The sequence below is a fragment of the Amblyomma mixtum genome, chromosome 4, assembly GCF_055824585.1.
Source record: "Amblyomma mixtum isolate Tamu chromosome 4, ASM5582458v1, whole genome shotgun sequence".
In the NCBI taxonomy this organism is placed as follows: Eukaryota; Metazoa; Arthropoda; class Arachnida; order Ixodida; family Ixodidae; genus Amblyomma; species Amblyomma mixtum.
Genome location: NC_143015.1, coordinates 43,171,198 through 43,243,286, shown reverse-complemented (window position 1 = coordinate 43,243,286; position 72,089 = coordinate 43,171,198). Strand labels below are relative to the sequence as shown.

The 72,089-nt window shown below is 45.1% G+C and overlaps 2 non-coding genes and 2 pseudogenes across 2 annotated transcripts; all 4 read right to left on the bottom strand.

The window, feature by feature from the left end:
• Positions 1-42,311: 42,311 nt before the first annotated feature.
• Positions 42,312-42,383, bottom strand: TRNAA-CGC (transfer RNA alanine (anticodon CGC)). Its single transcript has one exon. It is a non-coding gene; the product is annotated as a tRNA-Ala (tRNA).
• A 424-nt stretch (positions 42,384-42,807) lies between these two features.
• On the bottom strand, positions 42,808-42,879 carry TRNAA-CGC (transfer RNA alanine (anticodon CGC)). The gene has a single exon. It is a non-coding gene; the product is annotated as a tRNA-Ala (tRNA).
• Positions 42,880-47,225: 4,346 nt separating this feature from the next.
• Positions 47,226-48,628, bottom strand: LOC149346333 (uncharacterized; annotated as a pseudogene).
• A 14,451-nt stretch (positions 48,629-63,079) lies between these two features.
• LOC149346332 (uncharacterized) lies at positions 63,080-64,273 on the bottom strand (annotated as a pseudogene).
• Between the last annotated feature and the right edge of the window lie 7,816 nt (positions 64,274-72,089).

The window sequence follows — 72,089 nt, the reverse complement described above, 5'->3', positions numbered from 1 at the left end:
ATGCGAAAATTGATGTCTCACAATAACATGGGGCTTCCCGCATCTTAGGAGTGCCTGTTATATTCAAAGACTTTAAATTACTCTTTATGTAGTTGTCGCTGTTGACTATTCTGCATTTCTGTCTTGCCCTTTGGAATGTTAAGGTAGTAGTCGAGTATATATTCGATTTTCGCGTAGGAAAATTGGTAGAGCGACTGCTCTGGTGAAGCGGTGATACCGAGTTCTAACCCCAGGATCGAAGTTTCTGAGAAAGCTGTATAGCTTTCCTTTGTAGCCGTATGGCCGCGCTCGGGTGGATGTCAATCAGCAATTACTCTGTTATTACAAATCTACTCTACCTTGAGCCATTCTCCTAAACATTTTGCCGAAAATACAAATCGGTTGCTTTGATGATGAATCCCTAACCGTTACTAGGAAGGCCCCTGTATTTCTCTTCTCAGGATTCTTCAAGGGGAATTTCATGCTTTTTTAAAAGCTAGCTTTAGTTTGTTGTCCTGAGTGGCTTTTATTCGTTTTATGATCTCCAAAGGCTGATGAACTTGTTGCAGAGAGTAGGTTTCAGCTCATAAGCTCTGGAGGTGCAGCCCACCACTGCCCTTCTTCGGCATGTTAGATATGCTTCAAGCCTGAACCGTATGGGTGTTGGCGGGACAACAGATGAGTGTTTAAGATGTTTTGCCCACTTTTCACCTTGTGCTTCTACAATGTTTTTAAGTGCATCGGCTGCCTTATGGCTTTTGAGTATGACCCAGGGTGTCGAACCGGAACCGAACCTGAACCCGAAACCGGAACCGAACCCGAATTTTCGCCCGGAACTGGAACCGAACCGAACCCAAACTTTTTTCGCCATCTTGGAACTGAACCCGAACCGGAACGATTCGAAGGAACCGTTCCGAACCGGTTCGGGACTCGGTTCAGCAGCACATTTTGTGCAACACGGCATGCTTTGTTTCTGTTTTTTTTTTGACCAAATGGCATGTGCCAGAGCGTAGATTTACCCACAGAAAGCTGTCGGCGCTATGGAGTGCGAAAATGGCATCCAGTAGAAATGACATACAGTTCAACAACAAGACTGAAAGTAGTCTCGTGTATAGAAAGAAAGCTAATTGGCGTTTCCGCAATGAGCTTTTGGTAATTATAAAGTATTTCACTACAGATTGATGTGATACGTTGGATTTTATAGTATCCCCCTTTTACGTGCTTACGTATAGCTTTCACGCATTGTTAGCACTGCTTTAACTCGTGAATCACTGAGTGAAAATGGCTTCCCTTTTTCCCTTTTCTTTTTTTTTTTGAGTACCATAAATACGTGAAATATAGGCGCAATGACCCAAACACGTTGTGCAACATTTACGTTCTGAGGCATTCTTTGTTTAATACAGCAGATAATGAATACGACCTCTCACGATGGATCAGTGGCTGTTGTACTCGGCTGCTAATACCAAGGTCGCGGGTTCGATACCGGTGGCGAGGTCGCATTTTGACAGCGGCGAAATGCAAAAATGCGTGTGTGCTGTGCGATGAGAGTGCATTCTGAGGAACCCCCAGATGGTCTACGCTAATCTGGAGTCCTCCACCATAGAGTTCCTGATAGACTCCGCGCCGCTTTGACGCGTTAGAACACACATAATACCATTATTACAAAACAAATAACTATGCATATGCGTTTTCTTTTTAAAGAATCCGAACATCCTTCGTTGCACGCGACGGAAATAAGCAATGAAAGGCGGGCATGTAGCAGCGGTACGATACTTAGAAAAAAAAAATAGTGATTACACATAGAGGCAATGCGGAGATACATGCGCTCGCTGGGTTGTGATAAACGCCTAGAAAGGTGCTACTGAAATGAAATGTAACTGCGATGAAGTGATTTCGTGTTATGTCGATGCATTGAAACTGTTCTGCTTATATATATATATATTTACAAAAAAATGCCAATCGCTAGCGGGCAGCTTCGTCACGCTGTTCTCAGACTGCCGTTTCTTGAATTCTCTGACGGGCGGCTTATATCGGCCTCTCGCTGTCGCACATGAGGGAAACCAACAATAACCGAAACCAAGGAGCATAGGGGAAGTATTTTTTTAAAATAATTTGTGGTGTTCATCAATAGGAGCTTAAAGAGTAATTATTTTTAACGATAATTGATTAAACTGAAAAAAATTCGCTGTGGCTTAGCTTGGTTAAGCCCGGTAATTGCGAAAGCAATATCCGTACCTACGCCATGGTTCAGCTGGTAGTGTAGGTGGTGGTGGTGCTTGTGGTTAGACTTGTGGCGATGCATCTGTTATACAATCCAATCCAATGCAATCCAATGTAATTTAATGTAATCTAATCTATTCTAATCCAATCCAATCCAGTCCAGTACAATCCAGTCCAGTCCAGTCAGGCCGCCGTTCATGTGCACCGCCGTCGCACATGGACGGCGCGAGATCGCGAAGCAATGTTAGGTCGCTGGTGGTTGGCACAGCTACTGCTTTCTAGCGACGTGAGTCGAGCCTAATCTCTTCAGCGTAACGCCACAATCGCGCTCCTAGCGGAGAGCGCAGGAGTTAGGCGCCGGTGGTGGCACCGCCGCGGCTTGCGACGGCGCGAATCGGTCGCCCTTCTCTTCGGCGTGATGTCACACATGACGTTACACAGAGGTCAACTAAAGGTCAATGGTGGCACCGCCGCGCCACGGCAAAGGCTGAAAATGGAAGTAGTAAAGCTTTCGCTTTAAAAACACATGCCCCCAGTAGGGTCTGAACCCTTGACCTCCTAATTTTGCGTCTGGTGCTCTACGAATTGAGCTACAGCGACGATTTTTTTCTTTAATGCGTGTAAATAGTGCCGAAAAGGAAACTCGGAGTAAACCGATGCCACAAAACACCAGTCTGTGTAATACGAGCCCACCATACCCCTGCACGTCCCCACCTCCCTAAACATAGAAAGTCTGAGAGGCACACCCATGCATAGATAGGGGAGCCAGCAAGGCGGCCCTTCCAGGTCAACATATAGTCCCCGCATCAAAGCGCACTGCTCACGAAACAAAGGTTTCGATGACCGCGGTGATTCGGTGTGGCGGTCCATCATGCGGCTCTTCCAGAGACTAAACAGTCCCATCAACATAATTAGATTACACTGCACAACACTGTTTTTCTCCACTGGCAAAAAAACAGGCACCAATCCGTGTGATTTCAATGTCCTTCTCATGTACGTTAGCCGTAATTATATCTCAGAAGAGCGTAGCATCATTACACAGAATAAAAAAAATGGTACATTTTTCACCGTCCATAGCACAAATTCACCGTCCATAGCACAGACATCTCCTCAGCATGAAGTCATGCCTTGACAGGCAGCGTCTATGTGTGCACTTTAGAGAAGAACGTTTTTGCAGCAGAAGAATTACATGTACATTCTCTTAACACATTTTATAACACTGGTGGTAAGGAAATCCAGAAAAGGTTTCCGATACAACAGTACAGGAAACAAATACCCTGTAAGTACCTGACTCGTCTGCCTTCTGGAGAGGCTATACAGGTAGTCTAAAGAAAATAGCACAGTGAGGAAATTTAACGTGTCCGCTACTTCCGCGCTGCGGCGACGCCTGTCTAATCGTTTTGGCTTTCGGGGGGATTTATGTGTAGAGCAACCGAATGTTCACCATCGCCACCCTCGTCAATAGAAGCGAACGTAATGCGTCTCCTTTTACCGAGAGTGCCACATAAAAAACGTGGTCAAACGGTGAGGGCGGAAGTTGTGCGAGAACCCTCGCTTCGGGTTGTTTGTGTCTGATGTTTGTGTTGGTTCACATGCAAGCGAATGGGTGACTGAGCGGCGTGTTCGTCCCAGCGAAAATTTCCAACTTGTGGGAACCTCACCGCTCACCACCGCGACGACTCAAAAACAAGTTCTTGCACTGCGGCGGCAGGATTCGCTAGCGTTTCCGTTCACCAAGAGGCTTCATGTTTGTTGGCGTTCTTTTGTGGAACGCTTTGCGACGACACACGTGCAGCATTCACAGCATTCTACCTCAGGTAGATCGGCTGCAGGTAGATGAGCCATTTTAGACCGCAGCTCTTATGCGCCCGTACCCGCGTTCCGCGTCGCAGTCGGCGTAGTCGGCGTAAACGGTTGTCCATGTAGCAGAGCGAATTAAACGCCACCTGGAAGGTGTCTGCCACGAGAACACCCCAAGAGTGTCGCTATAGCAGCGTAATACGCCACATGCCAGGTGGCGTGTGAGGAGTTGGGCTTAAACCTCGCATTACCAGCAATTGTAACCATCTGTCAATTTTTTTGCCAGTGAGTGCCCGGACGTGCGCGCGCGCACGCACACACACACACACACACACACACACACACACACACACACACACACACACACACACACACACACACACACACACACACACACACACACACACACACACACACACACGCACACGCGCACACACACACACACGCACGCACACACACACGCACACACACACACACGCACACGCACGCACGCACGCACGCACGCGCGCGCGCGCGCGCACACACACACACACGCGCACACACACACACACACACACACACGCACGCACGCACGCGCGCGCGCGCGCGCGCACACACACACACACACACACACACACACACACAGAAATTTTTGAGAAAGGAGACTAAACTGCTCACGCAGTACAGAAAAACAACTACAATACTCTAACCCTGAGTGGGAATCGAGCCAGTGGCGGCGGGCGCAACAAAGAAGCTTTGTTTACTGATGTCTGAGGCTACTCGGCCATCTTCGAAGATTCTTTTTATTGTTGCCTCATGGAACATCAGGAACCTCCTTGACCTCGTCTTGCCTTACTTGTCTGGGTCGAATTCCGCGATCTCGGCATACGGCCTCATGCCACTATCACTCCCTTACCCTGCCCGCACATAAAAATTCCTGAAGGCGCGCACGTCAAGAAAGGGCGATCAGTCACGAGGTTGAACTTTCGCAGCATATATGTTCTGAGCTAAAATGAACTGTTCTCGGAACAGTGACTTCGCTGAAAGTGTCGATTGTGCATGTTTATCAAGCATACAGCTTCTTCAAACGCTAAGCAGTCTTATTAACAGGAAAAGATCACACGGAATTCCGGTGTCCTTCATTACTGGCACAAATCTTATAGTGTAAGGCATGACCTCAATGTCCTTTTTATGAGACTGCTGAAGTGAGCTATGTCTCAAACGAACATACCATCACAAATAATTTCGTCGTTTAATAGTTCCTCGTTACTTGCAGATGTAGCAATTCACTGATCACGGCACAAGCATCCCCCTTGGCTCGATGGCATGTCCTAACACGTATGGTGGACGTTTGAAGTCTAAGAAAGGTTTTTGGGTCCTATTGAACGTACATTCTCTGAACTCGGCCGTCAAGAAACAAGGCCGTCAAGAAAGGTTAGGTAAGGCTGCACGTAGAGGTAGTAATGACTGATCAGAATCTTTGTCAGGTGCTTTCTGGAGAAGCCGTACTAAGGAAAAGCGAAAATTTAGGAAATATAATTTGTAAGCACAAAATTTCCTCACGACTATGTACATAAAAGACAGATGAGCATTTAGCCACCTAATATGCAGAGCTGCCAGGAAGCGTTGGTTTTCGGTTTCGAAAAATTAAAACCATGTAACAGGTTAGTGGACAAAAACAGCACGAAAGACTCATCAGACTGTATCAAGGTAGAATGAAATTCTGCCCACGCATGGGCTCCCTTTGAAAGCGCCCCAGAAAAGTCACAAAAATTCTATTGAACGAATTTACAGTCCTCTCGCAATGCACCAATTGCAACATTGTCGCAAAGCACCGTCGCATCGAAGACGTAGCAAGTTTGTGTCCGTACAGGCACGAAGTGCCCCCAACCAAAGCCAGCCTGCTTTTTTATCATATTCTTTTCATCAGAGCAAGGGATGGCGACGACATCAGCATAGACGAAAATCTTAATTTTACACTTTAGTAGAGAGAAGCCATGAGTAGCTGCGTTTTCGAAGAAACTGAGCTATAGGTGGTCGAGATATATAACACCAGTCACAAAGGCGATGTAGAACAGGTGATGCAATCAAAATATTTTAAATATTTAGATGCATGCTGCAGGTATGCCGCCAGAGTGGGGAGGGGGGGGGGGGGACTGGCAAGATGTTTTTGGGGCGACAGAAAGGTGTATTGGGTGTATTACCTGCAAATACAAGGCAACCTCCGCTCATAGTGGGCGCATGCAGCGGTCCTGACGGCGCCCGCGTAAGCACTTTGCGCCGGAGAAATTCCCGATTGACACGAGCTTCAAGAGAGACCTATTAGTCGCCTGACGGGGACTCTGGAACTGCTGAAGCTGAAAGGTTTTGTAGATGAAAAATCCATCAGCTTTTTTTTGTTTATTTTTGGTTTACAATGCTTAAGTAAACCAAGGACGAGCTGGCAAAAGGCGTTAAACAACACCTGACTAAGGCCTGCCCTCCTATACAAAAACAAACAACAAATTAAAACAAACATTCAAAGCATTTGACAGCAACCGACTTCGAACAGAAAAAACGCAGGTTAAAATTAAATTGGCAGTAATATCAGATCTGATACCAAAAAAGATACAACGGTGTTTAGTTATACAGCACTGTCACGAAAGTAGCATATCATGCACGGCTCTTTTATAGCTTTGGTCACTTCGTTTTTCCATTGCCATAGAAAGTAGCGGGCGTAAGCATTTAGAACTCGCTGTATCATAAATGTCAGCATTTGGTGGCCATAATTTGTACGGGACTTTCAAACATGGAAATTAGCTGTTCGGAAGTTATATAGTCCAGTCATGTGCAGATATGTGTTCTGAAATGTTTCTTTACTGTATTTTATTTGATTCTTTATGTATATAGCCAGTTTTTTGTCATACATTGTTTGTATTTTAAGTAACTTGTGTTTTCTAAAAACCTCCCCTGTGTCTTGGCTGAGTGTAAGGTTGAATACAGCTCGGATAGCCCTTTTTTGCAGCGCAAATAATTTTGCTATATTAGTAAGTGTTGTTGTTCCCCACACAAGTAGGCCGTAATGTATATAGGAGTGAACTAAAGAGTAGTATAACTATAGTTTGCATCTGACAGGTACAAGCATTCGTAGTCTGTTTATTATGCCCACTGACCGCGATACCTTACTGCGTAAATAATCTGAATGGTCATTCCACAGTAAGTGCTGCTCGAAAATTACTCCTAAAAATTTTATTGAATTTTCACGAAGTAGAGTTGAATTTTGAAATTTCAGTTGAAAACTTTCAGTAATGATCTTGTTTTTGGCTCTAAATACGACATATTTAGTCTTTTCAACATTTAGTTTCAATTGGTTAGATTCCAGCCATGAAGAAAGTTCTTGTAGCCATACGTTTGATTCTTTTTCTAAGATAGCCATATTATTTCCTGAAAAGAACACATTAGTATCATCTGCGTAAATAATAATATTCTTAGTCTGAGGTATGTTCACTATGTCGTTAATATACAGAAGGAACAGTATCGGTCCTAAATTAGAACCCTGTGGTACACCAACTACAATTTCCCCTGGTGCTGATGATACTGAGTTTATTTGGGTTATTTGAAAACGATTTTCTAAATAACTGTTGAGAAGCTCAAGAGCAAGACCTCTTACCCCGTACCGTTCCAGCTTTTGGAGAAGGAAATCGTGTTTTACCGAGTCGAAAGCTTTCTTTAAATCAAGAAAAATTCCTATTGGTACTAGTCTTCTTTCTATATTGTCAATTAGCTGTTCCTTAATATTAAGCAAAGCAGATTCTGTTGTTTTATTTTTTTGGAAATCATATTGCTCTTTTTCAATAATTTTGTGTCGTGCCAGATAATTATACAGGCGATTATTTATTACATGTTCAGCAACCTTCGCAAAAGTTGAGAGAACGGAAATCGGTCTGTAGTTGTTGAGGTTGTTGGCATCACCGCTCTTGTGAATTACAGCTACACGAGCCACTTTATGTATCTTTCTATGTTTCTTTTCTTTTCTATGTTTCTTTTTGTGTATCTCATCAGATAGAGTCTTGTATACATAGCCGGTGTACACAAATCTCAATTCATTTGATTTCGTGGTTCCTGCGTAAATTTAAATCTTTTTGCCGCGAACAGTAAAACATCTCGCATTGAGTAAATTTTGCAGTGTTGTTTTATATGCTGATATCACAAAAAAAGTGCACCGCAAAACAAGGTTTAATAAAAACCTACGTTCAGAATTTTTTATAGTCTGAACCCGTTTGAACCCTTTTGAACCGGTTCGACATGACCCGGAGCGGTTCGAACCGGAACGGAATGTCCCTCCGGAGCCGAACCCGGAACTGAACCCGAAAGGCGTGAACCCGAACCTGAACCGAACCCGAAAAAATTTCGGTTCGACACCCTGGTATGACCCCAAAGTTCTGGTCGGTGATTCTCTGCACAGCTTCAAATCTTGTAAGCTATCCAGACTTTCAGTTCTCTTTCTTGCCAGGTATTCATGCAGATTCCGTCCGTTGCACTACTGGGCCCAAACTGGTAGGCAATTAAAGGGCACGTATCGTTTCTCACTCGAAGCAAGAAGGCCAAAGTTGCGATCGTCATTTGTTTTTGTGTCATGTTGGCTGCCAAAACAAGTGTACCCTCAGGGAGAAGTGTTTCACAGCCTGATGTTTAAGGAAGTCGTTATAGTTGGCGATATCTTTTATACATTGCAAAAAAAACAACTGCGCAGCCAATAGCCTATTCAAAAAGTAGTTTAATACTGCACCGTATTTCAGCTTTCTGTTAGAATACAAAAGAATGAAAATTGGTTAAGGCTTGCCTATTTATAACTGTGAATCTTTAGCGTTAGATCGGCAGAGAAATTGGAGTTTTTCTGTAACACACATCGATTTTTTGGATTACCGGTTTCCTCAGTGCGGATATTCAAAACATCCAATTCTTGAACGGAAAATACTTTCGACCTGCAGCTCTGGTGTTCAGGGAGAAAAAAAAATCTGAGTTCACGGAACGACACATGCCTGAAAACGGTAAGCGAAGACCCCAGTGCACTTTCAGTAGAGCATTACTCAAAGATCACAAGGCCTACATGTGTGACTGGTAGGGCCGTGTTACTTTTCATATGTCATGCTGTCCGTCACTGCGTGCCACGAATTGTTTTATTGTAAATAAGCCTTTGTAAATCTGTTTCAGCTGCGCATTCTGACCAATTTTTACTGCATTCCGCAGAAGTAATATATACGGAGGACGAAAAGCACAAAACCCACCGAAACATGGTCATGGAATTAATTCACAGGGCCAGTTCGACACCGAGCAGCTCGCTATTTCTTTTTTGGCATTGGGTTTTCTGTCTTGCAGTGTAAAGGAATGCGCATAATATGCCTATTTTATTAGAATCTCGTCACAAAAAAGGCATAAGCGATACCCGATGACATTTCCTTTATGAAAGCCCGTGGCATTTGCTAATTTTATCAAATCCTGCAATAACTGCACTTTTTGAGAAGCTATCTTGTGGGTTCACAATTATGGCTGCTGAGCAAAGACTCTTTCTAGGCGCCGCACTTCGCTGCTCTTTAACGTGTCTTAAGCAACTCACAGAGTCTCGCATCAGGTTAATATTGAAAGCCCTTATATTGATGCAAGCGTGGGAGGTGGTCCGTCAACGTTGATGTAGCGACAGTTTTAACAGCTGCCGCTTGCCAGCTCTTTGTGAGCGCCGTGTGCATAAAACTTTTTGTGTCTTTTTATTGTCGCAGCAAAATATCGTAAGATGGCCTAGCCTGACCTAAACTAACGCATGCGGTATAAAAGCCTCACAACACTTCGTGCAAGTACTGCTTGCGGTACGTTAATATTAAGGCCGCCAACGAAGAGGCTGCATGTTAGCTGGAGCAAGATATTATGCGGCCGGCAATGCTAGTAATTTTTGTGGTTGCAACAAACATCATCACTTTGATTTCAGACCTTTCTCTTGCAAGGGCTGAAGAATCCGGAGAAGCACCACCGCCGAATATTACAAAGGTAAAACTCCCATAACATAAGAACTTATTTCGCTTTAGTTTACTGAGATATCTCCGGCAGTTACTTATATTGTGGTTTATAGTGTTTGTGGATTTTTGACGCTGGCGTTTGCTCAGCGTGTGATAACTTTCATTTCCCGCTTTCGCAAGCCGTCGGTCCTGTATATTATTAAACCGGATTCATTTAGGTAGTAAAAACAATGGTTATTGGATTTTCTTTGAACACGGAAAAATCCAGCACAAAAGTACGCATTCACAAAAAAAAGCATTGGACAGGGCGACTCTGGAAGCTTCGTCCTGTCCACTCCTTATTAATGCGAAAGTATTTGTTGACTATGTCGGCGGAGTCGTGCCACCAAAATGTGTCCGCAAGACGTGTTCGCAGCAGCTGTGACGTTCTCAGAGGAGGTAGCATCAAACGAGGGGTTGTATTTGAAAGAGGATAATGTGAGGATGCTGTACAAAAAAAAATATGTCGATAGGATGCTTAATTAGTTAGAGCCAAAAATGTCGACAAAGACGTCGAAATACAGGGACGTCGATAAAGTGAGTGGAAAGGAAAGCAGCCATGAACGGCAAAATCGTGGTAAATTAGGCAAAAGAGTGAAAATGAAGATTGAAATAAATATAAATGTATTTTCCTAGCGATAATTATTTTAAACTAAAAAGTTTAATTGGAATAATTAATTAATTAATAATCATCAAAAACAATGGACCCTAGAATAGGCTGGACGGGGGTATAAAAATTGGGCGGGAAATCAACCATGGCCCCAGAGTTGAAAAACCAAATAGTTGACTGAGATAAAAGAATGTATAATCAAAGTAAATAAATTGATCTTTAATTAAACCGTAAGGTAATTACGCGAACTCAGTAGTTAAATTAGTTAACAAACCAAAAGAAATGATAAAGAGAGGCGCCGAGTGCCGAGGAGGCGTCAAGCTTTCGCATTTTCCCAGTGCGTGTCGCCGCAGTGATCTGTAATTTTTGTGAATTCTACCTTTTCTGCTGCATTTTTCTGAGATCATACATGAACTGGCTCCTCAAGCTGCCCTTATTCAGTGCCATTTTGTTTATGTCAGTGACACATACCCACGGGGAGGGAACGGCCAAGGTGCGCGGCAAACTCAAAAAGTAGGAACACGTTGAATAGTAGTAGTTCTTGAGCTTTTCAGTAATCGCAATCTAATTTAGAACATTAACACTCAGGCACATCTTCCTTGAAACATAATATATTTGTGGACAGAATCGAACATTAGCTCCTGCACATATCCCCTGGCACTTGGATTAAAGGAGAGGAGAAATGGAATAGAAATAGCAAACTAAAATCTAGTGGGAGGATCTAAAATAGGCAATTCGCAGAGAAGCGAACGGCCGGCAGGAACTGAGGAAGTGATCCACTGGTTCATTTTCATCACATGGCTCAACAATATTTCGACAGAGAGAACCACGACCGGCATAAACAAAGGTTCAGGTCGTGGTATTCTGTAGTGGAAGAGGGTCACGTCGCACTGCTGTTGGCTGCGCAAGCATATACTCCAAGGGAATGCCAATTGCTGAAAAACCGCGGTAGCAAGTATATGTTTTGGCTCAATGATTAGGTATCCTGGAAAGGCTGAAAGCCTGCTATTGTCAAGTAGGCAGTGCTTGGAACAAACGGAAGAACAAGTTCGCAAGCAGCGGACTTTGCTGAAATATCAGCCATGGCGTTAGGCGCAGTTACAGGATGCCCAGGAACCAATTGAAAATGCACAGCTTCAATATATTGCTGAATAAAAACGGAAGGCAATACCTCAGAAGAGCGCCCCTCGAACATTCGAGCGTCAACAAAGATAGGCTGTTGTAATTCATGGTGGAAAAAACATCGCAAACTTAGACAGAAAACACAGAAAAGAGGGGAGACACTACAAGCGCTGACTCGCAACTAAGCGAGCGAGTTAGTTGCGAGTCAGCGCTTGTAGTGTCTCCCCTCTTTTCTGTGTTTTCTGTCTAAGTTTGCGCTGTTTTTTCCACCATGAATTCACACCAACTAGCCCAAATGTCTGCGTTGCTATAGGCTGTAAGCAAGTATAATTACTTGAGAGACATTGCATAGAAGCTTTATTAACTCAATCTCAAGATATTTAATCGAATATGGCGGTATAATCAAGTGTCCGTAATAATAATTCCGGTCAATTCTTGGAATAAAAGACAACAGCAGCCTTTCCTTTCTCGTAAGCACACGAATACTGTTTCAACGTTTTCGCTGTTTCAGCACATCTCCAAACCTGCCCCAAATCATCCAGTTTCACTCTAAAACGTTTCAGGTACCTATTATTATTATGCGTTAATTTGTGCGATCTAAATTTCGCCCAATTAACAGAATGCGCAATCGCGGTGCTTAACCTCTTCGTAATGAAAGCTTTGCTTTGGAAAAACTTCAGAGACAAAAAAATTCCAGCACTTTCTACTCTATTGATCAGCCAACGATGTGTCAAAATATAAAGGTATTTTAAAAGTCGACCAGCCGCCATTTGGATGATATTATGTTTAATCAACTTATAGTTTTTTATTAACGAGGCCTGTTTCTACTATGTAGGATTGCTTATTTTTAAGCTGTTTTTGCGGGCATTCTATTCACAAACAAAAAATCTGGAACTAGGAGGAAAAACATCGAGATCACTGCATTATTTACAATACCCCTAAGGGCCCTCGTGCGAGGGTATTACATAGGGGGGGGGGGGGCGATACAATCATAAAAATATGGCACAGGAATTTGAACAAAATACACGTAATAATGAATTAAAACTAGTAATGTACACAAATAATAACAACAAACAACGCAGAATAAAATACTCAGTAAATGCACATAATACAACAAAAATACCAAATCTGTTAGTCCATGGTTTGCTTTAACGAATGCTGAAACTGTGATAACGCAGCAAGTCGGCCGACACGCCCACATGTGTATCTGGCGCGACCATCGCTGAGCGTGAACCGTGTGACGTCACCTATCAGTATATATGTACGCCTGCTTGGAATAAAGCGATGCCATTTCCCTGGCATGCCTTAGTCTTGACGTTATAACAATTGGCGACGAGGATGGGAAGCTCCGCCCCAGAAGCTCCGTCATAGCAGAGCGATGCAAGTTTAACAGACGCATGCAACAAGAGGGGGAAAGCGTCGAAGGGTTCATTGTAGAACTTAAACACTTGGCCAGGAAGTGCGATTACGGCGAATTCTTGGAAGATGCCCTTCGAGACACGCTGGTTGCCGGCATACGGGATGAAGAGACTCAGCGTACTCTGTTCGCGGAACGAGACTTGACGTTTAAGAGCGCATGCAAAATCGCCCTGGACAGGGAACTAGCAGTGCGAGACAGTGCGCAAATGCGCTCAAGAGAGCAAACGGCATCGGTGCACGTCATGAAAGGCCGACCGCGTCAAGACTGGAGGCAAGCCAAACCCCAGAAGGGTCAAGGCAGCAAGAGCGAGAAATGTGAAAGATGCGGGAGGGGACACTCGTCGGAAGTTTGTTGGTACAAAAACTCTGTTTGTCGCGAGTGTTCCAAAGTGGGTCACTTGAGAAATATGTGTCCGGCTGCTAGGGCGAAATCGAAACGGACGCATGCCCTCGAATGTTCCGAGGAAGACTCTGAGAATGAACTGTATCAATTGGTTAACTCAAACCAATCGTGTTATGAAGTGGGCGTTAACATTGAGGGGCGCACGCTGAATATGCAAATTGACACGGGAGCAGCCGTCACAATTGTTCCAGAACAAGTGTACCAGTCTCACTTTTCGCACGTAAAATGTGAGCCGTGCAAAATATCTCTTCGCACGTATACTGGGGAGCAGTTACAACTTAAAGGACAGTGTGACGTGGCTGTTCGATACAAAGATCAGAGCATGACGCTACCTGTCATTGTTGTAAGGGACAACGGAAGGCGGTTACCAGCACTGCTTGGACGGAATTGGCTAGAACGTCTGAAACTTGACTGGTTGGAAATTGGGCAGGTGACACTCGAGGACAGAGTGGCGGTTCTAAAGCAGAAGTACCCGTCCGTATTCTCAGGCAGATTAGGAACAATACAGAAATTCCAAGCAAAGGTTGTTATGCAACCGGGCACTGTTCCTGTTTTTTGCCGCGCCAGGCCTGTACCGTTTGCACTGCAAGAAAAGGTCGAGCAGAAACTGTTGGAGCAAATCGAAACAGGCATGCTGCAGCCAGTGATGCGCAGCGACTGGGCAACGCCACTAGTCACGGTTTTAAAAGAAGACGGCAGTATCAGGTTATGTGGGGATTACAAGACAACCGTAAATCCCTCACTGAAAACAGATCATTACCCGCTACCCAGACCGGAGGATTTGTACACTGCTTTAGCAGGAGGGAAGGTGTTTTGTGGGCTAGACCTTTCGTCGGCATACCAGCAATTGCCACTTACTCCCGAGTCCCGACCTTTTTTGACTGTAAACACTAGTCTCGGGTTGTTTGAATTCCAACGCCTACCTTACGGTGTGGCCAGTGCGCCGGCAATATTCCAGTCAATGATGGACGAGGTGCTTCATGGCATCCCGCACGTGGGATGTTACATCGATGACGTGATCGTGACTGGACATGACACGGCAGACTGCCAGAAGACACTGGAGCGTGTCTTGCAGCGCTTGAGCGAATATAACATCACTCTCAATGTGAACAAATGCCGCTTCTTTCAGAAATCGATCACGTACTTGGGTCACACGGTAACTGAAGAAGGTATTTACCCTACGGACGCCAAGAAAAGGGCAATCTTGGAAGCACCGAAGCCGACCACCGTGACAGAGCTTAAAGCATATTTGGGCATGTGGAATTTTTATTCCAAATTTCTTAAGAACGCCTCGACTGTAGCGGAGCCGCTTTATCGGCTGTTAAAGAAAGATCACAAATGGTCTTGGACGAAGCAGTGTAGCGATGCATTTAATGATACGAAAGTCCTACTGACCAGCAGCAGGGTGCTGGCATTCTATGACGTCAGGAAACCGCTCGCAATGCTTTGCGATGCATCGTCATATGGCTTAGGAGCAGTTATCTTTCACGAGACGGCTGAGGGCGATGAGAAACCAATCGCATTTGCGTCGCGTACGCTTACAGAAGCAGAAAAAAAGTATGCACAGTGTGAGCGCGAGGCTTTGGCCTTAATTTTTGGACTCAAGAAATTTCATAGGTACCTGTACGGCCGAGAATTCACCATATACACAGATCACCAGCCATTACTTGGTATCCTCGGGCACGACAAACGTGTTCCAACTATGGCGGCCGCACGTATGCAGCGCTGGGCTATAATGCTTGCAGCTTACAGATACCGACTGAAGTTTAGGAAGGGAAAAAATGCAGAAGTGGCCGACGCCTTGTCAAGATTGCCCCAGCCGGTACCCGCGAAATACGAGGCATCCGAATGTCTGTCAGTGTTTCAATGCCTTCCGCTGACAGCTGTCGAGATAGCAAAAGCCTCAGAGAGAAGCTTAACGCTGAGCCGGGTGGCACACTTCACGTTGAACGGGTGGCCTAGAGATTGTGCAGACGATTTAAAAGCTTACTATGTTCGCCGTGACGAGCTATCGCTGGAGCAGGGGTGCGTAACCTGGGGTGTAAGAGTTGTAGTTCCGGAGCAACTGAGGGAACGTGTGCTAACCATGCTACATGAGGAGCACCCGGGGACCAGCCGCATGAAAATGCTCGCGCGAAGTTTTGTCTGGTGGCCCGGGATCGATTTAGCGATTGAACAGTACGTGCAGCGATGCAAAATCTGCCAAGCAGTTCAACCTGCGTCCCGGCCGGTCCCTCTCCACCCTTGGCCATACCCCGCGCACAGCTGGTCACGCGTGCTTGTGGATTTTGCACAGAAAGAAAGAAACGTGTTCCTCGTACTGGTAGACTCGTTCTCAAAATGGATTGAAGTATGGCCAATGCCCTCAACGTCTGCATTAAAAACCATTGAGAAGATTAGGGGTGTTTTTGCCGCTTACGGCTTGCCTGATGTATTGGTGAGCGACAACGGGCCACAGTTTACGTCAGCGGAGTTCACTGACTTCCTGAGCACCAACGGTGTAAAACACGTGCGTACCCCGCCTTATCATGCCGCATCCAATGGGGCTGCAGAAAGAACTGTACAAACCGTGAAAAAGGCTTTGCTGAAGCAGGTACTTGAAAGCGAGGCATCGCATACGAAGCTGACGATTCAAGAAAGAATTGATAGCTTCCTCATGGCTTATCGTAACACACCAAGTAGTGTGACGGGCAAATCACCCGCTGAACTTTTTTTGAAGCGTCAGCCACGCGTCAAACTTTCTTTACTCAAGCCTAATTTTGCAAAGACCATGCAACACAAACAGGAGCAGTTAAAGGCACAACGCGATTTGGTTCGTGGGCAAGAGCGCGCGTTTGTTGTGGGCGACCGTGTGTTTGTGAAAACTGTGCGCGGTGAAAGTGTTGCCTGGGAAGAAGGTGTGGTGTCCCAGGTTGTCAGTGCTGTGACATACGTGGTGCAAGTGCGCGATGGATTGCGCTTCACGCATGCCGATCACCTGCGTCCTCTGCACGCCGACCCCAGCTCTACTCCTCCGCCCAAGAATGTGGGTGCTAAGACAACCCGACCGGTGGAAGTGTCCTCATCCCTGCCTGACACGGACTTGTCACTGTCGCCATCGGAGCCCGCCAGTGGCGCAGCTGACACGCCGGACGGATCCACCCAGCTGGCCACGGTGGCGCCTGCTCCGCAGGAGCAGTCCGAGGCTCCCTTGGCCAACGCGCCAACACTATCTGCGCCAACACTATCTGCACCACCAGGGGAGGAGCCAGCGCTGCGTAGAAGTGCTCGCGTGCGAAGACAACCAGACTGGTATCGAGCCCAGAACTTTTGAGTGATGGCTTGTAACTAAATTAAGCGGGAAAGAGTGTGATAACGCAGCAAGTCGGCCGACACGCCCACATGTGTATCTGGCGCGACCATCGCTGAGCGTGAACCGTGTGACGTCACCTATCAGTATATATACGCCTGCTTGGAATAAAGCGATGCCATTTCCCTGGCATGCCTTAGTCTTGACGTTATAACAGAAACGATTGTGGGTTAACCTCAATAGCTATGTGTGATGGCAAGTTATTCCAATCTATTATAGTGCGAGGAATGAATGATTTCGCGTAGAGCAATGAATGGCATGTGATGCGTTTTATTTTGTTAACGTGGTCACGGCGAGGAAAGACTGCAGGGTGTGGCAAAAAGAAGTCGTCGTGGAGGGTGGGATGGTGATACAGTTTGTGAAGCAAGGTTAGGCGAGCGAAATGACGTCGACATGATAGCGGTTCCAACTCGGCACGTTGTTTTATTGCTGTGACACTGGTGAAGCGTGAATAATCTGAAAAGATGAAGCGAACAGCACGGTTTTGCAGGGATTCAAGGTTGTTTATGATGTAAGCTTGATGAGGGTCCCATATGGCAGAAGCATACTCAACTTTCGGGCGGATTAGCGTGATGTAAGCAAGTTTTTTTAAATGTGAAGGCGCGTGTTTGAGATTATTCCTAAGAAGGCCGAGTGCGCGATTTGCTGACGCTAAGATTGTGTTAATATGGTAATGCCAAGTTAGGTCAGACTGAAAGTGAACTCCTAGGTACTTGTAAGTTGTTGTAAGTTCAACTGTATCGTTATTGAGGAAGTAGGTTGTAGCAATTCGAGTGGAACGGTTAATAAACGACATTAACTTTGTTTTAGATGCATTTAGAGACATTAGCCAGGAAGAACACCAAGCCGTTACAGCGTCAAGATCAGTTTGAAGTGAATGGCGGTCGGTTTCATTAGTAATATTACGATATATTACACAATCATTCGCGAATAACCTAATTTGAGACGATACACACTTGGGTAGATCTTTAATAAAAATTAAAAAAAGCAGAGGGCCAAGTACACTTCCCTGGGGGACTCCAGATGTTACGGGGACAGAAGACGAGTTAAAGCCGTTGACAGAGGTGAATTGTTTTCTGTTATCGAGGAATTGTTTTATCCATGAAATAACGTTGGGATGGAGATTTAAGTTTGTCAATTTGGTTAGGAGCCTGTGATGGGGAACGCGATCAAAAGCTTTAGAATAGTCTAAAAATACTGCGTCAACCTGTAAGCCAGCGTCTACTGCGGAAAATATGTCGTTAGTAAATCCAGCGAGTTGTGTGTCGCATGAATAACCCCTGCGAAAACCGTGCTGGTATTTGAAAATGATATCGTGCTCCTCTAGATAATTAATCACTTGAGTATGAATTATGTGTTCCAGGAGTTTACAGATGTTGCTGGTTAATGAGATAGGGCGATAGTTAAGTGGAATGGTGCGGTCTCCGGATTTGAAAATGGGTATTACTTTCGCTGTACGCCAGTCGTCAGGAATTGTACCAGATGATAATGATTGTGAAAAAAGTGATGTCAATACTTGATAGAGGTTTAGAGAGGCATTCTTTAGTATTTTGTTATTAAATCCAAGGTGATCAGAGCTAGTAGTAACTTTGAGGTTATTCAAAAGGGCAAGAATGCCTGATTCATTAATGATAATTTCTGGCATGGAAGTGACGGAAGATGACCGTAACATGGGCGAGGAAGTGGTGTCTTCATGGGTGAACACTGAGACGAATGAGTCGTTAAGAAGCTGTGCACACTCAGTTTCAGTTACTGGATCACCATCAGGATTAGTTAGTGCGATTTCGGGGTGGGAACTCGGATTGATGACGCGCCAGAATCTATGAGAGTTATTGGTTAACATGGTGGACAGGTCGTGACTGAAGAAATGATGACGAGTTGTTTTAAGCAGTGACTGATATTCGTGATCGCAATGTCTGTACTTTGTCCATGATGATGGAAGACCTGTTTTGACTGCTTGGCGGTACAAGCGTTTTTTCTTATTATTAAGACGACAAAGGCGATTTGTGAACCATGGTGCATTTTTATGATATCTGATGGTGATGACTGGCACAAACTTGTCGACAAGATTAGTCAATGTGTCTTTAAGTGATTTCCAATTTGTTTCGACTGAGCGAGATGAAGAGTGAGCTAGGAAGTCCTCCGAAAGAAACTTGAAAAAAGCTTGGACGGATTTCAGGTGATATAGGCGAATTCTTGTCATTTAGCATTGAGTTCGTGAAATATTTGCTCACGTAAGCAGGGGCCACATTCAGGCTTCCTTGCAGTGCACAGTGCCACATAGGGCGTCCATGATGGTGGGATCTAGAATATTAGCAGGCCATTTGTTAAGGATAAAGGCTATTTCGAAAGGAGAAAGCAAGCGCCACAAGTGAGCAGAGCATTGTTTGGGGGCATTCGACTAGTCACGTGAGTTCGCGGGGATGGGAAAACCAACGGACGACTGAGTTCTGTTTGAGAATTACTTCATCGCCATGCTCTTCCGCATAATACCACGCTTTCAGAAGAAGGCTGGACACTTTCGCGGCTCAAATGGCCAATTATATATTTTTGCCGTTAATAGCGTTACAAAACTAACATAGTTAATCCAATCGCTTCATGACTTCTAATTCGTAAAGCGGGTCATATTCTGAAAAAATTATCTCGTGAATCCTTTAGGCGGTTCTTCAGGTACGATTGCCGAGTTGTAAATCTAAAGCAAACCACGCTTGGTCTTTAGCTATATAACCCGCATCACGCTCTGTTCCTATGGGACCGGCGGAGTAGCCGTCTCCACGGATCGAAGGGCCACGGTTCTAGCAGCAGTCACATACTTCCATTTCTGCCTTATCTAACATGCGCAACAACTATGGCGGAACTTTAGAAGCGGCCGCTAAATAGGAGAGAAGCACAATGCTCCCTACATGCATGTTATTATATAATTTGCTACACTACGAATGGACAGTAGGCCTTTCATTCCTAATTACAGAGTGAGGAAACAATAGGTGCTACTTTCCGGACTGGCAGTGGACCTAAGGTGAAACAAGAACTAAACGTTTCTTCCAAAACAAAGAAACTTTCGGTAACGAACACTGACGTAACTAACACTAGTTCACGCAAAAAAAAGTCAAGGGGACAGTAGAAATTCAATTACGCATCCTTGTGGTCCGACATCAGCAGTCTTATACTAGGCCACAGATCAACGAATTCGTATGAGCGAACTGGTTGCCTCATAACCCTACTGCACTGAAACATTTGACCGTGTTCTGAAAATGTGAAATTTCGACACGGTTCTTCTTGTTCAGAGAAGCAAAACCTTAAAGAACAGAGAACTAATTCCCTGTTCTAATTCGTCTTTCGTCTTCCAATTGTGTTTTCGCCTTCCGAAACTGCCTCTAAATTCAGTGTTTTTCGAAGACTTCCTTTGTTAAAATTTCGATGGAGGGAAAAGAAAAACTCGATCGTACACTGAGCATCACTGCTTTCACTTTCTGCGGAAAATCACCAAAAAACATAAATGGCCACAGAAAATACAGGCTGTTGTCTCTACGGCTGCTTATTAGAAAATAACCTTCGCCGCCAATTTAGAGACACCGGCTGAGCGTTGCCCCAATCTGCTGGTAATGTAAGGGTGAGGAGGCATGCAGAGGGGCGAGGACACGCCTCCAGGGCACCCAGCAAGCAGTGTATGTCTGCCCACTATGACAAACACGCCTCTGCCTGGTGACCTTAGCCTTTGCAGTTGGCGGTGTAACGGTAAATTTGAACACGCAAAAGGCAGAACTCTGCAGGTGGTCTCATCTATATTGTTTGATGTGGCACCGTCGGCGATTTCTGAACACCTTAACTTGGCATACTTCATGCCACCAGCTCGTGTAGTTACCGGCCGCTGGCACCTCCTGAAGGGCGTTGGTGGGTAACGGCTTCCATTTCTATCTCACTGCTTTCTTTGATGGGCCAAAGTTATCACCGTCCGGAACAAAAGTGGACTGGAGACGATGTACCCATGGCAAACACGTCTTCGAGCCGGCTGAACAACGTACTCATCAGCAAAGTATCTTTCCGCGTGCTATTGGGACACTTCGATGCTGTTATTTTCTTCGCTTCATAAAGAGCACGGAGGAACCTTACATAAAATAATTGTCTTTTGCGCCTGGCGTCAGCTGTAGGGGCTTGCGTGTAATTTCTATAGTATCCCTTTTTTTCTCTATACGCACCGAATATGTTGGTTAAGTGAATAACGGGCGGCCTTTCTTTCCCCTGGACGATCAGCCGCCTGGCTCAGTGGATTTCACTAAGGCCACTGATCGAAAGGTGGTGGAACTGGAACACGGGAGTGACGCCATGAATCATATTAGAGGCGTGGCATAACGCCCGAATGCTAGGGATATCAGATCACGTTCAATATGCACAGGTGATATTGGTCAAAACGGAGCCTTCCTTATTGTCAGGTAGTGGTGACCGCAGTCAGGCGAGCAGCAAAACAGCAAGAATGGCTTCTAAACGAAACTTTTTATTTGGGGTGAGTTGCGCCCTCAAAGAACTGAATAACTCGGCGGCGGCGTAGCAACAGGCGAGCTCGGCGGTAGTCGAACAGAATGCCGGCTGCTCTCGGCCAGGCTCTTTTTAAAGCTGATATAGTGAGCTTTGGAGATAGAGCTTGGAAAGTAACTAGAACATTCTGGAACAGCGCAGAAACGGCTTCGCCCGGATGCGATCAATCCAGATAAATCGAGGTGCGTCTTGCATCACAAATAAAACGATAAAGCGGCTACACCGCGCGCGCCTTCACGGGCGCTCGAGCGGTGTAGCTGATACTGAGCGCGATATTACAACGGGGAGAGACAGTACTCAGCACTATTAGAAAGGGTCCTATGACGACTTTCAGAACTGTGTGAAACACGAATTTCGATTCAATGAGTTGCACACGGCATGCTCAGCAGTATTTAATGACCATTTCATAGCTTTTATTCACTTCTATTTTATTACTTACCGGCCAAGTAATTATGATGGAGAGATAGCTGCGTTATAATTTTTATAACTCACTTTAAGAACGACTTGATTGTTCTCTGCTGGAATTGATTTCCAAGAGCCAATTTCGTTTAGCCTTAAGTTTATTGTGCTCGTTATGAGCGAGTGTTCGGTTCGGCATTCTGAAAGGTGAGAGGGTGCTCGCTTGCCGTGGCTCTTTACTACAACTGTTATTGATTCAGAATAATCAAGAAGTGCTCAGGAGCTCATTAAAGCCGAACGTGGCTAAAAGCGATGCTAATGCGCATTTGAGCCAAACTATTGTAGCACATGGTTAAAAGAATGAAACGCAAAAAGGCAAAATAGCCCAGGTGCGTAAGTCTGAACTTTAGCCATACTGTCGCAAACATTTCAACTTTGCTTTTTGTTTGTAAGCAGAATTACTGTCATTGAGTATTTGTTATGTGTAGGGCTTCAAGCAAAACATGTTTGCCTAGTAAAGACATTTGACCTTGAAAGAAGTGTCTTCTTCGTCGATATCACTGATGTTAGATTCTCTCTGAAGCTCATCTTCGGTCTACTGCCCCTCTTTTACGCCGACCGTTTTCAATCCGTGGACAGCTATTTATTCCTGCTCTCTTCTGTGTTGCTTTTCGTCCTCGAGAAACGAGAAATTTTTGCACAACAGGGCTCCCGTCATCCACGGGAAACCGAGAATTTATTGCGAAATTTTAAAGAAACTGACGTTCTAGGCATACTAAGCCCAGAAGAAGTCCTCCGTAACGTAGCCTTGTTGGATGAAATAAGGCGGCTACGAAATCTGGAACCCGCGCTGTAGTCATACGCACTTGATCAGTCAACGTAAACGGCGGCTGTCAACGCGCTTTGGTGCGCGCAGCGCGAAGATGGCTCTTGCTTCATCCAGTGCCGATGGCTCAGAGCACAGCGACCCCCAGTACGTCACGAGGAGGAAAACGACTGCTGCCTGTGGGAGCGCGGCGAGTGCTGAAACTGCGAGTGGTGTGTCAGGACAATAGCGCTCACCGGCTTCTGGAAGTAATTAGGCACGAAACATCTATGACGCGCTGACTCGATATACGGGTGTCAACCAACTTCGCGCACTTTTAAGCATGAAGTTCCCAGACACCCTTAGAGCGTGTGGTATAGCGGTCTCGGACTCAAAGGAGATGCCCTCGACTTAGCGTGGCAAGCTCAGCGGAGACCAGCTACCAAGTGAAAGGAGGTTTTTGGTCGTTTGGTGCCCAGCTTTCGCTGGTCGCAAGCCAGAGGATAGGTCGGAGCCAAAGGTTCAGAAAAAAAACAAAGTTTATACAGCAATGAGACGATACAGAGGATTTCACAATCGCTAGTACAAACACATACATAGTGATTAACCAAACAATGCAACTCGTGCAAAGTTAAACTCGAGAGAGAGAGTACAATACAAATATTACACCTAAAGTGCACTAACACAAGAGAGAGACAAACAAACAAAACACAATTTGTTCACCGGACACTGTGACAGTCCGACGACCCGAGGTCCCCGACGATGCTGTCCCGCAGACTGGCGAACGTTGCCTCGTTGGTCCGATGCGGGCCGAGTGGTGCTCTCCCGGGAGTCGAACGGGAGCGCTTCGATGGAGCTTAAACGGCGGTCCGGACTAATCTGACAGCGGTCAACGTCCTTCTTTTCTAGGCTTGGTCCGCGTCTGTTTGTTCTACGCGCCAAAGTAGGGGCGCACATACACGCAGTGTCGGCAGTGCAGTCCCCCTTCCTTCCTCTAGCCGACGGCGTGTCCTCATTGGTCAGAGGTCGGGGCTGCCTTCTCGAAGGTTCCGGCTAGTTCTGGCGTGGCGCCGTCGCCGACGTCCGAGTGCAGAGGAGGGGGACATGTCTTAGCGCACGCAAGGTTACCCCCTTTTCCCCCGATTAGCAGCAGAAGTGACTCGTACGTTCGAGAGAAATCGGCCGCATGGATGACTCATTCCCTCTGTGCCCGCCGTGTCGGTGAGCGGTGGTGGAGGGGGCAACCACGCACACAGGCTAGACGCTCCCCAGGAGGTTCCCTCTCCCCCGTTTTATCACCGCGCTGGCGAGATGCCGTGCGCCGAATTTTGTGACAACGGGACCAGGAGCAAAAGGCTGACGCTTCGGAAGATATAAGGCAGCGTAATGATGAAAACATGATTGTGGTAAGCACATGATTAAGCATGATTGTGCTTTTTAAAGCTTCTTCTGTGTTCACCCTCCTTCGACTTTTGGTGCGCAGTGCCAGTTCCTCTCCTGCTTTGGTCTACGTCACGCGCGTTTTTTTTTCTCATTCGTTTCTGTTTTCAGCTGAAGAATGCCTGATACTTTTGAAGAGGGTCTGGCAAGGAAATGACGGCAATGGCACTTCGCAAGAAATCCTTTTGATGAGCGATGCAGACGGTGCACCGCAATAAATATAGAGGGGACAACAGTTCAGTTTCCGCAGAGGAAGTTAAGTGTGGCAATCTACTAACTAGGAACTTCATATGCTTTACAGTTCATGCATAAGATCCGTTTAAAGACCAAACTTCTAGGCCTCTTAAATATTCTGCGCCCATTAAGGCCTGTAAATAGATGTACAGGCTCACGTTGCGTTGCGCACTTCAGCGCTTTCTGCGGCCTTGCTATAAGTGAGAACCACTGTGCATCAGGTCGTAACAGATTAACAAAAGTCACGTTTGGAACTAGATGCGAGTAACAAGACTGTTAGAAGCGTTAGCCTGTGTCACAATTTCTTTAGGAGGCACTTCGTGTCTTACGGTACCATGTCATGATCAATCAATCAATCAATCAATCAATCAATCAATCAATCAATCAATCAATCAATCAATCAATCAATCAATCAATCAATCAATCAATCAATCAATCAATCAATCAATTAATCAATCAATCAATCAATCAATCAATCAATCAATCAATCAATCAATCAATCAGTCTTTATTTTCGCATACATTGTACAGCGAAAAAAGGTGACTGGAGAAAAAGCCGCTTACTTGCGGCTTGACTGAGCTCCAGTCACCCAACACCCATTAGCAGCGACGAACAATGCACTTGCATGCGGAAACAAAAATCTGGTTTGGCACATAGTGGTGAGAAAAATAAACATGCTAAATACAGGAGAAACAAACAAAAATGCACACATCAGAAATACCATAACTGGAAAACAAACTTGGATAAGACATTAATACATTATGTAACGATGGTAGTAAACGACTTTTGTATGAATAATTCGGTGATACGTTTATGAGGTAGTTGTGCAATATCAATTTGTAGTGTATCACAGTGATTAAGTATTGTTGGTAACGTGTGTTGAGTCATCATTATGCCGTAATTAGTTCGTGATGCTGGAACCAACCAAGGTGACTGATTACGAAGACAGTAATTACTCAAAGGAGGTTTTAGTTGTGCTAAGTCTAAAAACAAATCTAAGGTGCCTAAGGGCCCTTTTGTAAGTGGAAAGTAATTTATACATATATATGTCTTGTGTTTTGATGATCTTATGTGCAATAAAAAGTGGTGCTGTGTGTTCGAAGAATGGCACATTTGCAACAGCGCGTAGGGCTCGTTTCTGAAGAACAAAAATTTTCTGCATGTTCGTTGTAGTGGTGTTGCCCCATATTAAAACACAATAACACAAGTGGGAATGGAAAAGAGCATAATAAATAACACGTTTCACTGCAGTTGGAAGGAAAAGGCGGCATCGGTTTATCATTCCCACAGCCTTGCTTAATTTTGACGAAAGGTAGTTGATGTGATCATTCCAGGACATGTGTTCTGAAAAAATCACCCCAAGTGATTTGACACATTTCTCTACAGATACTATGTATGGACCTAAATTAACAGTTTTTGGGACATCAATTAATGAGCTGCAGGCACGAAATAGCACGCATTTTGTTTTAGATTCATTTAGAATCAACGAATTGCTTTTACACCAATCTTGCAGTTTGTAACAAAAACCCCTTGCCTTTGTTTCTAGTTCCGCCATGTCCTTCCCAGAAAAAAACACAGTACAGTCGTCAGCGTAGATAAAAAACCGGCAGTTATTTTCTAATTTTACAATATCATTGATGTAGTAAAGAAACAAAATAGGCCAAAGGATACTTCCTTGCGGAACTCCTGATTCTATACATCTGAGGCGCGATCTATGATTATTTATGTCCGTGAATTGGAATCGGTCTTTCAGATAAGACTGCATCAGTTGTTGAGCAGTTCCTCTGAAGCCATATCTTTCAAGTTTTTCTAGCAAAATTGAATGATTCACGCAATCAAACGCCTTACTAAAGTCTAGATATAGCCCCAGAACCAATAGTTTGTTCTCAAAATTTTTTAATATCATGTCTTTCTGCGCTAGAAGCGCAATTTCTGTTGTACGGTTCTTTCTAAAGCCGAACTGGCACCTATTAATGAGTTCATGTTTCTGAGAGAAGTTATCGATGCGTATTTTAATCACCTTCTCTAGGCCCTTAGAGAAAATTGGAAGTATGGAAATTGGCCGGTAATTGGCAAAAGTATTTTTGTCACCATGTTTGTGGATTGCGATTACCCTTGCGATTTTCATATTACTAGGAAAAACACCTGTGGAAAGTGCGCAGTTGTAGATGTGGGTTAATATAGGAGCAATTACGTCCAAGACGTACTTAACCGGTCTGATTTCTATATCTATTGCATCGCGACTGTGGCTGTTTTTAAGGAGACGAAAAAGTGAAGTAACTTCAGAGACGCATGTGGGCTGGAAAAAAATAGAATGTGGTAAAGGCAAAATGCACAATGCCGCTTCTGGAGAAGGTTTAGAGCTGCCTATCTCAATGAAGAAGTCCTTGAATTTGTTTGAAAGGTTTGTGCCAGTGACTTCTGTACCATTGATCACAATGCAGGTATTGCCGCTCTGTGCCTTCTGTCTATTGAGAGCCTTATTTAGGGTCTTCCACATTATGTCGCTTCTATGATGGCAGCAGGTCTCAAACACTTGTCTGAAGTAGTTTTCTCTAGAATTTTTTACGACTTATTTAATTTGTTCCTAAATGCTTTAAATTCCCGTAATTTCTGTTCATCACGAGAGCGTATGAAAGTTTGATACATCTTATTTTTCACGCGAATGAGTTTTAGGAGGTCTCTCGTAATCCACGGCTTGCGCGATTTTTTATGCGATCGATGTGTCTTTATTGGGAAAGATGTATCATAGTGTTTTTTAAAAATGTTCAAGAAAGCATCATATGATTTATCAGCATCGCTATGGGAAAATATGGCCTGCCAATCCTGATATAAGATGTTCTGTCTAAAAGTTTCCATCGTGTGATCAGATATTTCGCGGTACGTGATTTCAGGCTTCGTGCATCTCCGAAATGACAAATGTTGTTTCGAAACTAAAATGATAGGAAGGTGGTCACTGATGTCAGAACTTAGGACGTTAGTTACGATGGCTTCGTCTGATACATTTGTAATAAACATGTCAATCAAGGAGCATGACCCGGGCGTAACACGAGTGGGAGTTGTTATACAGTTGCGATAATTATTGCACTCTAAAATCATTAGGAGTTCTCTAGCAGTGCTTGAAGTGTTCAAGATGTCAATATTTAGGTCTCCGCCGATAGTAAGTACGTATTCATTTGCATTTGCAAAACACAGTAAATCCTCCAAGAAATTAAAAAATACTGCCACACTTTCATGAGGGGGTCTGTACAGAACAGTGAGCATATTCTTGCCCTTTTGGAGAGATAACGCTTCGTAATCCGCCTTCATTGTAGTATATTCAGATACAACAATGAAACCGGGAAGTAATGTGTGTATGGCAACCCCGCCCCCTCGGCTGTCTTTTCTGTTCAAGTAGAAATTATTGTAGTCGGGTAGAACTAAATGTTCTGAATCATCACTGTCCCAGGTTTCCGTGAACATCAGTACGTCAAACCTGGCGCCGCATGACTCCAACAAAAGCAGTATGTCATCCCATTTTGGCCGGACAGACCTAGCGTTTAGATGAAAGACTTTGAACCATTTGTCTGCGTGATTTTTTTGGATTGTTTTCTGGACATCTTCCGGAAGAATCGCCATGATTGCCAATGCAGGCTTATAGAAAAGCTTATGACAAGGGTTCAGAGACGTCTGCGATAGCGCATATCTTGTCGAGGTCGCTGTCATGTTTGATTGAAACGACAGATGACGTATCGCTGTGACGGGCAAAAATTAAGCCGTTTCTGACCCACACAAATCGCCACCTGTGCTCGCGCTTGCGCGCGATGGCTGTTCCCAGAAGTTTCTTGAGGTAGGGGCATAGGTGTTCATTTATATATATGGGTTGCTCTGTTTGGGAGTCAGAATATTCCTCCTCTGAAGTCTTGTTGCGCAAGCCCAGGGTAGCATTTGTGACCCTTTCCTTTTTTGCTTTTTCCAGGACTTTGTCACGCTTGTCGCGCCTTTGGAACTGCACGACAATGTTTGTGCTGTTTTTGTCCTTCGTTGGTACCCTGTGGCATGCATCAATGTCAGTGCGGGTAATTGGCTCCCCAATCGCAACACCAATTTTTTCTAACATTTCAGGAATGCTTTCGTTTGGTTCCTGCAGCACACCTTTAATTTCTAGATTCCTGTTTCGTGTGTATTGCTCAGATTTCACTAAGCTTGCTCGGGAATCATTTAATTCCTTTTCTGCGGCCTGCAATTTCTGCCTCAGCATTTCATTATCCTTCTTCAATGTGCTGTTGTCGGTTAAAGCTGTTGCCAGAAGTTTATTTGCTTCATCAAGTCCCTTACCACAGAATTCCAGGCTTGCCTTGATTTCCTCAAGTTCAGTGCGCAAGGTGCGCTCGTCTAAGCGGAAGTTCCTCTCCATTGTTTCTCTTTGGGATTGCAACTCTGCTTTCAGTTCATCTCTCAATTCGTTAAAAAGCTTGACAATTTCTTTCGTCATTTTATACTGGGTGAACAAAAGCCACTCAGCGAAAAAAAATCACTCAAGCTTTGGCAGCAGTGACGGGGATAACAACAGCAATGCGCAATAAATAAATGTTCTAACCTGCGATATATTGAAGATTTGGTTAGCTGCCGTTCACACCGCCGTCACCACTGCCAAGCGTTGCCTCCGGGACGCGCTGCGGCTTTATAGCCACCGTGGTAGACACGTGACGTGGCCGCTCCCTCTGGTGTAGGCTTGTCCTTGGCGAACAGCAGAGCCCTCTCGTGTGTCGATGAAGTAGTCGTCTGCAGTGGTCGTTGGTCTGGCGCAGCCGGACGATGTAGCAGGTGCGCAAGGAGCAAGCAGCCGGCCAACTTGCAATCGCTAGCACTTCCTCGTAGATTAAACGGTATTCCACCTTGCACGATAACCTGCGATATATTGAAGATTTGGTTAGCTGCCGTTCACACCGCCGTCACCACTGCCAAGCCTGATCCGCTTTATATGGCTGGCTATTATATAAAAAGCGTTTAAATTGCCCTTGATATAATTGTAACGTTAGACTATTCCACTTTTATATCTCGTCCTTAAGAAAACTACAGTGGTTGGCAGACATATTTTCAATTTTCGCGCAGAAAAATTCCAGTAGATTTCTCAGGTGCTAAAGCATGAATGGGTTTCAGAAAGGGCCCCGAATCTCTCTTCTTGGCACTCTTCTGGGGTACGTGTCATGCATCCAAGCGATAGCTTATGCTTATCCTTTTTTTGGGGGCCTCTGTGCTTTATATCATCGAAAAAAGACTGACGTTCAACTCTCCGCTGGGAATAGGTTTCTGCTGATATGCCGTGCAGGAGTGGCCTGCACGTTGGGCGGGAAGTCGGACATGCTGCTAGCCTCATCTGAATAGGTGTTGCCAGGGCGACACATCAGCGTTTTGGGCTGTTTTCTAGATTTTCTTCTGTCCTTTACACGGTGCTTTCAACTCCCTTAGCTGCCCTCTGACTTTTGCGTATCGCCCCAAAAGTCTTAGCTAGAGCTTGCGTGCACTCGCCAAACATGGGAACTTATCCAAATTATCAATTCTCTTGCTAGCTGCGTATTGATCCAGACCAATATAAATGTCGTTGGTCTGCTAGAGCAATACTCGTACTCAAACAGAAAAAGGCATGAATCATTTACCATTCGAAGACAGCAGATACATTCATGACAATTGCTGTGCCGTTGCTTTCCGTGTGTTGTTGGTCAAGGCAAATGTATTGTGGTGTCCAAGCGCAAGTGTGTCGTCGCCTGTGCTTTTTGCCACTTTTTGGTCAGGTTCAAAATTTAGTTCAGAATTTATTTTCTTGATCATTCAGGTACGAGGGGCGGCTGGAACTAAACGCATTTGAGTGCCTGACGGAGGTCCCAGCCCGCTCATGTACAGAATCAACAGCAAACACTTAGAAAAATACAGAATGATTACAATAAAAGTTAAACAAACAATTGTGTAAAAATGAAGTGAGGTAGCACTCTCACATAATAAGAAATCTTATACACAATGAGCGTGTACAAATAAAATTCAAAATGTGTGCTCTTAGTATACGCAAATACATTAGCATACCTGTGCTAAAAGAAAACAAAGAAAATAACTGTCAGTCTGTAAAGCGGAATGAAACAAAGGAGATGAAGCACTAAGAACAAACTTCACAAGATGGAAGGTATAGTCCTACGAGAACGATTGCACCAACTAAATTATATGATTACACCGAGAATAAAAATATATAAAATATTAGAAAAATGTGATTCTAATAATGGAAGTATATATTTCCATTCATCAATATTTCTTTAACCTGTTTTTTTTAACACCTGCGCAGAACAGGCATAGTTAACAATTTCTGCTAATTTATTAAGTATATCTACTGATTTGATAGCATAGCAGAGAGCTGTTTTCCATAATTCGTTCCTATTTCAGGCGTGAGTCGTTTGGCGTGTCTGAAATTACATCCACAATCATTTAATGGAGTCTACTAAGCAGTCTTCTAGAACTTTATGAATTTTCAAGTAAAACTGCTCAGCCAAACGTGGCCTAGCTCAAGAGGTAGTTGCCTAGTGCCTTCTTTTACAACTAAGGATGCTTCTAAAAAAACATTCAACGAAAAAAACATTACTACTTCGGAGTTATCTATTGCAGAACTGCGAATCTTCATTGTCAGAGCGGCAGAGAAGCGGAGTTTTTTTTTAGAGCACACCAGATTGCCGGAATATCAGGTACGAGGGGAGGCTGGAACTAAACGCATTTGAGTGCCTGACGGAGGTCGCAGCCCGCTCATGTACAGAATCAACAGCAAACACTTAGAAAAATACAGAATGATTACAATAAAAGTTAAACAATTGTGCAAAAAGGAAGAGGTAGCACTCTCACACAATAAGAAATCTTATACACAATGTGCGTGTACAAATAAAATTCAAAATGTGTGCTCTTAGTATCCGCAAATAAATTAGCACACCTGTGCTAAAAGACAACAAAGAAAATAACTGTCAGTCCGAAAAGCGCCGCATTTTCAACTCACAGAGCTCTTGAAAGGAAAAGGCTTGCCATCTTCACCTCCGGTCTTCCGGTAAAAGACGCTTTGTTAGTGAAAAAACTCAAGTTGGATAGTCGCAAAGTAAGACCACAATGCACTGTGTACGCAGCATTAAGCAGAGATTACGAGAGATAGTTGTGTGACCGGACGAAGCGATGCGGCGCTGCTTTGCATATCTTATGCTTTCCGCCCCAGCGTGCAACGGTTTGTTTTTATTGCAAGCGTTTTTTCGCAGTGCCTTCTGTGAATTTCTTGCACATTCTCCTCGCAAATAATATTGTTACATATTCAGCACGCACTGAGCCTGTACTAGGGCGTCGATTTGGAAGTGGTGGTGGTGAAAACTTTATTTGCAACAGGGGAGTTTGGGACACAAAGGTCCGCGGGTTCCCACACGGCCCCACTGCACTCAAACGTTCATGTCCCGGAGGCTCATTACGCTGGCAGCCCGGCCTACGGCGATGGCTTGCTTGGCCGGGTCCTGGGAGCGCAGTATGGTCTCCCAAGCCTCCCAAGTGGTAAGGTGCTCCAGGCACCGCGAGGATCCGCCGGGAGAGGAAACAGATATGGTCGAGTGTGGCTTTGGGGTGGTGGCACAGGATACAGGAGGGGTTTGTTCCGTTAAGGGAATGGGGAGCCCAGCACGGCCAGACCGACCAGCTTATACCTCTATGCCCATCGACACAAAGCGCTTCCGCATTCCCGTAAGAATCCTTCACAGCGAGCTAAGTAGGGTTGAATATTTTGAGCCGGACGACATGCACTTCATGAGCCTCTCGTGAGCTTCGGCCACTGCTACCAAAGTGAGAGATGACATAGTTAAAATCCCTTATGCGCTCACGCGCACCAAAGGGCCACTGTAGTGGGACAAGAGCTTATGACACAAACCACTCTTGTGGAGCAGCGTCCATAGCCAGACTAAATCGCCTGGGTCATTGGAGATGGGCTGGCGGAGTATGTCCTAGCGCTGATAAGAGCGCTTCTATGAGTCCGTAGTGTGGAGGGAGATAAGTCGACGAGCCTTTCAGCTCGGCAGTGAGTGGTTGCGATGGAACGCTCGTCGTGGAGTTAAAAAAAGGATTGTGTCAAGACAGATGCGGCGTGCACGAGCGTACAAGAGGAAACAGATGCTGCGTTTAGTTGCCTCATGTTCCCCAGGGAGTTACGCATACGTGCATGGCAGGGAGGACGTCATCCAAGTTTTTATAGCCTGAATTGACGTAAAGTCATCTACAGACCTGTCTAGAGCGCTCGAACTCTCTGCCGTCTGCTCTCCACAGAGCGCAGAGCGACGTCTAGCGGCAGCGCCTGGTTCGAGACGGAGCAATTGTGAGTATGGTATGAAAATCAGAAATACGCCATCTCGAACCAGGTGCTACCGCAGACAGCCCGGAGTTCGAGCGCTCTAGACAGGTCTGTGGACGACTGTAAGTTGCCAGAGTTGTTGTGAGCATGCGGTTTGTGCGTTCCACAAGGCAATTCGTTTGGGGGGATAGGGTGTCGAGTAAAGAAAATTGCATTCGCAGGGACAAAGTTCTTCGACAATATCTACAGTAAACTAACGCCCACGCTAATTAATGAGAACTTGAGGAGGAACGTGTGGAAGAACGAGATGGCGAGAGAGAAAAAGAAACACATTGCAAGCAGTGGAGAATGGTATGGCAGCTGTTAGGTATGATGGTATGACAGAATCGTGTTAGGCGGTCGACACGCTCGATAACCCAACCGTTTTCATTCGCACAGCGTGAAAAAGGGCCTAACAGGTAAAATTTCATACGCTTAAATAATGTGGTTGGAGGTTCGACAATGCGCAGCTGGCCTGGAGAACACGACATAGGAAGCTTAAAAGACTGGCACTGTACACAGCTGCCCATGTGTCATGCAGTCGTTCGACTTAATTTAGGCCAGTAAAATCATTCTTGTGTACAGTGAAGTGGCCAGGCACGGCGTCGTCAAGAATCAGTTGAAGAATAGGGGCGCGAAGTGTTTTCAGCACGACTAGAAGAAACTGTTCACCGCGAGGCTGGAAATTCCTGTCTAGCAAACCGGCATAAATACAGAAACGTGTGGAGTCGAAGAGTGACGTTAATGACGTGTCCTTGCTTTATTCAGTCTTGCTGAGGTGAAGATCAGTAAACGTGGGTGATACGGAAGCGTGGTAGTCGATCAAGTTGTCGCCTTCGCAACCGGTCGTCAGGAGCGGCAAGCGCGAGAGACAGTAAGCGTCGGCATGTTGACAACCGCTTTTGTACGAGCCAGTGAAGTTGAAATCATACAGGCGCAAAACTGAGCTGGCAAGTCAGCCGCATGGGTCGCGGAGGTTCAGGAGCCAACAGAGCGAATGATGGTGGAGAACGAAGGCATAAGCATTGCCACAGAGATAGAAACGAAATGAGTTGCGCCGCAGACAGTACTGCGGGGCACTCGTGTTCGGTAACTTTGCAGCTGCGTTCCGACTTTTTCAACGACTAGTTGACATAAGCTACCACATGCTGAGCTCCGTCGTGGCGCTGGATGAGCACAGCGCAACTCTGACACCGATGGCATCCGTGTGAACTTGGATGGGAGCTGAAGGGCAGAAATGGAGGCGCAGGATAGTGACTGACGGGAAAGAAATTTCAGATGGTGAAATGCGGAGTCAGTCAGAGATCCACTTGAATAGCACATCTTTGTGTAGCAGGCACGTGAGCGGGGAGGCGAAGTTGGCAAACCTCGGTACAAAACGGCAGTAATAAGAACATAGTGCTAAAAAGCTGCGAAGTTCTTTCACTGATTACAACGCTTGGAAGCTGGTGACAGCCTTAACCTTTTAAGGGCCCGGCTGGATACCTTCCTGATTAATCAAGTGACCGAGAACCTTTTTTGATGTTTGCTGAATAGACACTTCTTTGAGTCAGCCACTAGGCCGGCTTTTTCGATGCACTCAAGGACGACGGGAGGCGGCTGGTATGCTAGCTAAATCTCTTCCCAAAGGTAACAACAGAAATCTGCCATTTCAGACCAAGCAAAATAGTGCCCATAAATATTACACACATAGCAGGCGCATTGCATTGCCCAAACAGCATAACGTTAATCTTATAAAGTCCGTCAGATATTACAAAGGCCGTCATTTTTGTGTCAGTCGAGTCGAATCAACACTCTAGTTAACTTTCTTCAATCATTAATTTAAACAGCTACCGGTCAGACCGATGTACTTTTTCCACAAGACACAGGAATCAAACAAATGACTTAGAGCACTGAACAAAGGGTAGCTGGCCGCGAGTGGAGAAAATAACAGTATATTTTTAGGCTTTTGGACACTATTGCTGAGACTAGACAAGCATTCGTGCGCACTGAAAATAACCTTAACACCTACGTGTCTTCGAAGTTTTTTCGAGATGTGGGAAATTTGATGTTTTTATGGCAGAACAATTTCTTTCTGCGCATTTGCCTTCCTTCAGTCAGGCAATTCTTAACATAAGAATATTAAATATATCGCCTCAGGCTGCTTACCAGACTTCGAAACAACCGCAGAGATAGGAAGATACGTTGATAATATAACATGTGAAGTTATGGAAGCTACCAATATTCAAAGAATGAATGATCAATATTTGAACATGCTTTCAATTTCATTGTCAGTAAAAGAAATAATATTTCCCTCATGAAATTCTAGATTTTACCAAGGCTGTTTACATCGCTTTTTTTACTTGCATTTTATTTTTTTTGTACTCTTTAGTTGATCGTTGCTGTTTTGCTTGTTTTTTTTTCCGTGTTCTTTGTTGTGTTTTTTTTCTTTTACCTTCATGCCTAAGCACTCATGTTTGTAGCGACATTTTAGCAGATCATTGCTGTTTTCATTGCCATGCTTCTTGTTGGGCTGTTGTTGTTTTTAGCTTTAAAATGGTTGCTCACCCTTTCATTGCGGTTTTTAGCATTTTTTTATGGTTTGCCCACCTTATTTATTGGGTTTTTCTTTCTGGGCATAAAAAAAAATTTGATTTGTTCATTGATCAACTTTCCAATGTGACTACTTTGCTTCGCTTTGTTGTATGGTCTCCTTGGCGCTGATGCCTTTTTTATTGTTCTGTGAAGAAAAAGTGTTCCAAGTGTTCCAAGTTCGTTGCTAAGTGTGGGACGGCTGGTAAGCATGGAGATATCACCGGAGATCTAGCTTTGTTGCTTTTCTGAGCCTCACTCTGTTAAGACTTTAGTTCGCTTGGGGCTGTGATTTTCATTTCGCTTCAGCCACGTGGGTTCATTTTCGAATAGTGTTTCTATCTCCATTTGTTTTCGTTCCCTCTTTTAACTCTGCCTTGGCCATATGGCCTGATATGCACCTCATACACAAGGGTTCGCCTTTTTTAGAAATAAAATTTATTAGTTAACCGCTGGGTCCTTTCTTCTTCCTTGTCTTCCTGCTGAGTTCTTTTACGCGCTGGGTCCTTTAAACATAAAAATGAACCAATTCGCCTAACACCAAGTGTTATAGTGGGTTCCACAACACGGTTGAAGGAATCACACAAAATATTTAGATGAAATTGCCGGAACGAATCCGGCAGGCATCGCCGGCACCACCCACACGGCCCCTCTGCTACCTCCGCCGGCCTTCAGAGCACACGGGAATGCCCTGGGTGTTGGGGAGGGGAATGGTGGAGCGTCCTGACCAGCCGGAGTGGCCGCATCCCTGGTGGCTATGTTACGTCTGAAAGAGCTGGCGCGGCGAACTAATTATAATCTCCGCCTGTTGACGGCACTTGCACGACATGATGTCGTATGCCAGGTTTTGCGCGAAAGCTTGCCGCCGCTGATCGCCTTCAAGTGCAAAGTGGGAATTTTAAATATGTATTGTGAATTTCCTGCTTGCTTTTGAGGTCTCGTACGCGTCATGAACGGTCGGTGGCCTATACCTTCATAATGCAAGCCTTTTATAGCCGAGCTCGAACACTCTTCTCAGAGACTATTTAACGCATGTTAGTTCAATGGGATGGGAAGTTGGGCTAGTGTGGACACGCTGAAACATCAAGATGTGAGAACGGCGCGAGTCTTGTGCTATTTGTTTTTGTGCCTCCTTTAATTTGCATCTTAGCCACTTGACAAGTCTCTCATTTACCATCATCTCGAATGGAAGCAATTTCCTAGTGCAGGGAAGCCACTCCAGTCCTAAGAAAACCTTTTGCGTAGTCCCTCCAGTGTAAATTGCGAGTAGCGTCATGGTAACACAGTAGGCTCTATTTTTACAGGCGTGGGGCGAGACATGACAACGCTGTGATAATGGCAGTTCTCACAGCTGTCGATTTGCAGCTCTATGTCGGCATTGTGCCGATGCCATTTTTTTTTATTTTCAATGTTGTAGCAAAAGATCGCCAAAGCACCCAGCGTGACGTGAACTATTGCATGAGGTATAAAGCCGCACTACACTTCATGGGTTGTCGACGAGAAAGCTGTACAACCGCAGCAAGAAAAGATGAGACCTGCAATGCTGCTAATTTTTGCAATGAGAATTGATGTCATAACTGTGCTCTCAGGGCCTTCTTATGCATGTCATCACGTGTCTGGACTACTAGGAAACGATACGCGAGACATCAGAAAGGTAAAGCGTCGGTAATTTTCGAACTTATTTTTCTGTAACTTGGATATGAGAGAAGCCAACAGCCACAGAAACCAAAGGACACAGGGGATTTTTTTACATTATTTATTTATTTTGTGGTGTTGATCAATTCAGAATATTATTGAATATGTTATCGCTTAAAGCTAATTGATTAAAAAAGCAGAAAACAACCACATGCCGCCGGTGGGATCCGAACCCACGACCTCTGAATTACACGTCCGGTGCTCTACCTCTGAGCTACGGCGACGGCTGTCAAATCTTCTGCTTTCGGGGGTATTTATGTTTCCAAATAACCTAACCTTGAGAGTGTTCATCAGCGCCACCCACGTTCATAAGCGGCGGACGTAGAACGTCCTGAGTTACCGCTGGTGTGACGTAGAACGTCATCGAACGGCGAGGGTGGCAGCTGTGTGAGAACCCTCTTATGCTTGCTATGGCGTAAAGGCTGCCAGAACCGAGGCCCTCGCTAAGCAATTAAGCAAACAAGGGAATGGGATTAGGGTCTCGTTATAAATATGAGAGAAGCCAACAGGTGTTGGGGATTTTTTTTCTACATTATTTATTTATTTTGTGGTGTTGATCAATTCAGAATATTACTGAATATGTTATCGCTTAAAGCTAATTGATTAGAAAAGCAGAAGAAGAAACAACCACATGCCGCAGGTGGGATCCGAACCCACGACCTCCGAATTACGCGTCCGGTGCTCTACCTCTGAGCTACGGCGACGGCTGTCAAATCTTCTGCTTTCGGGGGTATTTATGTTTCCAAATAACCTAACCTTGAGAGTGCTCATCAGCGCCACCCACGTTCATACGCGGCGGACATAGAACATCCTGAGTTACCGCTGGTGTGACGTAGAACGTCATCGAACGGCGAGGGTGGCAGCTGTGTGAGAACCCTCTTATGCTTCCTATGGCGTCAAGGCTGCCAGAACTGAGGCCCTCGCTAAGCAATTAAGCAAACAAGGGAAGGGGATTGGGTGCTCGTTATAAATATGAGAGAAGCCAACAGCCACAGAAACCAAAGGACACAGGGGATTTTTTTTACTTTATTTATTTTGTGGTGTTGATCAATTCAGAATATTACTGAATATGTTATCGCTTAAAGCTAATTGATTAGAAAAGCAGAAGAAAAAAAATTACCGACGATTACGTTACTTTCTAATGCGAAATTTGAGCGCAGCAAATAAGCTGTTTCACCTTTTCGATAGATTGAGGCAAAGAAATCGAGCAACACATGTATGCGCTATCACAGAATTTTTTTTTTTATTTTTCACACGTATTCCTTTAACAAAGACTCCACTAACAGTTCTTGACAGTCATGAAGGAAGCTTTGTGGTCGGAGAAATAGACTGATATATGTTCGACTTGGTACACCAATGCTTGATTCTCAAAGACGAGATCTATACAAGTGCCTCGCGAGGTTGTCACAGCCGTGGGACGTGTTACGAGCGAGAGGAACGGGATGTTCTCCCGCATAAGTGTTAGGAAATTGCTGTTTGTCTTTATGTCAACATTAAAGTCCCCCACTACTAACATCGGTGTGGATCGATGGACGGTTAATGCGAGTTGCAGGAAGTGCACGACGTCTTTCGTGAGTGCGGTAGGGGCGAAGTAGGCAGCTACTACCAGCAAGCCGTTGGGCAACTTTGCGGCGCACAGTTCGCCAACTTCATGTGACGTGCCAGACATTTCGACTGGTATTGCAGAGAGACCTGTGCGCAAGTAGATAGCGACTCCCGCCGCTCTGTTGTGGTCTCTGCGAGCACCACAGCAGTATAGGAAATCTATGATTTCGAGAGGCTCTTCGGGATCCATCCAGGTTTCAGCAAAGCAAAGTACAGAGGAATGGCGCAGAATGTGATCGTGGTGTACGTCCTTGGCATGTGCGGCAAGGGAGCGTACGTTAAGAATGTGGTTGTGAATGATGAATCAAGTGCTGCCAGCGAATGACGCGTCCATCGGCTGTCTGCGTGTGTTACTGATGTGTGGTTAACATATTAAGCTTCGCCTGTAAGAGTGGAACGCGACAGCGTCTTGCAACGCTGCCAGGGAGTCCACAGAACGCCATCGCCAATTCTGCTGTACGCCTTGCTTGACGGTAAATTGATTTTTTGAGGAAAGGAAATGTATCTCTCTCGCATATCTGGGTGGACACCTGCACCTCGCCGTAAGGGAAAGGGGGAAGATTGGAGTGAACGAAGACGCCGTATTAGCTAGACGCGCCTTCGTTCATTCCAAACCATTCAGCTGGCATTACGGAGTGGCTAGCGTGCACGTATCGCACTCCGGAGACCCTGGTTCGATTCCCCAACTCGACCAATTTCGTTCTCGGTTTTATTGATTTATGCGGTCTAACTAGAAAGGTTAATTAGGCTATTTCATATTTATATTATTGTATTTCTATCCATCGTGTTCTGTCATTAACCTGTCAATTGTTGGAACTGTCTAGGATGTTCGACACAACGTATATGAAACGAGCAACGTCTTACTGAGTGGGGAAGTGCGTGGTGGTGGAGGGAACGCGGCTTCGTACTTATCTGTTTTTTTCAGCAGCGTCTCCTTCCGCGGACGCTGTTGTCGCTGCGGCGCGCGTCTTTCTTTTCTTTTCTTCTGACCTCTTCATTCTCCTCTATATTAATTAGGCTAATTGATTAATTAAGCAATTAACTAAACTCAGTCCAACTTAGTTGCAGCATCACTATACGATCCCTTTGATTGGTTGCATGGTTACTAGCCAAAGTACAATTGGCCCCTTTTGAAATTCGCGCACTGTGACGTCACGAGCATTTCGACCAATTGAAAAGCGTGACATTGGGGGCGGAGCTGGTTACGAGGCCGACGCCGACGCCGACGCCGACGCGAAACCCAGGAACGGACGCCAAAGAGCTGCGCTCTGAAACAACCACATGCCGCCGGTGGGATCCGAACCCACGACCTCCGAATTACGCGTCCGGTGCTCTACCTCTGAGCTACGGCGACGGCTGTCAATATTTCTGCTTTCGGGGGTATTTATGTTTCCAAATAACCTAACCTTGAGAGTGTTCATCAGCGGCACCCACGTTCATAAGTGGCGGACGTAGAACGTCCTGAGTTACCGCTGGTGTGACGTAGAACGTCATCGAACGGCGAGGGTGGAAGCTGTGTAGAACCCTCTTATGCTTCCTATGGCGTCAAGGCTGCCAGAACCGAGGCCCTCGCTAAGCAATTAAGCAAACAAGGGAAGGGGATTAGGGGCTCGTTATAAATATGAGAGAAGCCAACAGCCACAGGAACCAAAGGACACAGGGGATTTTTTTTCTACATTATTTATTTATTGTGTGGTGTTGATCAATTCAGAATATTACTGAATATGTTATCGCTTAAAGCTAATTGATTAGAAAAGCAGAAGAAAAAACAAGCACATGCCGCCGGTGGGATCCGAACCTACGACCTCCGAATTACGCGTCCGGTGCTCTACCTCTGAGCTACGGCGACGGCTGTCAAATCTTCTGCTTTCGGGGGTATTTATGTTTCCAAATAACCTAACCTTGAGAGTGCTCATCAGCGCCACCCACGTTCATACGCGGCGGACATAGAACGTCCTGAGTTACCGCTGGTGTGACGTAGAACGTCATCGAACGGCGAGGGTGGCAGCTGTGTGAGAACCCTCTTAGGCTTCCTATGGCGTCAAGGCTGCCAGAACCGAGGCCCTCGCTAAGCAATTAAGCAAACAAGGAAAGGGGATGAGGGGCTCGTTATAAATATGAGAGAAGCCAACAGCCACAGAAACCAAAGGACACAGGGGATTTTTTTTCATTTTCTATTTATTTTGTGGTGTTGATCAATTCACAATATTACTTAAGATGTTATCGCTTAAAGCTAATTGATTAGAAAAGCAGAAGAAAAAACAACCACATGCCGCCGGTGGGACCCGAACCCACGACCTCCGAATTGCGCGTCCGGTGCTCTACCTCTCAGCTACGGCGACGGCTGTCAAATCTTCTGCTTTCGGGCGTATTTATGTTTCCAAATAACCTAACCTTGAGAGTGTTCATCAGCGCCACCCACGTTTATAAGCGGCGGACGTAGAACGTCCTGAGTTACCGCTGGTGTGACGTAGAACGTCATCGAACGGCGAGGGTGGAAGCTGTGTAGAACCCTCTTATGCTTCCTATGGCGTCAAGGCTGCCAGAACCGAGGCCCTCGCTAAGCAATTAAGGAAACAAGGGAAGGGGATTAGGGGCTCGTTATGAATATGAGAGAAGCCAACAGCCACAGAAACCAAAGGACACAGGGGATTTTTTTTCTACATTATTTATTTATTTTGTGGTGTTGATCAATTCAGAATATTACTGAATATGTTATCGCTTAAAGCTAATTGATTAGAAAAGCAGAAGAAAAAACAACCACATGCCGCCGGTGGGATCCGAACCCACGACCTCCGAATTACGCGTCCGGTGCTCTACCTCTGAGCTACGGCGACGGCTGTCAGATCTTCTGCTTTCGGGGGTATTTATGTTTACAAATAACCTAACCTTGAGAGTGCTCATCAGCGCCACCCACGTTCATACGCGGCGGACATAGAACGTCCTGAGTTACTGCTGGTGTAACGTAGAACGTCATCGAACGGCGAGGGTGGCAGCTGTGTGAGAACCCTCTTAGGCTTCCTATGGCGTCAAGGCTGCCAGAACCGAGGCCCTCGCTAAGCAATTAAGCAAACAAGGGAAGGGGATGAGGGGCTCGTTATAAATATGAGAGAGCCAACAGCCACAGGAACCAAAGGACACAGGGGATTTTTTTTCTACATTATTTATTTATTGTGTGGTGTTGATCAATTCAGAATATTACTGAATATGTTATCGCTTAAAGCTAATTGATTAGAAAAGCAGAAGAAAAAACAAGCACATGCCGCCGGTGGGATCCGAACCTACGACCTCCGAATTACGCGTCCGGTGCTCTACCTCTGAGCTACGGCGACGGCTGTCAAATCTTCTGCTTTCGGGGGTATTTATGTTTCCAAATAACCTAACCTTGAGAGTGCTCATCAGCGCCACCCACGTTCATACGCGGCGGACATAGAACGTCCTGAGTTACCGCTGGTGTGACGTAGAACGTCATCGAACGGCGAGGGTGGCAGCTGTGTGAGAACCCTCTTAGGCTTCCTATGGCGTCAAGGCTGCCAGAACCGAGGCCCTCGCTAAGCAATTAAGCAAACAAGGGAAGGGGATGAGGGGCTCGTTATAAATATGAGAGAGCCAACAGCCACAGAAACCAAAGGACACAGGGGATTTTTTTTACATTATTTATTTATTTTGTGGTGTTGATCAATTCAGAATATTACTTATTATGTTATCGCTTAAAGCTAATTGATTAGAAAAACAAGAAAAATCAACCACTTGCCGCCGGTGGGAACCGAACCCACGACCTCCGAATTGCGCGTCCGGTGCTCTACCTCTGAGCTACGGCGACGGCTGTCAAATCTTCTGCTTTCGGGCGTATTTATGTTTCCAAATAACCTAACCTTGAAAGTGTTCATCAGCGCCACCCACGTTTATAAGCGGCGGACGTAGAACGTCCTGAGTTACCGCTGGTGTGACGTAGAACGTCATCGAACGGCGAGGGTGGAAGCTGTGTGAGAACCCTCTTAGGCTTCCTATGGCGTCAAAGCTGCCAGAACCGAGGCCCTCGCTAAGCAATTAAGCAAACAAGGGAAGGGGATGAGGGGCTCGTTATAAATATGAGAGAAGCCAACAGCCACAGAAACCAAAGGACACAGGGGATTTTTTTTCTACATTATTTATTTATTTTGTGGTGTTGATCAATTAAGAATATTACTTAAGATGTTATCGCTTAAAGCTAATTGATTAGAAAAGCAGAAGAAAAAACAACCACATGCCGCCGGTGGGACCCGAACCCACGACTTCCGAATTGCGCGTCCGGTGCTCTACCTCTGAGCTACGGCGACGGCTGTGAAATCTTCTGCTTTCGGGCGTATTTATGTTTCCAAATAACCTAACCTTGAGAGTGTTCATCAGCACCACCCACGTTTATAAGCGGCGGACGTAGAACGTCCTGAGTTACCGCTGGTGTGACGTAGAACGTCATCGAACGGCGAGGGTGGAAGCTGTGTGCTCGGGCCTTTCGGCCTCGGGCCTCGAAAGGCCCGAGCGAGGGCGAGGCCCAAGCGAGGCGAGGCCCGAGCGAGGGCCTCGGTTCTGGCAGCCTTGACGCCATAGGAAGCATAAGAGGGTTCTCACACAGCTTCGACCCTCGCCGTTCGATGACCTTCTACGTCACACTAGCGGTAACTCAGGACGTTCTACGTCCGCCGCTTATGAACTTGGGTGGCGCTGATGAACACTCTCAAAGGTTAGGTTATTTGGAAACATAAATACCCCCGAAAGCAGAAGATATGACAGCCGTCGCCGTAGCTCAGAGGTAGAGCACCGGAAGCGCAATGCGGAGGTCGTGGGTTCGGATCCCGCCGGCGGCATGTGGTTGTTTTTTCTTCTTCTTTTCTAATCAATTAGATTTAAGCGATAACATATTATGTAATATTCTGAATTGATCAGCACCACAAAATAAATAAATAATGTAAAAAAAAATCCCCTGTGTCCTTTGGTTTCTGTGGCTGTTGGCTTCTCTCATATTTATAACGAGCCCCACGTCCCCTTCCCTTGTTTTTTGTAACTTGGATAGTTCACGAAATAAGGTTTATTTTAATTTGTGATTATGAATTTGGGATCGTTTCTGAGCACTTCAAAATGTTTCAACTTCTGTATTCATATGCCAGCTTTCGCGAATATAATTAAATCTGGTTGGCACGGCAGACGAAATACTGGTTCTGTAATTCGGGCAGTGGGCATTTTCGTGGTGGAATACCCGAGCTCGTGTTAGCGAGTAGGCGAGAGCAAGGATATCTTAAAGTACCTGAAATTTTGCAGATCAACAGTCGCTGCCGCTTTTCACCACCGCGGAGCACAAGAAGTATGTTGGCTGCTCCGATATTCCGATATTTTCTTTTACATAAGCAAACTCGGGTCCATAGCGGCAAACAGGTTATCCTCAGGATTTTAGACTCAGGAAATTCATTGTATAGAGTCGCAAGTCGCCTTGTCAGCTCCTAAGAACAGCCATGCCATTTGTGGGCACAGATTTATGCTTAAGAGTTGTGCGGCACGACGCGGAGAACATGAAAAAATGGCGGGGTGATTTAGCGTGGTTAGGGCGATTGTGAATTAGATGCTTTAGCATTTCGTTTTTTATTCGAGGCTTGGTTTCCAAGTTCAAACAGGCTTCAGATATATATCGGCGAAATCATACTTAAGCTCCGAAGCGCAGTTGTGCAGCGGTTAACCTATGCACCATTGCCCTGCGATTTATTTATTTATTTATTTATTTATTTATTTATTTATTTACATATACTGCAGCCCCGATGGGGCTATTGCAGGAGTGGGGGGAAGAAAAAAAAGGCAGAGAGGGACAACATATTCAGAAGTGAACACCATTAAAATACAGAACAGAAATGCAACAGACTAATCACAGATTTGGAACAACATTGAAAAATAGGTTTGGTTCCAGGGAGCGTATATCACCGGGTAAAGAGTTCCATCGTTCGATAACACGAGGAAAAAAACTAAATTTGAACATATCAGTGCGCGCGTGAATGGGTGTTACATTCAATGGGTGGTAGCTCCTTGTAGATGAAGATGCTGAAAAATGCAAATACTCAGACAGTGAAGCAAAGCGGGATGAATTAACAATACCATGAACATATTTTAAACATTCATTGTCGCGGCGGGTACAAAGGAGGGAAAGGCCTATGGCAGGAAGAGTGGATGAAGGTGAAAAATGTCTGTCATACCGTCGGCAAATAAACCGTACTGCTTTCCTTTGGACGGATTCCAGCTTACTGATATCGGACTGTTTATGAGGATTCCAGATTATTGACCCATACTCCAAAAGTGGACGAATTAAAGCTTTGTATGTTACCAGTTTAGTTTCTTGTGGGGCAACACTTAGTGTACGTTTTAGATAACCGAGCCTCCGCATTGCATTATTGGATATTGTGTTAATATGCTTTGACCAGGACAAGTTAGAAGAAAAAAGAAGACCTAAATATTTGTACTCGGACACTTGATTCAGAGAGTTATCTTTGAATGAGTAGGTGTAAGAAGATGGTATTGTGCGATTACAGAATGACATGTATACAGATTTACGAAAGTTTATTTGCATTTGCCATGTTTCACACCATGAGCAGAATGACACGAATGACTGATTTAGTTGCGCGTGATCCTCAGGGGTGTTAATTGAACTGTATATGATACAATCGTCTGCATACAACCGAATTTTAGAAATAATATTTTCTGGCAAATCATTAATGTATAATAAGAACAACAGTGGCCCGAGCACGGATCCTTGTGGTACACCGGATGATACATTAACAGTTTCAGATGAACAGGAGTTGAAAGAAACATACTGTGTACGATTAGAAAGAAAGCTTGATATCCAGTCTACCAGTAACGGGTTTTTGAGTATTGCATTAAGTTTACAAAGAAGTTTGCTGTGGAGAACGGTGTCAAAAGCTTTAGAAAGGTCGATAAATAAAGCGTCGATTTGTGAGCCCGTGTCGAGGGAACTAGCAATGTCGTGCGTGAATTCTACAAGTTGTGAAATGGTACTGAGCCCGCGCCGAAACCCATGCTGAAATTTGCACAAGATATTGTTAGCTTCAAGAAATTCTGTAATGTGCTTATGAATGATATGTTCTAGTAATTTGCATGAGTGTGAAGTTAACGAAATGGGCCGATAGTTGGACAAGATTTGGGTGCTGCCAGCTTTAAACAGGGGAATAACTTTTGCAAGCTTCCAGGCTACGGGGACGGTTGCGGATGATAGCGATTTCTGGAAAATGGTAGTCAAATAGCGGCTGGTCCAAAGAGAGTAACGATGCAGAAATACATTAGGGATATCATCAGGACCACTACTTTTTTTCACATTTATGTTCAGAATGAGGTTCAGAACACCTTCGACGCTTATTGAAATATCTTCGACAGAACATTGAGAGTTGCTAGGAAAAGTAATCATTTCAAGGTTATCTCTTGTAAATACCGACTGAAAATATGTGTTGAAATTTGTAGCTATAGCTAATGAGTCACAGACCGGCTTATCATCAATAATGAAGGTATTGGGACTTGTGCTCTGTGGCAATATGGATGCCGAAAATTTGCGGGGATTGTGTTTCATTAATTGCGGCAAGGAATTTCTGTAGTAAAAATCTTTTCCCGAGTGAACTTTGGCACGGAGTTCTTCTTTAGCGTCTCTGAACTGTTGCAAGAGTTCAGGATTACCATTGCGCTTGGAAACGCGTAGTCTGGCAACACGGCGAGAAAGATGCAGTATGTCCCTTGTTATCCAGGGCATACTGTGGTTTTGCTTTTTAGTTTTTAATGGAACAAAACGCTGAATACACACCTTCACAATGTTTTCGAAAAATGTTACTAAAGAATTCACGTCACCTGATATGCTAAGGTGCTGAAACTGTTCAAATGCGTCACTTAATAAATCCAGGATAGCCACGTCGTCTGCTCTACTGAAATCCGGAAATGTTGAATAAGTTAGTTTTGAGGAAGGAATAGAACATGGGATCGAAACAAGAACAGCGTTGTGATCGGATATCCCCTCGACGACTTCGCATGTAAAATTCGTCGCGAAAAGAGAAGAGCTTAAAAACACCAGATCCAGTATTGCCGAAGACCTCGTGGACTTATCAACTATCTGTTTTAATCCAAATGACAAAGAAAAATTGACAAGTTCATTACTGATTGCAATGTCGTGACCAGTAATGGATTATGTATTCCAATGAATTCCGGGAAGATTGAAGTCTCCTAGGATAATTATATTTGGATTGCTGATATGATGAGAATGCAAGAAGTTACTTAAAGAATGCACGTGGTCTATGGAAGTGCCTGGTGGTCGATACACCGCACCGATAACAAATGATTTGTTACCTACGTAGAGTTTGCACCAAGTTGACTCTATTTCGACAGGGACCGAAATTTCAACAAATGTCAGACTAAACTTAATGAAGAGAGCGACACCGCCTCCTTTCCCATGCTGCCTGTCCGCCCTAATTACAATGAAACCTGGAGGAGTTATTTCAGAGTCAATTATACCATCATGTAGCCACGTTTCGGTGACCGCAATGACATCAGGCGAATGAGTTAGGATTAAAGAGATAAAATTTGGAACCTTGTTTACTAAATTTCTGGCATTAATGTTCAGAACACGAAGGCTGGCGGCGGTGTCCCGTCAGTCAGAATCTGCGGGTGACTTGGCAGCAGTGGCATTAGCAGCAGCAGTGTCCGGGGGCGTTGATTTCGAATCTTTGACCAAACTTTTCTCAACATCATCCCAGTTGTACCGCACGCTATCAATAAACACGTGGTCATAACGCAAATGAACCTTCGAGCTACTGTCACGATAAGATTGCGTTGCATCCCAGATTTTTTTCCGGATCAATCGAACGTGAGCAGAGAAATCCTCGGATAAGCTAATGCCTGAATTTTTGAGCCTATGAGCATTTTTTAACGCTTGAGTTTTTTCCCGAAAGTCGAGTAGCTTAACGATGACAGGACGAGGGCGCCCTTCCTGCTTTCTACCTAGCCGATGATACCTTTCTATTTTAGGACAATCCAACTGAAGGTTATCGATGAATACCTTAGTCACCGCAATGAACAGAGCTTTGTTAGTTTCTTCATCTTCTTCAGCAAGACCGTGAAATATAAGATTGTTTCTGCGAGGACGGTTTTCCAGCTCATCATTTCTTGAAACAAGCTTGCTAACAACCTCAGACAACGAATTCAACTGGTGTTGCATGGTCCCGTCGCTTGCGTCGCTGTTCGAGGTTGGCGGGTAAATAAAAGAGCAGAGACTCGTGATTCAAGTGCCTCAAAACGAGAGTTCACTCTCTGCTGGAAACGCTTTATATCTGCAATATCTTCGGCCATTTTTCTCTGGCCCGCAAGCAATTCGGCAAGCATTTCATTAATAACTGGCTGATTGGAAGTGGAGCAAGCGTCATCAGTGCTTGCTACTTGAACATTAACGGAAGATGTAGAACGTGTGCCTGGTTTTGAACCGGGATTGCTGTGAGAGGGTCCAGGATTAGTTTCCACATCGCCGCTTAAGAGAACACTAGCAATGCAGTAAACAAGCTGTGAATACAACGATACAGACACATAACGAAAACCGCGATTGTGTGGGCGAGGAAACAGCATCAAAAATCTGTCATCAGAGCGGACGCAACGTGCGTTTTCAAGAAAACGTACCTGCGTGAAGAATAAGAAGCGGATCAGCATGCTGCCGCTTTCGCTGTCTCCTAGCCCACTGGCAGACCGCTGTGTAGGCATTGCTTTTATACGATCCGTGGGTGACGTCACAGAACTTGGCTTTAAGATGACCGGTAGATCGAAGATGACATCGTCGAGGGGAGATGCTCGGCCAGGTTGCGCAGTGGAGGGAACACCCGTGCTGTCTTTTACAGGAAAGGTAGGGCAGTCCACGCTCGCACAGAGGTCATCCACGTGTAGGATTGGTGATGGCGATGGAACTGAAGTCCGTAGCGCAAGGAAGCAAGGCGCCGCTGTAGTCCCGACGAAGGCACCAGCGAGGCAGGCGCAGAACTGCGTGAAGAATAAGAAGCGGATCAGCATGCTGCCGCTTTCGCTGTCTCCTAGCCCACTCTCCTAGATTGGAGGTGCTGCCTGCGTTGGTGGTTGAAAAACCCGTGTTGCTCTTCCCGAGCAACTTCTCGAGACCAATCACTAAATGAACTCCCACCTACCATGGTGCGCTGTTTTTTGCCCATAGTCCGGTGGACAGATTATGATGGCGCCGCATGTGACCTAGGTGGCCCACACGCCTCCTAGGGAGGCCACCTAGGCCAGGTTCCGCATATTCTGGAGGGCACAGAGTGGGACCGCACCAACAATGCCTAAGTGGCTGAGTAGAAGCTCTAGTGCTAACGCACTACAAAAATCATAGCCATTCGGACTACTTTACGCACTCTTGCTTGTGAAGCATATGTTCGGACAGAGTTTTATTATGAGAAATGTAATTACAATGCTTTCGCGCACTGTTTTTCGATTACCCGCGTGAGTAGCTAGCTCCTTACATTGCATGCTGACCCCGCCCTAAATTACCAATTGTTGGAAGGAGGGTGGTGAAAAGTAATGACGCCTGATGTCGTATAACCGATAGCTAAAACGTTCGTTTGGGCGCCGACAAAGTGCTGTTGACCTTCAAAGTATATGACAATTCATTGAAAATGTGCAAAACAGAATATTTTTGAACGGAACCCATTGATTAGTACCAATCTGAGTTGGAATTATTACCCAAGAAAGAACGTTTCCACTTAAACACGCACCTATCGCAAAATGCACTCACTCTAAGGAGAGTCTGTACCACTCACAATAAGGCGGCATATTTTCAATATCCTGTATTTCAATTAATCGTTTATGGCTGATGCTTTATGTCCTGGATGTGGCCGTGCAAAGGCGGATTCCAGGGCACTGCGCAGGTGATGGCGGAACGCGATGCGCATGCAGCGTAGAAGGCCCCTCACAGAGCTATCCCACTAAAAAAAGTGTTAAGATCTCGATGAGGCTTTACAAGCACGGCGAGCATTACCGGTTCTTCAATAACGAATTTCTCGTGCAAAACCATCGCTATCGTGCTACTCCAACTCCAGTCCCGCATTTATAACATCTATTAAGTAGTTAATCGTCCAGTGCATTCGCAGAACCTGCTCATTCCACAAACTTCATCAATCCGCCAACTCCTTACCGTACCCACTACATCTTTCCCAGTTTTCAGTGTTTCTTGACCTTTTAAACACCGCCCTTTGAAGCATCGTTTCAAACACGGAAATTGGTATCGTAAATTCATATATGCTTTCTAAACCAACTGTGAAAAAAAAGTAGCGTCGGTTCTCATGAATACCAAATTTTTTTCCAATGTCTCATGTTTAGGAGATAGGTGTTTCCCATGTACAGAAAGCTAAGGGCGTCTAAAAAAAGCTTTGATAATGTGTGCAGTGCGAATTTCTTGATCTTGCTTTCTAAAGGCAACCTTACAGCTGCCTGCCTGACTTCACAATATATAAAGATAATTTTTTTTGGTTATTCGGACAGCATACAGGTATCGCCCACGAGGCGAGACAACCACTATATTTGAATGATGTTTTCCTTCACTGTGCGAGCTGTACCGCATTCAGCACTCCATAAGCCGTAATAGGCAGGAAAGCATTTCTAGAGCAGTAGCTCTTACACCACAGCTTTAATGCGCACGTCGCAGGATGACCCACGCGACACTTCTTTTCTTGATAACGAGACCACCCTTTGCATGTAGAGTCACAGAAAAAAGTTTGCCGGATGTGTTTTCGATTAGAAAAAAAGTTATTTGCACGCAGTTGGAGAAAACCGGTGAGCGAAGAACGTTGATTCAGGAAGGGATATGCGTGCTACATTCGCTATAATTATATCAGCAAAGCAATGAGGAAATGATACTTTCCCGCAAATTCTCATTTAGTAAACTTGTATCTATCACAGCCCCTCGAGCTACCTGCGTCGTGATCAGGTGGGATGAAAGCAAGCGAATATTGTTGAGGGAGAGGGGAGGCGTCACGACATCCATCATCTGTGTTTTTTCAAATAAACTTTCAGTTGGTAGTAGCGCTTGTCCTTGTCTTCCTTCTCTGTTCTTGTTCCTAGTCGCAGCGCTGGTGAAATTTTAAAGATGTACCAACTAGCTCAAACCACCATTTTGCTCCAGACATCCATCAAGCACCCCGCCTCTCTCTTTGTGAATCTTTGCCGCCATAAGGATGAACACGTGATCGCACGAGGCCCCAACGTGCCCAAACGCCACTCGGATCCCGCACGCAGCTGACATGTGGTAGCCCGAAGGAATGCGGCCGTTCCAACAAATGCAGAATACGCTTAGAACGCTGGCAACGAATACGCCTCTCGGTAACGTCCGCCTGTGCGCCCACATATTTGATATATAGAATGGGTATCGTTTACATTCGCCGGCGTAATGAGGAAGACTCTAAAGATAGAAGTATCTGTCCTAGAATTATTCTACTGCGGAACGCTACTGTTCTAAAACGAAAATTTTCATAAACTCAATATCGGTGCAGGGCACAAATGACTAAGTTCTTTAGATTTTGTTCATTAATTCACTAAATAACAATCAATATTTTTTTTGTTGCAACATTTTTTTTCCGCGACAACGATCCGCAAACACCAGTCTGTGACAAGGCTCAGAGGATTTATTTATTTAAACATACTGCAGGCCCTTTTTGGGCCCAAGCAGGAGTGTTTACAATGCATCACTGTGACCAACAGAGTAAAAAACAAAAACCCAAAAAATACAGAGATGTTCTCTGAACCAAACACAAAAAGAGTCGAAGAGAATTAAACAGAAGAGTCAGTTTTTTCGATATAATTAAGAAATAGTTCCACGGACGTACACTTCACCGCATCTTCAGGCAATTTATTCCAATATGATATAGCATCTGGAAACAGGGAGTACTTGTGGATATTTACAGGGCTGACTGGTTGACGCACTATTTTACTATAGTTAGTTCTAGACGAGTGTTTGAAAGGCGGGTGTAGTGTACCGCAAAAATTTTGAAGAAAACGTCTTTTGCAGGCGAATAAAAATTCAGCTTCTTACGTTCCACTTTTGGAACATTGCTAAGTTGGTGGTTACATGGCAAGTAAGAGGTCAGCAATGTTTTGCCATCGCCCTCACCACTCCAAGAACCTGACGCCGGTTGAACTAAAGCCTCCACCACAAGCCGATATCCATAATTCTTACATACAGCAGTCCGGATCGTCGAGGACTTCGCCTCTCAAAGTGCCCTCCACTGCGCCCCAGATAAATCGGAGGTCATACGAGTACATGGCCCGAGATAGGTCTCTCCATGTACCATCAACCTTACGATCGAGGGTCAAGCCATCAGGGAAGTTAACCTGATCCGCATTCTCGGTCTTTGGGCACTTTGGATACTTTGGATACTCCGTGTCACCCACACAATCCAGGCTCTCAAGACCACCGCAAACCAAATAGCTCGCATGATCAGCTGCAATACCAAGCATCGCCAAGGAATGCGAGAAGAAGACACTATTCGGCTGGTGCATGCACTGGTACTTAGCCGAATCACATACGGACTACCCTTAAGGGAGAGGAGCAGCAAGTTGACACTATCATAAGGGGAGTATACAAGGCGGCATTTAACCTTCCTGAAAACACCTCGACGGAGCGTCTGACTGTCCTCGGAATCTTCAACACATTTACGCGACTAACAGAAGCCATCCGTGCATCTCAAACACTAAGACTTCAGACCACCGAAGCTGGATGAGCTATCCTACGCCGAGTAGGGATAGTTGCGGACATCCGCGCACTAGATTCGGAATCCTATCTAGAAAAACAATCCAGGAAATACATCAGCATGGCCCCTATACCGAAAGATAAGCTTAAAGACGCTCATACAGGCAGACAATGAGCGCGAGTATCCTACCTACGCCGGCGCCTAGCCAATTCCCCGAACACGGTTCATGTGGACAACGCAGCATACCCGGACCATGACAAGTATGCAGCGGTGGCAGTGGACCACCGCTTCTGTAAGAGCCGGAACACCTGTGGCCGCGCAGAGCACCTCCGTGGCCATTGCCATTGGGCATTACGAGGCCTAGGGCCAAAGCTGTGATGTATAAGACTCACAACACGCGTGTCGAAATTCCTTGAGAGGCTGAGTTACCAAGCACGTCAGCTGGGTCATGGGCACTACACCCCTCACCAAGCACCACCAACTCACCTGGATCCCAGACCTCGAAAGATTGGAGAAAAAAGAGAGAGCACATGCGCATCATAAACCGAGCGGGGCATCAAACCATGCCCGCTTTTACCCCTCTACCTTCAAGGTATAACGAATGCCTTGAGTTTCAGCTTCTGCAAAGGAGACACCCCCCCCCCTCATAGGAAATTAGACATCCCAAATGCCGTCTCTTGGTGGCAGATACAGACGAACACATTTTCAAGCCTCCATAAACTACGTCTCATACAGGCAACATTATACTCCAACATGTGTTCCTGGTGCCAGGCGCGCACTTCACTCTTCCACATTTCATGGCGATGTGGGCCAAACCAAACGCTCTGCAGACGGAAAACACGTCTTTTGATTGATGGGAGTGGTGGAAGACCAGCGATAACCTTTTGGACCAACGGGCCCTCATAGAACACATCCGTAAGGCAGCTCAAGCCAGTGTAGCCCTGAAATGAGGGCCCCACCCATTGGCTCGCACAACTCCTCTTCACATTAATAAAGGTTTTCCTGCTTCTCCTCATTAATGCTCCACTTACTAGCCACCTCCCAAGTGAAGTCTCTTAGCAGAGGGCTGCCCTGCCAAACACCGCTACCTAAGATTCACCTACCGACGCCACACCACCGCGGACCGCAACATTTCGACAAAAGCATTTGTTGGGCGAGTTGGTGTTTTTGATGATCCATAACTACAGCGCAAACGACAGGACAGAGATGAAGAAGGGACACCACACAGCGCTGACTCACAACTAAAGTTTATTGGATGCCAGAAGGTATAAATACCTCCCTGGCGGCCAGAAAGAATGCAGTCGACACTTACATGCGTGACTGACATAATAGTGTACCAGTCATATGCCGCCAAGCAAATCACATGCGCGAGAATACAATATAAGCAGTGACAGAATACAATATAATCAGTGAGCAAGCACTTGTCAAAATTCGCAAGCAAGGTATCTTCTTTCTTTTTCTGACAACGCGACAGATGAAGCACTGATGCATTCTTCCGAGAGCCTACCTATTAAGTGAGCTTCAATGATCTCCCTTGCTAACGAGTCACGGTTCTTTTCTAACACTGCACTTTCCTGATAGTTTGGCGCACAGACGTAGGTGACATCGTCATCTTCATTGACTTTGCAGTGCCTGCAATGTTTCGCCACGTGGCCAGAGATAGCGACACGGGAGACATTATACTCATGCTCTCTGAGTCTTTCGTTTAAACATCGGCCGGTTTGGCCGATCAAAAGGAAATAGTAAATGTACGAATGAGACGAAGAAAAGGAAGATTGTTGTGGTGCCATATCTTCACAAAGTGTCGCACAATCTGAAAAGAATCGGAAAACATGCAGGCGTTGATGTCGTCTTTTCGGCGCCCAAACGACTGTCCAGCCTGATTAAGAATGTTAATTCAGAGATTAAAGAATCGCGCAAGTGCCCGATAAAGCACGCAAAACAGTTCGTGCCTTGCCAGGAAGGGGTGATATATTCGCTGCCACTGTCTTGTGGTAAGCGATACATCGGCCAAACCGGCCGATGTTTAAACGAAAGACTCAGAGAGCATGAGTATAATGTCTCCCGTGTCGCTATCTCTGGCCACGTGGCGAAACATTGCAGGCACTGCAAAGGCAATGAAGATGACGATGACACCTACGTCTGTGCGCCAAACTATCAGGAAAGTGCAGTGTTAGAAAAGAACCGTGACTCGTTAGCAAGGGAGATCATTGAAGCTCACTTAATAGGTAGGCTCTCGGAAGAATGCATCAGTGCTTCATCTGTCGCGTTGTCAGAAAAAGAAAGAAGATACCTTGATTGCGAATTTTGACAAGTGCTTGCTCACTGATTATATTGTATTCTGTCACTGCTTATATTGTATTCTCGCGCATGTGATTTGCTTGGCGGCATATGACTGGTACACTATTATGTCAGTCACGCATGTAAGTGTCGACTGCATTCTTTCTGGCCGCCAGGGATGTATTTATACCTTCTGGCATCCAATAAACTTTAGTTGTGAGTCAGCGCTGTGTGGTGTCCCTTCTTCATCTCTGTCCTGTCGTTTGCGCTGTAGTTATGGATCATCGCAACATTTCAGAAGCGCCAGCGACCAGCCATAAACCCAGCCCTACCATGCAGAAGCACAACCCGCCATCAGACAATCTATATCCACCCTCCTCAAGGCCTCCCTCTACTAGAACCCCAAGAAGCACCGGAATGAAAAGGATGATGGGAAACCGAATTCGATGACGCAGTGGAAATGTCAGCTGATTCCTAGAAGCGGCACCTTCAGCCACATCTCCACCCCAACCTGGGGGCTCCTCATAATCCATCATCACCCTTATCGTATCATCGAGCAAATGCACCTCCCATAGAAATTCTATCGACTTTGTGAACCCCGCGCGTGGAGTGACTGCATTAAGAGATTATAACAACAAAGTAGTCGTGGAAAGTAAATCTAACTACTATCGCTGAACTGTCGCATCAGATGTGTGATCATCAAGTAATGGTTTTAATGACTCGTGTTGACTTCATTCCTTCCAGTTGTTCTGGGTTGATCGCGCTATTGAAGGCCTATATTGTAGTCTTTATGGGATCACCCAATATAGAATCGAAGCAGGCTTTCAGCTATTCCGTGGACGAAACCTTGGTAGCCATTGAGCTATCGCATTTGCTCCCATGGCAGCGTAGGCGCCAAACCTGTGTTCGGGTGCGGATTTGATGAAGTTTGCCTTTTACTTCCCTGCTGGCGATGTGGCTCCTTTGGCTCTATTTTGGCCTTAAACGATATCGTTTACTCCGGGCCCCGCTGTCATTTCTACCATGGTGAAAAAATAACGGTAACGGAGTGGATTCCAAGAGAAGGAAAACGTAGCAGGGGATGGCAGAAAGTTAGGTGGGCGCATGAGATTAAGAAGTTTGCGGGGATACAGTGGCCGCAACTGGCAGAGGACAGGGCTAATTGGAGAGACATGGGAGAGGCCTTTTCCCTGCAGTGGGCGTAGTCAAGCTGATGATGACGAAAATAAATAAATTCAATTGAAGTAAACCTAACACTATTCAGCGGTATATATTAATGGGCGTGTTGCTTCATACAGATGTAACCTGCTGTCCTTGTTCTCTCTTGAGCACGTCTGAGTTCCGCAACACATCTACCATCGTCATCATCATCAGCATGACTACGGTCACTGAAGGGCAAATGCCTCTCCCATGTCTCTTCAATTAACCCTGCTCTTTGCCAGCTGCGCCCACCGTATCCGCGCAAAATTCTTAATCTCATCCGCCCACCTAACTTTCATTTGGCTTGGTCATAGGAGGTTGTGGCCAAGTACAACCCCAGGGTGGCCAAATACTGTTCTTGTGAGAGAGAGCTTTGTCGGTTCTGGTCACCGAGATCAGGCCGCACTCCAGGCCTGTTTATGCAATTCCATCGACACGCCGAGTTTTTTTAACTCAGTGGAGAAGTGCGTGGCACCGGGACATCCAAGCCATCGCTGGGAATTAGAAGTTTTCGGTCTTCCAAAACAGTGTGCCCTCGGCCATACACGAAGTAGGCCAGGGCCAGACCACATGTCTACGTCTATATATGTCTGCTACATGACATGACCATAGCTTGGACGGGCACGTTTGTTGGATCTCTTTATTTTGAAGATTGAACTGGTTTGAAACCATTTCTTCACTTCGTATGCCTTACTCAGGGTCAAACTGATAGCGATATAGATTATGCAAAGCAAGCGTTTATTGAATTGAATGATGCATATGTAAATTTGTATTTGGTGTCGCATGTCGTACGCACAAATTTAGCTTCCGGCTGCCAACATACTATGAATGTGATTAAAATGCTGAGGTGACACAGTGATTTAAGCGCCGGCCTGAGATACGTCAGTTGTTAAGATCAATTGCCATTGCCGTCAGGTAACACCGGTTTCCCAATGTTTTCTTCCCTTTGTGGTGTGGTCGCTTTTTCTGGGTGAAATACGTAGGGATATTTTTAACTGATAGACTCTCTTCCAGTGCAGTCCAAAATATGTTATCCTTGGTGCATACATGTAGCTGCATCTGCGTCATTAAAAAAGAGATCACTATCATCAATAATATTTTCTACGTAAACAGAAAAGTGGTCTCCGTGTCCACCTGAAGGAATATGTCGCAGGTCAGCTAGGGCGATCGGCATAATAGATAATGCAAGGTGGGCATGTACTGAGCTTGCTCACCTGTGCTTTGGAGTGGGCGCTCTTTCGAAGAAATATGTCCGGTATGAGAACGTTCGGCTCAGCTGAAGTTGTCCGTCATACGCCGGCATAAGTGCGAATAGTCTGGCTGCCGGCCGCAGGAAGCTTTACTAAGGACTTTGAGTGGAACGAGGGTGGTGCTGGCGAAGTTTTCTGTGTCCCGCTCATATTTTACAACGCTCCATATAGTGACCATGTGCTCTTTACGGATATTTTGCACTGACGTGACTGTGGACTTTCAATGCGACGACAATACTTGTGCAGGTTGAGTGGGAATACCCTTCACGTTTCGAGTTTCGAGTTCGAGTTCACTGTAGAAGCTATGGGCGCTCCACCATCATGTTGTGGGCAACATCACGCATGGTCTATCTGTTGCGCAGGCTCAGATAGATGTCATAACTAATGAGAATTCAAGAACGCTCATACCACGGCTCCCATAAAGCTTAGGGGCCAAGCCCAGCCTGAAACTGCGCCAGTTCGCAGGGCAGTCCTCTATGGCCTTAGATATAGTACCGCTGCGCAGGCATAATTCTCAAACATAGTGCCTTTGCAGTTTCTGCCGCTGAATCTCAGACCTTGCAGTTTCTTCAGGAGCTAAGTTTGCCTCTTCTGGAGGTAAATTTGGGGATCTTAACCATATTTTTAAAGTAGAAAGTGCGCTAGCATTCAGGCTGCCTACTATGATGTCTGCAGTCATTGTTTAGCAGTGTTCTACAGGTTACAGAAAATATGAAAGCCATTACAATTACCCCATATGAAATATAACTGATTCGAGTGGTGGATTAACACCCCAGAAAATTAAATTAATAAATAAAGTAGAGTATTTGATTAGTATTGCATTTCTTTTCTTCGAACTTCATTGTCATGATACAAATTAACTCAAGCTACAATAAACTAGTGCGTCTTTCTTGATGTTTTTTTTACAAGTTGGTATATTTGAACTGGAATTGTTTCTAAAAATTGTCGTCGTTATTCTGCAACGCTTCCTCGTGAAGATATCAGCCGGCCCACTAAACACTTCCGATGTAATTACTGGAGAGTAAGACGTTGCGCACGAGATCTTAGTTTCGCAATGCTTCGATTCCGCACTCTACGACCTCTATGAAGCGCCGCGCTTCGTTCCGATCAGTCTATGGGTAGATTTTAATTCTATCTAGAATCGACTGTGATCAGCTTCGGTGAGCAGTTTTATGTACACAAATCTCGAATATGTATAGGTACCTCAGTTGCGAGAAGTACCTGTCAGCGATGTACCAGAGAATTCAAAAAAACCTTATTGGTCTACATCTGAGGAAGGTCATCATCATTACCTGCTTGACTCCGCCCACTGCACGGCGAAGACCTCTCCCATGTCTCTCCAATTAACCCTGTCTTTTGCCAGCCATCCACCCACTAAACTTTCTGCCGCCCCCTGTTACGCTTGCCTTCAAGTTGGAATCCACTTCGTTACCCTTAAGGACCAGCGGTTACCTAGTCTTCGCAGTACATGCCCTGCTCAGGCCCAATACTTCCTATTGATTTCGACTAGGGTGTCATTAGCCGACGATTTTTCCTGACCCACTCTGCCCGCTTCCGGTCTCTTAACATTACACCTGTCGTTTCTATTTCCATAGCTGGCTGTGTTGTGAGGAAGGTGTAACGTTGCATAGACGATTACTTTGCCTTCTAACATGAGAGTGAGCCCTGAAAGCATGGTGAATACCACTGTTGAAAGCCTACGTATCTACAGCATATTGCCAGGTGGACTCAAGGTCACCTGCGAGTTTCCTGTTAACAACGCGATGTACAACCCAGGTCCAATAAATATGCACTACCTTTCGACGCCGCTCATTCTAAGATCATAGAATGGGCTATACAAAAAAATAGAGACCGAAAGGCGAAACATGAAGCAAACGGCCTGGTTATTCCGTGTTTCCACAGGTTGCCGCACAATGTCATCACGATGGAAAATGGTAATGACATATACGTGGTTTTCTCTGCCTCGTCCAAGCTTGGCATGGTAGGTGCAATGCTCGGTGTCCGAAAGCACGAATCACGCCCTGAGGACCATGCCACAGAGTCTACAAAATGAAGGAGGAATCTTATCTATATGAACTCCCTCAACTGCAATAGGGCTTAAATTCGACAAACGTGAAGATGATATATAACGAGAGAGCCAGGGAATACAACTTGGACGTAGAAAATAAATCATGTGGTTTCATGACCCTCCAATGTAAGAGCTGTGGTTGCAAACCGCTCCTGAACTGAACCAAGTTTTTTGCACACACCAAACACAAACTGGAGCGAGAGGCTATGCAAGATTTTTTATTCCTAAAGAGGGAGAGAAGTGTGCCAGCGCAGCCTCGGTTTGACTGCTTGATAAGGAGCTGCGATTTCAGGACGGACACGTGTAGGCTGTTTCTTCGTGGAATGTAATTCCTGCCGTCTGTTTTGGGATTTTCATATGGGTTGATTACCCTTTGGCTAGAATTGCCTTTTTATTTTTGACACTGCTTTGCTTCGAATGGTTTCACCTATCTACTCTGGTTCGTTGTTGTTGTTGTTGCCTTGGCGGCATGGCACATACCCGTGACGGGGGATAGGCCTGGGTTCAGTGAGAAGAGCCAAAAGAAGGTAAATTGGTGCCACGCTAATGGTTTAACTTTAGGTAAAAATTCAGAATAATTAAAGAGGAAATTATAAAAATTAAATTAAAATTAAAATAGAAAAATTAGACTGGCGAAAAGATTACAGAATTGAATACATAACAAATTGCTGAGAGATTTTTTTTGCCTTAACACTTTTTTCTATTTTGAAGCAGCCTGGCTATTTATTCTTCGTTTATAAACACAGGTCATACCATGTTTATTGCAGGTTATGAGCCGATTTTATATCGATTTTGTACTTTTTTTGCCGTTTAGAAATGTGGCCTATGCTGTTAATAAGCAACGACTTTATGGAAAAATAAGGTGTATCACTCCAGCTTGTGATAGATGTTGTGCATGGGTGAATGTTGAACCTATAAAATATCTCCCGTTGAAGCTAAGTAAATCAATTCGTAGGCAGCACCTGTATTCTTTTCATCGTCCATGTCAACATGACGCTGTTTTCATTTCATTCCATTTATTTATACTGTCAGCCCAGATCACGGGCTATAACAGGAGTGGATAATGAGGTATAAAAAATAGCAAAAACACAAACATTGAAACGGGCACCAAATTCGGTACATACAGCGTTCACCACTTATCCAAAAAATAAAACACTTGCATATATTTCATGTAGACGATAAAACATCATGCCGCTTATCTAAAAATTCCCTAAGTGATTGTGAGGTGACAATAGAGTTTGGTAGCATATTCCATTCCTTAATGGTTCTTGGGAAAAAACTAAATTTAAAGCAATCATTTCGGGCTGTGGGCATTGGTATGTACAAGATGTGACGATGGCGTGATATTTCTCCAGTTTTAATTTCAAAGTACTTTGAATGGTTTATTTTCAAGGTGCGATTAAAAATCTGAAAAAGAAACTTGAGCCTGTCACATTTGGTTCTAAATTCGAGCGCTTCCAAATCAGCACGTTTACACAAAGACGTTGGGAAATCAGAATGTCGGTACCTATTAAATATAAACCTAGCACCGAGACGCTGAATTCTTTCCAGCTTAAAGCAATTGAATGCAGTGTGGGGGTCCCAAACAATTTTTCCATATTCGAGAATGGGCCTTATCAAGCTCTTAAAAACCAGACATTTGATTGAAGGGGTTGCACTATGCATATTTCGTCCGAGGCTCCAGAGTGCTTTTGAGGCCTTGGAACATGTATTATCTATGTGTGAATTCCAACGTAAGTCAGAAGTAAGTGTTAATCCAAGGTATTTGTATTTATTGACCCCGGTTATTATTCTATCATTGATACTATAACTATAATCTCAGATAGTTTTCTTTCTTGTAATGGTCATAAAAACTGTTTTATTTGGATTTAATACCATCTGCCACCTTTTACACCATTCGTTGATTTTTTGCAAATTTAGATTTAGTTCAACATGATCTTCCAGAGTACCAATTTGTTTATAAATGATGAAGTCGTCTGCATACAATCGGACCGGCACACTCAGGTCGTTAGGAAAGTCATTGATGAAAATCAAAAACAGGATCGGGCCCAGGACGCTGCCCTGCGAAACGCCCGAGTCTACTGGACTAATTGTGGATTTATGAGCATGAACTTGAACATACTGTGCTCGAAAGAAAAGATAGGACGTAAACCTTTTAGTTATCGTTTCATTTTTAAATATACATCTGATTTTAAGTAACACTTTCGGGTGAGAGACTTTATCAAACGCTTTTGCGAAATATAAAAAATACTATGTCTGTTTGCATGCGGGAATTAATTGACAAGCAGAGGTCGTGTACAGTTTCAGTGAGTTGTGTTTGTGGAAAGTCCCTTGCGAAAGCCATGCTGATTTGCAAATAACAAATTATTACAGTCAACGTAAGTTAATAAATGTTTGTGGATGATATGTTGAAGTATCTTAGAGCAAGCACAAAGGAAGGAAATAGGTCTGTAATTCTCAACTTTCGAAGTAGGATCACTCCTAAGCACAGGCACTATTTTCGCATTTTTCCAAGCAATGAGAACACAACCACTGTCGACAGACGACTGAAAAATGGTTGCTAGAAATTTGGAGATGCACTCTCCATATCTATATAAAAATTCATTCGGGATTCCATCTGGGCCTGGACTCTTTTTCGTGTCAATATTCAAGAGCAAATTTAGGACCTCTTCTTCACTGATCTCTACATCCGATATAGGAGGACTATCCGCAGGCTGAAAACACGGCGATTCGCCATCATCACGTGTGAAAACCGATGTAAAAAATGAATTAAATCTCTCAGCCAACTCTACGATCCCTTCATCATTTGCCTGCTTATTTTTACCTGAGCGATTTACATACCTCCAAAACTTGCTAGGTGTCTCGGTGAGAAACCTTGTGAGAGTCTGACTGTAGAATGTCTTTACTTTCTTTGATGAGGCGTTTTAAATCTTGGCTCATTAGATGTATGGAGTTTTTCAGTACAGGACTTGGATGGTCTGAGCATCTTTCACGCTTACGTTTTAGCTGTCTTTTTTTTGTGAATGATATCCCTATTAATCCAAGGATTCCTTCTTCTTATTGTTTTCATGGTTTTAGGAATAAACATATTGATGCCATGCGCTATCATCTTTGCAAAGAACTCCCACAACTCCTCGGTTCCAGCCCCGTCTTCATAGAAGCTCATGAATTCCTTAAACGAGTTTTCGATGTAGTCTAATACTCCGACATCGTCAGCAGCAGCAAAATTCAAAATAACTCTTCTACAAGGTTTATGAGGGATATCAGGAATCATATTTAGGGACACAACCACCATCTTGCGCCTTCTTCCACATCACAAGCCTTCAAGCCTTCATCACAAGCCTTCTTCCACATCACAACTCTGCAAAAACTCTTGTAAACCGGATGACAAGAAGACAAGATCCAATATCGAAGATGTGGTTGAACATAATCTTGTGCTCTGGTCAACAATCTGGTTGAAATCGTAGAAATATGCGAGTTCAACTAGCTGTTCACTGCCAGGAGAAAGAGACAACCAGTCAATTTCAGGCAGATTAAAATTACCAAGTAACAAGATATTGTCACCATAGTGAATTTTGGAGTCCAATAATCTTTTCAAGGCAACAAGCACATCAGTAGTTGAGTTTGGAGCTCGGTAGAAAGCCCCCACTAAGACACTGCGAGAATTCAGCCTGATTTTGATCCATGCAGTTTCTAAATCTCCAAACCCTTCCATGACAGAAAAGGCTATGTTGCTCTTTATCATTATCACAACGCCACCACCTCGCCTTTCACGGTCTTTTCTTACTATGGAGTAGCCGGGGGGTGTAGCTTCACAGCCTCCGATACCTTTGTGTAGCCAAGTCTCAGTGATTATTATAATATCAGGATCATGTTCAAGACATATACTTTCTACCGCATCTACTTTGTTAATCATGCTTCTGGCGTTCACATTTATAATCTTGAAGCAATCAGGTTTATGATCGTTCAGTCACTCATTGCTAGAATCATCCCGGCATTTAAACCGCTGCTTGGCTTCCTCGTCCCAAGCGTAGAGGGTATTATTACCTCTTAACTTATCAAAAATTAACTTTGCTTTCGCACCGTTCTTTCGTTAATTCGCGCATGAGTTCCAGAGATTTTTCCTTATTTCAACCATTCGCTTAGAAAAATCTTCACTTACACTATACGCAGTGCCCTTCAGGTCGAAACAATTACTCAAGATTCTCATCCTGTCCCTAAAGTCTGTAAATTTAACAATGATCGGACGGTCAATACCTTCTTTCATCTTTCCAAGTCGGTGAATGCGTTCAATAGAGTCAACCCTTTGTTTAAGTTTCGCTGCAAATATATCCTCATTAACTTTTTTCAATAGCACCTCTGCGCTCCCTGACACCTCTTCTTTCACACCTCGTATGATTAGGTTATTGCGTCGCGAGCGATTCCCTAATTCATCAAGTTTTCGGGAAACAGTTGCCATTTCTATGTCAGATCTTTCAGCAAATGTCTCTAGTTTAGAAAGCCTGTCTCTAGCCTCATCGAAGTTTATTTGCTTTTGTTCAATAGTAGACAGCCTGGATTGCACTTGAAGCATGCGGGCCTCTGAAGACGTTTGATTTTCCTGAATTTCCATCAATTTGGTGAGGATTTCAGTTTGAGTTTCCATCACTTGCTAAATCATTTCCGCCGTCTGAGGACAAGGATTTTCCTCCACATCACCTGATAGCTTCAGCAATAGGCCTACCATTGACATACAATCATTCAAGCAAACGATCAATGTGCGTGGACACGGCAACACTATCAGAAAAAGGTAATTGCTACGGAAGGCATATTTTCGTTCACCAACCTGCACAAACAGTGGTACATCAGCCGACGTTGTCACGACGATGTTGCCGCGTCCACTGCCGATGGAAGGCCCAGATGTTCCTTTTATAGGCAAGAGCCTGGCTTGAGAAGGGGATGACGCCACTGTGCTCGATGAATGTGCGCAGATGGTAGAATCCACGTGCAGCCACCCCAGCATATCGGAGTTCGTAAAGAATACGCCTCCCGCACCGGATGGGCGAAAAGCATCAGTAGATACCAGGCGACGATCGAAGCCCGTGTCAGCGTACGGTGCATTTCCCAAGACGATGGAAATGAATCCAGTGAGAACCTTAACAAACAGTGGTACATCAGCCAACATTGTCACGACGATGTTGCCGCATCCACTAACCGCGTCTAGCAGTTCAAGGAAAAAGCAGGTTTTTGCACTGCAATGAATTATCTAGCCACAATTAATGCAACAAGCGGTCATAGATGGCGCGAGCTAAACCAGGAACGAAGACTGCGGCAAGCGCAACAAGTCAAGCAGCCATGCACACCTTTGTGAGGTGCTGAACTATCTGATGCAACCACATCGTCACGTACGCTTAGCCCAGGTAGCCTTTTTGCGAAGGAGTAATTGATTACCGGCAATCGATCACAAAGAAATATAACTGAATTTCGCCAAACGTTGCCGCTTTTGAAAACTAATCAATTGATTAAAATTACATAAACATGCAATTTATTTCAAGTAATCGATCATAGCTAATGAAGTGCATACAACTCTGGAAGGTAGTGCACAGAGAAAGCGAGTCAGCCTATGCCAATGAAGCTTGGGCGGGCTGCACTCCGCAGTGGCGAGATGGCACATGAAGAAAAATAAGGCATAACCGAAACGAAAACGTCAATTTTCATGGACAAAATAAGCACAGAGAAATTCGCTTGTAAATATATTTTTAATTGATATTTTGACATCTCAACGAAGGCATCGTCAAGCAGAAAGCTAAAAGCAATGATAATGAAGAAATTACAGAACTACCATAACGTGCGCAAGCACGGGGCGTTCTAAAGTTCGGGTTAAGCCTGAATTACAGGACTGGAATATGCAGAACTAAAAATTCCCCTTTGCATAGGTGAGAATGAAAAACTGTCTGAAGAAAAGGGGCTTTGATGGTAAGTAACTGAAGAAAGGTAAAACACAGTGCACCTCTGGTTTTATAACTCGACACTAGAGATCGAAGAGTTTGCTTTGAATAAGAATTCACCACTGAATGGCTTGCAGTGAAGGAAATGAGAAATAGAGTATGACATGCCGAAGAGCACTGAAAGCAAGAACATGAGCAACAAGCAAGAATATGAGAACATGAACAATTATGTGTACAAAACCGGAGAACAAAGCTACAATTATGCAGCATACAAAATTACCACAAAGTTTAGTAAAGAGGAATATAAATGGGTATTCAAAGCCCTATCACTATCAGACATTACTCCCAAACTTTTCACATTAATCGAAAACGCATAGGAGCCCAGGAAGAATCAGAGCAGTCCAAATTGTGGAGAACAAATGGGGAGGGAGCAATCATTTGTTTTGGTGCGCACTGCGGGAAGGTTCTAGTTGTTTGCTTTTCTTAGTAGAAATTAAGTTGTTATAGTATATTTTATAGCCAATCCGGGGTCAGACTAGTAGGAAATCCAAGCTGCAGTAAAGGAGAAGCCAGTAGAATCGAACGCTGTCGTGTGCACATTCCAACATATTGTCACGTTGTAGTGACGGCAGTCCAACAGTCAGGAAAACAGCAACAAGCCTTGCAAACGAAGCTGTTTATTTGGGCTGACTTGCGCCCGCAAAAGAACTGAATCACTCGGCGGCGGCGTAAGCAACAAACGTGCTCGTCAGTCGTCGGACTACGAAAGCCCGCTGCTCGTGACATCGTTCAATTTAAAGCCAGCTAGGAAACTTCGAGATAACAGGTCGACATCACCTAGAGTAATCTAGAAACACGTAGACGAAGCCGTTCATGGCTGTGAACAATCGAGATTAGTCCGGTCGCTTCTCGCGTCAGGAACAAAAATGATAACACCCCTTTTCTGCGGCCTTGCGCGAACGAACGGACGCTACAATGATACGTGGCATTAACCCCCTCGCAAACAAGCATCGTCTCGATGCTTTAAAATGAAAATAAACACGGAGAATGCGAACTTCGAGTCCTTTAGCGTTCGTAATAAGGTTCAAGGGCAGCGGTAAAAGCTTCAAGTCTGGCTGTGTCATCGTCGTCGGTGTTGTCGTAGTTGTCGTCGTCGCCGTAGTTGTCGTCGTCGCCGTAGTTGTCGTCGTCGCCGTAGTTGTGGTCGTCGCCGTAGTTGTCGTCGTTGTCGTAGGGGCCGTCGTCGTAGGGGCCGTCGTCGTAGGGGCCGTCGTCGTAGGGATCGTCGTCGTAGGGGTCGTCGTCGTAGGGGTCGTCGTCGTAGTTGAGGCATAGTCTTGTGTTTTCGTCGATGGACGGTCTTAGTTCTTGCGCTCAGAAGCAACCTCACCTCCAGAGGCTGCTTTATTCAGTTTAACCTTCGGGGGCCGGGGGAGCGTCCACGCACTGCATAGCCTCGGCTAGGAGATACATAGCGCGGTGACGATGGCGACGGAGAACGAGATAGGCGGCTCGGCGATGAGTATTCTTCCCGACGCAAGAACTCTTCGATTGCGGCTGGTCGCAGGCCAGGTCGGGGTCGTGGGGCGTCGTAAGAAAATCCTCGGATGCCCATTCTCCTGTATGGGTAGTACCGGAGAATGTCACCGGCTTCTCCGCGGTGGAAGCATAGTTGGCGGCGCTGGTCGGGTGTTCTCCACTCGTCGCATTTCCTAGGCCGTGTGCGACGCTCGTAGGACGGGCGAGTTGGGGCGAGAGGGCGGCGCTCCAGCGCAGCTGGCTAATGGCGATAGGGGCTTGGGTCCCGTCGTCCAGGTGCAGGACGGCGCACTGCTGCGGCGTTAGTCATGGCTGGAGGCTCCAGAGGCTGCGTGGTAGACTGGAGTCAGGTCCTCTGGTGAATGACTCAGAGGGCGGGCGTCACGACTTGTAGGGGATGTCCGGAACATGGAAGGCTACCCAGCACCTCCACCAGATGTCACGTTGTCGTGACGGCAGTCCAACAGTCATGAAAACAGCAACAAGCCTTGCAAACGAAGCTGTTTATTTGAGCTGACTTGCGCCCGCAAAAGAACTGAATCACTCGGCGGCGGCGTAAGCAACAAACGTGCTCGTCAGTCGTCGAACTACGAATGCCCGCTGCTCGTGGCATCGTTCAATTTAAAGCCGGCTAGGAAACTTCGAGATAACAGGTCGAGATCATCTAGAGTAATCGAGAAACACGTAGACGAAGCTGTTCATGGCTGTGAACAATCGAGATTAGTCCGGTCGCTTCTCGCGTCAGGAACAAAAATGATACCCCTTTTCTGCGGCCTTGCGCGAACGAACGGACGCTACAATGATACGTCGCAATATGGCATCACCGGAGACATAAATTTTTCGCCTCAAGAATAAACGAGAGTGAGGGAAAAACTGAGATTTCAGGCAATCCATAATTTTTTAACGTTCGGCTCTCAAAGTTTCCTAATTTAACTATGTTAGACCGGTTCCAAAGAAGCATTGCAAAGGGTAATAAAGGGTCGAAAGAACCCAAATATCTGTTTGATGCAAATTTTTAGACCCCAAGAAAAAGTTTTTCAGCGGCGACAGCCAACCTTGTAACTTCACCCATAGCTTCCATATGCAAAGAAGAATAGTTGGCAGTGGTATGTCCGTCTTCCCACTCAACCTCAAACACTTGTAGGCATCCATTCGCGGTGCTATATCCGTTTTAGACAGCTAGAGTTGATTGAGGGTTGGGACTAAAGATTTCAAAAGGGAAGAAGCAAACAGTTTTTCGAGGCCATCTGTCTTGCCCTGAATCCTTAGTGTTAAAATTGTAATGACGATATTTCGCATGCAATTTTACGTATTGGATAAGAAATTATGACTACCATAATGGCAGCAGCGCACTCCCATAATCACATTCACCTTCATAGACATTGTCACTGCCGTTGTTTCACTTTGAGTAAAGGCTCACTTCGCATTTTTTAGATGAGACACGCTGACAATGCCTCGAAGGTAGTGATGCAAAACTATCGAAAAATTGACTATCGATAGTATCGATAGTTTTTTTTTTGAAACTATCGATTGTGTAAAAAAACTATCGATAGTGCTACTACTGATAGACTATCCATAGTATTAATACTATTGATAGTGTTGCTATGGATAGTATCACTAGCGATAGTACCGATATCAATAGTAAGACTATCGACAGTGAAACTCTCCACGGTAAGACTATTGATAGCAACAATATTGATATGGATTTGTTAGCCAGCGATACAACCAAATATTTGCGACACCTTATTGGTTTCACGGTCTCAGCAGGTCTCATTTCCCTCATAGCTTGAGTCCCAAAGAGACTCAGCTATGAGGGATGCCGTAGTGGAGGTCTCCGGATAAATTTCGACCAGCTGTGGTTCTCTAACGTGCACTGGGACAGTTCGGAAAAATACCTGCAAATGCATCCGGTGAAAGAACAAGCACTGGGAAAGTTCGGAAAAATACCTGTAACTGCCTCCGATGAAAGAACAAGCAGCAGAAGCTGTGCTGGCTTACATGACACTATCGCATACTGTAGAAGTCGTCTTGGTGACATAAGCACTGCAGAAATGCTTTTCGCACACAAACATTTTATGCAGCAACTTTACGTACGGAACGCCTGCAGAGCTCGGTGACGCGTAGGCCGCAAAAACGGGCGAGTCCTGTCAGGTACTAATACCATCACCTCCAGACCACACACTCGGGACACCTAGTTTAGGATGCAGTGGGTACGCGTGGTTGATTGTGTAGAATCGATTGTACTATATATAACAAGTAGTATCGGTACGGCTATCGATAGTGCTATCAATAGAACGATCGAAATTACTAGCGATAGCACTATCGATACTACTATCGAAAGTACTAAATATCGATAGTACTATCCATAGCGCGCTATGGATACCATCGACAGTTCGACAGTTTTACCATCGACAGTTCGACAGTGACTCCACTATCGATAACATCGACAGTACTATCGATAGTTTTCCATCACTAGTTGGAGGTGAACTTCTTTGTCCTTTCTTGCAAGAATTTTTGCAGTGAGACACCACACAAGCTTCCAACCTATTATGTTTTCTTTTGAAAAATTGTTTGGTGAAGCAGTCTCTTTTTACGTGCGATTAAATGCTCATTTACGACGACTGGTTTTCTTTCAGCGCAGAATTTTGTCTAAGTTGAAAAATGTGCACATATAATTCTATTGAGATTTAAAGGTCGGCATACGGTGACAAATGCGTATTTTTGTTTGTGCGATGAGCTCGACCAATAGTCTCAATTGTCTTAACATCATCACATACGTCCCTTTTATGTTGTACACCTTGTACTTCCAGATTTTTGTTTTATGTGGTGTTATTCCAGGTTCTGTATTTTCTTCCTCGCCATGTCGTTCACGGCGCTCAGTCTTTCATTCTATTGCATAGTTCCTGAAGTTCTCGATACGTACTTTTCATTTCAGTCCGGACCTTATTTCCAGCATCATAGGCGACCCAAAAATTGTGAAGTTTTTCATTAGTGTCCTCACGTTTCAGGTGTTTCTCATGTTTGTTGAGATGCGTGTTCATGATAATGTGGTAAGAGAACTCGAAACACTAAGTGTCGAATGCCATTCGGACCTATGATGGAATCATAGGTGACCTATGATTGGTTGGTGACGAGGAGGAGGTAGAAGAGGAAAGGCAGGGAGATTCACAGGAAGAATAATGGGTTTGCTACCCTACACGGGGGGAAATGGTGAGGGATAAAAAAGTGAAAGAGAAAGGAGAGTAGCGGAAACTTGAAATCACTATGTAAATTCAGCGTTCGTTAGTCACACCTTTCATGCAGGCCAGAAGTTCGCAAGAAGGGGAGCAGTGCCTTGGAGGCCTTCACCGCCAACGATCGCCGCGGCCAATGTGGCCGAGAATCTTCATTTCCATCAGTGGGCGCGGATCTACACGCTCCAGCACACGGCTGAGAGACTGCCTTTCGGCGCTGTAGGCAGGGCAGTCGCAAAGAATGTGGGATATAGTCTCGTCATAGCCGCAGATGGCATATGCAGTACTATCAGCCATACCGATTAAGAAAGAATAATTGTTGGTGAAAGCTACACCAAGCCAGAGGTGACACAGCAAAGTTTCTTCACGTCGTGGTAGGCCGAATGGAAGCCGGAGCTTCAGATCTGGATCTAAGGATTTCAAACGTGAACTGGAAAATTGGCCGGAATTCCACGCGGCAAGCGTGATGTCCCGCGCAAGTGCGCGAAGTCTGCCCGCTGTGTATGATCTCGAAATGGGGATGAATACAAAATCGGCGTCGTGGTGAGCATTTCGCGCGACCTCATCCGCGCGGTGATTGCCTGCTATGCCGCTGTGCTCCGGTAGCCATTGGTAGATAATGTCATGCCCTTTATTGATGCAAGGTGACGTTGTTGTCGAGTTTCCGTGACCAGTTGTTTATCGCTTCCAGGACGAAGAGCAGTTTGTAAGCCTTGGAGGGCAGCTTTGGAATCGGTGAAAATAAACCACTGCTCAGGGCTCTGCTTATAGATGTGTTCAATGGCGACACAAAGAGCGGGGAATTCTGCACCCGTCGAAGAAGTGTGGTGAGCTATCCTAACTGTAATTTCTGTAGCCCTTCCGCAGATGACCACGGAGCCCGAAGAAGTGATAGGATTCACTGAGCTGTCGGTGTAGACGTGCACCCGGTTTGCATGTGCGCATGGAAATATTCAAGAGTGAATTGTTTTAGTTCTATCGGCGATAAGTCGATCTTCTTGCTGATTCCAGGTATTGAAAGTAGCACACGGGAATTATGCAGGCTAGAAAGTGGCGAGGACGGTCTAGAGGCGGGTGTAAACTGGGACGGCAGAACGGCGCGATGCGCATCAATGATATCTGTAAACGTTGAGCGCGGCCTGGTAATAGGAAGACTGGCAAGATGGTGAGAGGGAACCCGGGATATGTTTCCGAAATGTGCCGTCAGTGCAGTAACTGTTAGGTAGGTAGAGATCGTATGCTCCTTGGTGATGAGTACAGATTGCGGCCGTAGAGGAGCATTTCGGCAATACTAGGCAAGTCCGAAGAGCTTAAGCTTGAATGCTTTGCAGACTTCGTATGTTTGTTTTTCGAATGTTTCCAAGCGCAGGGAGGCTGTAGCGAAGAAATCCCATGAATAAGGCGTTGTAGAGCTACATCATCGGCCGCACCGACGCTCCCCACGTCTTTCCCCCAAGTAAGGCGAGAACGTGAGCAATCGCTGTCAGTCTCTGTTTCATGTATGAGATTTCGATCGATGATGACTCCCAGAAATCTTAGGCTCTTTACCTAGGGTACTGCTGTGCCGTTTATGCATACGGTATAATGAGACATCTTCTTGCGTGTAAAGGCAATATGCGAGCACTTCTCGGTTAAAATCTGTTGGCGGGCGGATGAGATTAAGTTTTTCGGGATTTCAGGGCACAGCTGGCTCAGGGGATGGTTAATTGGAGAGATATTTGAGGGGTATTTGCACGGCCGTTTGCGTACTCAAGCTGATGATGATGATGTTGGCGATCATTGGTCCACTCGAGGTTAGGTGGTTCCTGCCGTCACGACCCTCTCAATTGATTCATAGATCGCGGGGAGTCCCCGTGCTCCGACTGACGCAGTGGTGCAGCGTGCGAACGATGCCAGTAGAGCCATCGGTGGGGCTTGTAAGACCCAGGCTGATCTTCGCGTGCTCCTGTAACGCTCCTGCGCAGCGTCACAGTTGCGAGATCGCAGCTACATTGAATTCAGTAACGGTGAGCAGTTTTCTCACAATCCAATAAGCAGTTTGTGATGACGTCACAAGTTCATGTGACATCGCTCGACCAATCACTGAATTTCGTAAAAAAGTTTTGTGACGGGAGTTTTGTGCAAATACTGCAGTGCTCGCTGCTTTGTTCCCCTGGGGCCAGGTGACCATGATGTCGAAATCTCCAAATTTACCAATAAGAGAATTTGAAATTTGGCGGCGCTGTCTTTTTGGTCACTTGTGGTTTCGTGAACCATGTTTCGTCATCACGGTCAAGAGGCT